The sequence below is a fragment of the Nymphaea colorata genome, chromosome 11 (assembly GCF_008831285.2).
Source record: "Nymphaea colorata isolate Beijing-Zhang1983 chromosome 11, ASM883128v2, whole genome shotgun sequence".
NCBI classification, from domain to species: Eukaryota; Viridiplantae; Streptophyta; class Magnoliopsida; order Nymphaeales; family Nymphaeaceae; genus Nymphaea; species Nymphaea colorata.
This window is the reverse complement of record NC_045148.1, coordinates 5,858,818-5,930,906: the sequence shown is the minus strand read 5'-3', so window position 1 is coordinate 5,930,906 and position 72,089 is coordinate 5,858,818. Positions and strand designations below refer to the sequence as shown.

At 36.9% G+C, this 72,089-nt stretch overlaps 4 protein-coding genes across 5 annotated transcripts; 2 read left to right on the top strand and 2 right to left on the bottom strand.

Annotated features, from left to right (window-relative positions):
* The first annotated feature begins 11,347 nt into the window (after window positions 1-11,347).
* LOC116264596 (uncharacterized) lies at window positions 11,348-14,194 on the top strand. 2 transcript variants are annotated; one of them, XM_031644907.2, is made up of 6 exons: window positions 11,348-11,853; window positions 12,502-12,556; window positions 12,897-13,027; window positions 13,134-13,206; window positions 13,319-13,377; window positions 13,897-14,194. In XM_031644907.2, exons 1-5 carry the CDS (start codon window positions 11,659-11,661, stop codon window positions 13,333-13,335), a joined length of 471 nt encoding a protein of 156 aa, XP_031500767.1. In that variant the 5' UTR covers window positions 11,348-11,658; the 3' UTR covers window positions 13,336-13,377; window positions 13,897-14,194. The 2 variants fall into 2 exon arrangements, with proteins under 2 accessions (XP_031500767.1, XP_031500768.1); XM_031644908.2 differs by lacking the exon at window positions 13,897-14,194 and adding an exon at window positions 13,474-13,888.
* Window positions 14,195-17,507: 3,313 nt separating this feature from the next.
* LOC116264785 (uncharacterized) lies at window positions 17,508-18,327 on the bottom strand. Its single transcript, XM_031645172.1, has one exon. It carries the CDS (start codon window positions 18,238-18,240, stop codon window positions 17,734-17,736), a length of 507 nt encoding a protein of 168 aa, XP_031501032.1. The 5' UTR covers window positions 18,241-18,327; the 3' UTR covers window positions 17,508-17,733.
* Window positions 18,328-31,125: 12,798 nt separating this feature from the next.
* Window positions 31,126-51,362, bottom strand: LOC116264307 (cytochrome P450 97B2, chloroplastic). The gene is made up of 14 exons (XM_031644447.2): window positions 51,086-51,362; window positions 50,399-50,588; window positions 48,083-48,190; window positions 45,115-45,199; window positions 42,553-42,788; window positions 41,098-41,271; window positions 38,867-38,914; window positions 38,716-38,775; window positions 38,520-38,606; window positions 38,278-38,366; window positions 36,971-37,062; window positions 35,305-35,366; window positions 31,730-31,879; window positions 31,126-31,635 (listed from the first exon to the last, which is right to left on the bottom strand). The coding sequence occupies exons 1-14, from the start codon at window positions 51,235-51,237 to the stop codon at window positions 31,411-31,413; spliced, it is 1,758 nt and encodes a 585-aa protein (XP_031500307.1). The 5' UTR covers window positions 51,238-51,362; the 3' UTR covers window positions 31,126-31,410.
* A 9,263-nt stretch (window positions 51,363-60,625) lies between these two features.
* On the top strand, window positions 60,626-68,391 carry LOC116264214 (cation-transporting ATPase HMA5-like). The gene is made up of 9 exons (XM_031644307.2): window positions 60,626-61,152; window positions 61,757-62,371; window positions 62,528-62,957; window positions 63,216-63,538; window positions 64,558-64,616; window positions 64,704-65,046; window positions 65,149-65,349; window positions 65,456-65,713; window positions 67,141-68,391. Exons 1-9 carry the CDS (start codon window positions 60,832-60,834, stop codon window positions 67,615-67,617), a joined length of 3,027 nt encoding a protein of 1,008 aa, XP_031500167.1. The 5' UTR covers window positions 60,626-60,831; the 3' UTR covers window positions 67,618-68,391.
* Window positions 68,392-72,089: the final 3,698 nt, after the last annotated feature.

Below are 72,089 nucleotides of genomic sequence, written 5' to 3'. Positions count from 1 at the left end.
CAAACAACCTATGTATGCTTCCTTCAAAATTCTTTTGTTTCTTAAAGTTTTGCAAAAAGTTTTACATGTAAGCATGTTGTTGGATGTCCTTTGACAATCGTAGTAAAAAAATCCTCTCATGGTATGAATTTAGATTTGATTAGATGGCGATGTGAATACTAAAAGTTTGTTACCCATGTCACATCATTCCTGCACTTGAAGTCTGAAATTAAATGGATGCCTATTTGTATAGTATCTTATAGCAGCTTAAAAATATATGGGGGTAGAAAACAGGCGAAGCTACTTGTGGTTCTTTCAAACTTGTAAAATAGCTTAAGCAAACCAAATATATATGGACATCCCTAAGGGATTGGTGCAATGGACGAGACAAAGGTTAGTAGGCAGCAAGTTCTCCTTTGGCATTCTCAAGGCATCAATTTTTTGTGCTACAAAAGAATGGAGTGCAAATATGTAAGTTGAAACATGGTGGGGTTACCACTCCAAGACAATCCGAAAGAGGGAGGGAAAAGGGTGGAAGCTTAGGCTCTCTAGTCAAGTGGTAGGATCAAACACTCGTCCTCAAAAAAAAGAAAAACCAAATATATATGAAGAGTAGGAATCAGGGCTCCAGACTCACATTTGCTTGCTAACCAATAGCAACTATGCGTTTTCCTTTACTTGTTTTTTAAATGACTAAAATAACCAAACATATACAGCATGTTATTGTATGACGTTTCATGTAAAATGACTTGTTATTTAGGTATACAAGGTTGAGATTTTGGTCCTGACAGCTTGGTTTGGACTTGGCTGGGTTATAAAATTGGAAAACTAACAGCCATGTGCACGCATACTTTAAATGCTTTATGCTCGTATTTTGAATTTAAAGTTGGCAAAGTTCAATACTTTTTGTGCATCAAGCATTTAAAATAAAGAACTTTCGACTTAAAATCCAATAACGATATAAAATGTCTGAAGTAATGGTGCTAAGTAGGCCCGACGGATGGCAACTTGTGGCACTCATTCTATGGAGAACTCCAGCTTTTCTAGGAAAATTTATTTTAATAATATGCAATGGAGGGGAACCCGTATCCTAGCATTCTACTTTTTCACAATCATTCAAGACGGTGATAGGGACTCCGTTTCTTTCTTTTTCTTCCCGCATAGGATTAAGTATCTTTTAACTTTTCGATTTTAATATAAACTAGGATAATGAAAATTTTAAAAACTATATGACCAGAAAGAAAAGAGTTAGCATAAAGATGTAGGAAGGATTTGGATTGAGATCCTTTCATGCCTATCCTACTGGTGATAAGGTGATTGGAAAGTTTACTTTTCCTTATGATACGGATACGCATCCTCAGTAGTGGGCTCATACAAGTCCCCAAAATCTCCCTTCTACGTGCTCTATCCCTAACTTCCTAATCCCACCTACCTTTTAGGCCTACCCCAAGAGCTTATTAGTTACTATATTATTTATTTACAAATGTCCGTCTACAAGTGGGGCGTGACATTCATGTTCAAAGGTGTACCATCTTTATTGTTGATGCTGACCCAACTTACGACCCAGAAGGTAGAGGGAATAGGGGGCCTTTAGACTTCTTTCCAGGTGGTAGAGATGAACCCCCCACCCATCCAGGAACTTAATAGATTTTTACTCAGTTTTCTGGTTTACTTGTGAACAATTACTTGAGTTTGGGAGGTATTTAGTATTTCCTGGTTTTGTTGTGTTACCAAAATTTCAAAAGCACATCCAGAAAATGTTGTTAAAGTCAGGTCGATGTTTTCCCATTGTTTAGGTGTAATTTGAAAACTTTCTTTTGCTATTACTATTATTGGTCTTAGTTCAGATACAAAACTGCAGGAGATAGGTCTCCTTGACCTTTTATTGATAAAAAAAAATGTACAAAAGAATAAACTAAGCTCCTTAAGAGCAGCACCATTGTAAGAGAACAAAAACATAGTGCCAAAGGAGTTAAATAGTAATTACAAAAAAAAAAGGACAAAGGCGCCTCATTAATCCTCAGGATGAACTAAGTTCACAGGTCATTGGAACAAACATTCTGTCAATGACTTGGAGGGGAATATTTCCCTCAACAACCAAAAATTATTTAGGTGGAAGCAAGCGAAATGAGAGATTTCTTCTTCCTTCAGGGGTTTTTTAAGGATCTTCTTCCATGCACAATTGTTGGATACAATGCCAACACAAGGAGAGGGGTCATCTATTTGTTGAATGCAGTAGGATAGAACTCCAGAAGGATGAGGTCATCTAACTCCCAAAAAACTTTAGCCTGACATATGACATTTTCTCTTCTGCTAATGGCACCTTCTATTCTGAGTGTCATGCAATCTTTAAGAAAAGGATATGAACATAGATACCACATCTGCTCACCACTGGCCAGGGGTCAACTAGCAAGTCATACTTGAGCCACAAATCCACATCGCTCCTATATACATTTCAGTCCTCAGCCAGAATCACGTCAACACAAGTAGACCAAACTGCCCGTTTAATGCACGCAACTAAAAGAGTAACATCCCTATGGAAAGCCTAATTCCTCCATGCCCAAAGGTTCCAAATAGCCACGGGGAACATTAGCTTTCAACACTTGCTCAACCAACCGCTTTTAAAGGAAGTAGCACTCAGTTTCTTCTATTCTTGGATGACATTACAATGAGGGAGTCTTCTTTTTTCAAATTTCTAGATAACAATGTACCATGCATTAGCAACATAATTACACCCAACTAGAATGTGCCACAAGTTCTCTTCATAACAGAAACATAAAATGCAATGGTTAGGGAAATAGAATCCAAACTTTTTCTATCTATCTTGCCTATAAAGCTTGTTTTCATATGCTAAGTAAAAGGGACACTTACGTCGAAGTATGGCATGGGCTCCATATCCACTCATTTCATCCTTGAGAGGGGAAGTAAATCGAATATAGTTTCATATAACATTTCTTGAAATTTTGTCAATCTCACTGCCATTCCACACCAGTCTGTTTGGCATTGAGTTCAAGTCCATCTAAAAAAATTTTAAAGCTTCTCCATAATAACTTTAACAATAGACCCATTTCAGTCCACTACATCTAGGAAAACACTTATATGATGAATATGAAAGTGGATGGTGGGATATACCCAAAGGAAATTATCTGCAAGCACCTTCGATATAGGCATACCAGAATTCCACCTATCAATCTAGAACTACATGCTCAGCCAATTTCCAATGCTCCATTCAACATGGTCCTTGATAGACGTGTGACTCTTCAACATGTTCTTCAAAAGCCAAGGAAGGTCAAAATATGAGAGAACTTGACTCTTCCAATCTTATTCTATAACACACCACACTGTTGTTATGACATCATTTCAATGAATAAAGGAAAATGTAAATAATGAGTAGGAAGTTCAAGAGAAACTCCACTTACAATGTTTTTCAACATGATTTGCATGTTACTATCAATATCAAACATAGGTTTGACTTGACTTCATTGCAAGGAGGCTAAAAGTACGAAAAAACTTCTTGAAGGCATCACCAATGACTTATATGAAGGACTTAGCTGTAATAGAAAAGCACAAGATGTTGTCAACATATAAAATCCTAGCTAGAGCGTTACCTAGTAGGAAATTGGGGGTGGTGAGAGGACCTTGTCTTCTTCACATAGACTATGGAGATGATATTATGGGATCTCTATGACAGTGATGAACAAATAAGAGACATGGATCTCCCTAACAAATCCCTCTAGAAGCCTAAATGGAATCTCCACTAACTCCTTTAATAAGCACGTAAAAGGACATGGTAGACATACATGTTATAATTCTCTAAACCAATTGTGGATGAAAACCCAAAGCGAGCAAGGAGTTAAGCAAAAACTCTAGCTAAAACTGTCATAAGCCTTAGAAAGGTCCACTTTCATACCAACTGTTGAACCAACTGCATGATGTTGAAAATAGTTAAGTTTTGGATGACTTCATGAGCAACAACCATATGATATGTGATTCTTATATCCTTTAAGAATTCACTATGCTCAGGGAAGATGAAAAGAGCTAGTGTTTTCCTCATTTTGTTACCTATGCTTTTCGAGATAAACTATATAAAACATTACATAAAACAATCTTATGGAAGTTTTTAGGTTTGCATGTGCATTCTACTTTCGCTATTAAAATGATAAGAAATTTGTTTAAGTTGCTCACCAAGTTGCTAATTCTAAAGAAATCTTTGATCGAGAAGATGATGTTCTTGCCATTAATGTATAAAAACTAAGGCCTAGAGCACTACATTTATCAATAAAAAAAACCACATTTCTCCCTTTCTCATTGAAAGTCAAGTGTATAAAATCTTGACTTTCTTCATTGCCAACAATCTCCCTTCTTTAATATTTTCTAAAATGATACTTCTGGAAAAATATTGAATAAGAAGGGACGGAAAAAAAAGACTTGTAGATCCCTCTAATAATCTCAAGGTCTCTGACTAGGTCATTAGGTCATTCCATTTCCTCTATGCAGTTAGCATGCCCATGACCTTTAATTACTTCATAGGTGAATTTAGTATTGTGTTTAATTCATTGATCCATTTCGCCCAGAATTTTTGTTTTTGTATAAGTTCTTTATCATCCAATGCTTTAATAAGTTCTTAGTGAAGCATGATTTTATAAATTCATGTTATGAAATCCACATTAGCATCAGTAGATTATAGATCTATGAGTTCAATTGTAAGGATGTTATTTTTCTCTGAAATATTGCCCTATTGTCTCATGTTCTACTTGATTAATGATTTTCTAACTATTTCTAGTTTGCCAACACTCAGATCATTGAATATCCTTGTATTGGAAGATCTCATTTTGCTACAATAATTTGGTGACAGATATCTTTCCTACCTTAGTATATATTCAAATATTCTTTTGTCAAAGTGGTTAACAGTATGATCACTAATGAATGAATAGAGCACACTATTATCTAAGACGTATCTGGGAAAGACTTTCAATTTAAATCAACCTTCAAAAACATCCATCCAATAAGAGTTCAAAAGATAATAGTCAAAGCAACATTGAATCTTCTCTAGGCCTATATGGTTATTGGATCAGGTGAAGTTGGTTATCATATTATCCAAAATTGTAAGGTTATAATATACTAAAAAAGTATTAAAGACATCACAAGATTTTTAGTTGCAGGTTTGGCCAGTCTTACCACCTGCATATCATAATGAATTAAAATATCCAATAACAACACAAGAATAAGCCACATTTTCGACAATCTGTCTCGGAGCTAGAAATTGATCTATTCTCAATCAAATTCAAACTCATGTATGCCCTAATGACCACAAATTAAACTTATCTGCTTTCCTCTCAAAACTACAGAAAGAGCAAAAAGAATAGTGTTTGATAGACCAGTAGCTAAGAGTAAATGAGCTCCATACCCTAATGATTGTACCAGAATATCTAAACTCTTATGTCATTCATAAACCATGCATCTTTAGAATATTGACATATAGGCAAGAGAAATTTCAGCATAAAAAAAGTAGTATCAAACAAAAACAATAAATTGTGCATGTACTCTGTAGCTTTTAGGGGCCTCCCTTGCGTGAGGGTTTTCATGTAGGGAATAGTTGTCCTTCTCCTTACTAGAATGACGATAGGTAGAACTATATACGAGTAGTTGTTGTGCTTCTCCCTTTGAGAACTTGCGCCAATGGTCTGGATATCAGCGAGGGATTTCCATTCTGATATTGAAGGCAATTTATGATGGGCTTTGAATCTGAACACTTTGTTCCTTCAATGTCTTAATTTGGTTTGGATTGCCACTGTTGCAGAAGACCCTTATTCTTCATTGTTCGGAACATCTTTTTTGGCACTAATAAAGATGAACCTAGGTAGAAGTTTTGGTTCTTCAATTACAAACATATGCATTACTTTTTGTTCACTTTCATGGTCAGGGTCTCAGGATGTAGGCGGGACTAGAGCAATTCTAGGGCAGCAGCCTCACCACGTCTTCAAGATCCACTTGTCCATCTGCTTTCTCCAATCGATTAAGTTGGTTGAAGTGATTAGATGTTTCAATATTTGTTCCTGATGGTTCTTTATCTCTTTAGGTTGCTTTCCATTCAACTAAAATTCGATCAATGTCACAATAGAGTCATTCTAGTTATTACTATTTTCTTATTCATGTTGTGATTTTGAGGATTTCTCTAAAAGATTCTTTTAGATTTACACCTAGGATAGTGCTCCATCCTCCCCTTGTAGTGAATCTACTATAAAAGAACCTCTCCTTCCTCAATAAAAATTTCAATCTAACTTATAGGTTGAAAGTTATGGGAATCTCAACACAAATTCCAAATATACGATTTTCTAAGTAGGTATGTTGTAAATGGGTTGATGGATACGAGACTCACATTTAGAGGCTTAGCAACGGTCATGAAAAATTTATCATTCCACTAAAGAGACCCAAGATTCGATAGTTTGAATCTAAATATGGATTTTGAAAAAGTTGTTTCAACCTCCATATCCAAAGAAAGAGATCATCTATTGACAATGAAAGATTTATCGATGAGCCTCCAAGATATCTCCCATAAAGCCAACCACATACTCTCTGTCTGAGAAAACCAAACCATGAAGCCACCCTTACCAAAAGTAGTAAGCTTTGGGGTTTCAGATGTCTTCCATAGCTTTTTTAATCATTCAATGGCAAAATGAGATTCAACACTTACTTTTTTAGTTCCATGGATGAAACAATTGAGGATGATCCATTAGAAATGAAGTTTTATCTCTTCAAATGTGTTTATAAGAGGCAACAATACACTACCTCCCTACAGATAAAACAGCATTCAAATTCTGCACATTGTTTTCTTACCCAAAACCCCCATCCACAATGTCCATCTAGGAGTGTTGTGGTGTTGGATGGTGACCCAAACTGCGATGTACCTTTGGAAAGGAAGACAATGCTAAGAAGCCCTCTAGTGGGTCACTTGTTCCCTTTTTTCTTGCCTAAATTTCTAATTATATAATATTTTTCAAATATTAGGTGTCATTTACTATTGTCATGCATCATTTTATAGATTATGTGCTTCAAAATTGAAACTCAATTTACATAATTATCTCGACACAACAAAAAATGGTTCTTCATTAGGCTCTATTTCATTTTACAATTTTACTGGTATTAAGAAATTCATACAAAGAAATGTGTATATCTTGCGTTCTGACATGTTTTGATTTGTTAGACCAACTGTTTGAGTTAATTCTAGCCATATCATTACAAATAATATTCAACTCTTCATCTTTAGGATTTGTTCATCAACATATGAATTCTTAATCACTTGGTAGTTTCTAACATCTCATGCATAGAAATAATTCAGAAATCATTTTTTTTATTTAAAACATTGTGGAGTTCTCATATTAGGCTTTCACAAAAGAAAAGTCTTACTTAGTGCGACAGTAGAGAAGGTAGGTGCTTGCATGCATATGCAGTAAGAATGGGGCTCACATACTCCAACCTGCTTTTGAATACTTGCCTTCATGACATGTCTACCAAAGGCTAGTTGGTCAAATGGGCATTTCATGTTTTAAAATATGTTTCGGTCAATAGGAGGAGGTATGCACCATGACTCTTTAAGACTTTAAGTTTGTATTTACTTTTAACTTTTATGTCATATTAGTTATTGTATATGTAAGTGATTTTATTATATAAATTTATGTTTCGTAGATTTTGCAATTATTTGGAATTGTATTTGCTACAGTATTGCTAGCATGTCATATCATAAATGTTGTGCATAAATGTTGTGCACTACTTGTTAACTTGTTGATACTTAATTTTTATTTCGTAGTTGTCAATTGTAATTTGTTTAGTTCCCATAAATTAAAGTTGTTTATATGTATGTAGCTGGTAATTACTTATTATTTTGTAGATAGTTCCAATTGTTCATCACTTAAAATTTATAATTTGACTTGGCCGAGTTGGAGTCAACTCACTGACCTAATGACCCAGTCCTTTGTTGCACCAAGTCCAACTTTAGGGTTTCCCGATTGGTCTTAGTCAATGTTGCATCAGAAATAGTTGCTCATCTCTAACACTTTTGTGCTCAGGCCTAAAATGGACAATGTCTTTGTTGCGTGCAGCTGGACTCACGTTGAAGATAGTATCACAATCACTTATGCTTTACTATCAGCGGCCTTTAGTATGACTAGTGATGCCCAAGGTTGTGTTTGATGCATGTTGTTGTATTAGATAAGGTTTCCACTCTTTTTTCTTTTTTCCCACACATTTTACCTCTAGTAATGCATTTCTGGTGGTCTCTTTTCCCTTGTGTCTGGTGATGCATCCTTAGTGACCCTCACTCTTCAATAGGCTAAGGGTAAAAATGGGGGGGGGTGCACATATATATATATATATATATATATATATATATATATATATATATATATATATATATATATATAGCCAGTGAACACTAACTATACATATAAAATTGTCCATACAATAATAGGCTGGCCATCCATCAACTTGATCAAACAGTCATGATAAAGGGGCTTCAATACCTTACAACGCTGGAATGGTGGGAGGCAATGGCCTCCCCTGCATGTCTGTCCTTGTTGGGGATAGGAAGGGAGATGCCACTGAAAATTCTGGGTCTTCAGTTGCATGACCAAAAAATGCTACTGAAAATCTAAGTGTACTATCAATATAACACAGTAACTGTCAATATATTGGAAATTTAAGAGTTTTTTGTGACGTAAAGAACATGTTACTAGGAAAGTACTCATTGATGCATATTCACACATTGAGGCCTTCGTTGATGCAATCTGATCGTCACTATTGCTTAGTTTTGATGCAAATAATAGTCATTGGGCATGATGCTGGTTAAAGCATTACTGACACTTTTTTGTTTTGGCAACAAGGAAAGTGCGTACTCATTGACGTATTGCCTGTGGCTTGACTCTGCCATTTCTCTTCACGTCAGAAGTCACCTCAATAATGCTTTTGCTGATGTTTTCCCCCTTTATAATGTAGATGTTTACCCTCGGATGTTAGTGAAGTAGTTTTCACCAACATGTAGACCTGGATGTCAGTAAAAGTGAGTTTTCACCGATGTCTTCCTTCGCACACATAAGTGAATCCATCTTCTTTTGTAGTGCTAGTAATGGGTGAAAATCTTGTTGTAGTATATGTTCAAAATCATTAAAAAAAAAACCTCTCCTAACCTACTCTACCATGGTTCTTATCATTAACGACTTGCCTGCCGATTCCTAGACAACATCGGTGCTTGGTCAAGTTAGCCAAGCTTTAATGGGCCTCTCCTTTGGGACTCGATGCTAGAAATCAACAAGTTAAACTCAGTTGATTCAACACATACTCAGATGGTTTGTGTAAATTAACAAATTGTGTTGTCTCACACTAGGCTTGTTCAAAACATCTACTTCCAAATCATCTACCAATTTTCTTCTCAACCTGGATGGAGTCACAACCTGATTGGTTTTACTCAAAAAGCTGCAAATTATAAACATGTTTCTGCCTTCTAATAAGTTCGCCAATATTCTACTGAGGAGCTTAAACATACCTCTTGTTGAATGAGAAAATTGTATAGTTTCAGAATGTGTCAACATCATGACTAGTTTAATTATCTTTCAACATTTTCCTATTTTATTTAATATAATTGAATACTCTCTTCTGAGCTTATGAAGAACTTCGAAGATTTTCTATATGATAGTAAAAGCATAGAAATATTTTACTCCATTTTCCTTTTTCTTTCAACATCAATTAAATGAGGAGATTAATTTAGCCATCCGAGGACCCCAATTAAGTCTTTTAAAAGAATTTGCAAGATAGATATATAAAAATTTATCTGCGTAGGACAGAACCTCTTCTAGAATATGAATTACAAACTCAAGTATTTCCAATGCAATGCACACTTGAAAATTTACATGCAATATCTCTTCTGCTAAGATTATGTATACCTAAAACCAACACAACAAACGGCCCCTAATTGTATGTCGTCCCAATTCCCCAGATCGATGGAACAATGAACATCCTTGATAAGAGCTGTAGAGCGAACTATACCCACATTTTTCAAAACTGCCCACCTGCACGCTATATCTCTATCCATACCAGTATCCATGTGACTTAGGTAGAAAGTAAGAACACAAGGTAAATGATAGCTACTGTGGGACTGCATTAATTTGAGATAAATAATAATCAATATTAAATCACTAAAAATTGACATTGTCTAAATAGTAGTGATTGTAACTGATTGGATTTGGAACAGCTTATTCAGCCCCATTCTAATTTGTTTTAAAGATACTGGCATAAGGTGGTTAATCTCAACTGGCAAATATTATAGGCAATCAACTCCAGCAGATTCTCATGTCCCTGTTTTAGCTCATTGGCTTTATTTATATATCTCTCTTCTTGAGTTAGACCATTAATTGCTCAGAGTTCTCATATTTATGATCACAAAGAAAGTCTGAACAAAGAAATGGCATAAACAACCAAAATGAATGAAACTCTAATGCCCATGTTTGTATGGAGGGAAAAGGAGGAATTAAAATGGATGAAAAGGAAATGAAAGAAAAAAAAAAAGGAGAGACAAGGAAAGGAAAGGATGTCATATATCTTTTCTTTCAGTCTCAATTTATTCAATTTTTGAAGGATTGGATTTACATTGACTTTTTTTTCCTTGCATCCATATATATATATTGTTTTTCTCTCTCCTTCTTGTTTGAACAACTGAACACAGAAATGACCACCCTTTCAATCTTTTTCTCTTCATCCAAACAAGCATAATTGTTTAATTTTAGACTTCTATTATTAATTGCTAACAAAAATTCATTGCACCTCAAACAGTAACCAAATAAAATCCGGATATTCTTCCCAAAATCATGCTCTCTCTCTCTCTCTGGTGACCACAAGTCACAGAAACATTTCCAAGAAACCTTTTGATCTTTCGTTTCCCTAGACATTAAACCGAAGTCGGAGCCGCTTCATGTCAGTCAGTAGTTGCCTTATCGTTAAAGGATTTCAACTTTCGCCTCCCGTAACGTTATTTCCCTATTCCGTGCTGACACCACACACGTAGGAAATAGTCTATATATCCATGGTTTTATCCATTCAAACTCTCCCCATGCCTTCCTGGATACGGCCTACACGCGTCTCGTCAAAGTAAGCTCTGGGGTCCACGAATACACACTCTTCTCTTTCTTTTATACATAAATGTCCAGATATTTATCATATTTATATATAGAATGGAGAGATATGAGGCAGGGGAGAACCCAACCGATAAAAAGAGAAGTCAAAAAAGGTAACTTTGAGGACATGGACAAAAGAGGGATAGGATTCTGAACCTCATCCGTTATAAATTGTGGGGTTTCCTATGCACTCTTCACATGGGAAGAGAGGTGTGCTTCGGGCAAGCAGTTGGCAGACATTCTTAGCAGCAGAGAGAGTGGTGTGCAGCAGTAACTTTGGGACTTGGGGAGATAGATATTAGGGGTAAAGAGCTAAGGGTGGGAAGAAGGAAGATCGAGAGAGGTAGAGAGAGAGGGAGAGGTGACAAAAAGCTACTTGGGGAGTTGTTTTGTTGGTTTGTGGTTGAAGAGTCGGGCTTCTGTCGCTCTCTTTTTCCCTCCCTGGTTGGTTTTTGGCAGTTGGGGTTTTATCCAAAGATCTTTTTTGGTGGTTGGGGTTTTGGTTGGTTGGAGAGACATGGAGAGGAGCGGCCATCACCACCACCAGTACGTTGGAGGACAGGGGAAGAAGGGTCAGGGAAGGAGCACCAGCTCCATCTCGGAACTCTTTGGCGACAGAGATTCCCCTGCTGCTTCTGCCGGCAGAAGTGGCGTGTTCCAATCTGTGTTTTCCACTTCCTCCTCGTCGTCATCACAGTGGTCCTCCGCCAAGGTGGATCCCCCCTCCTCTCTCTTCTATCTCTCGCGCGTCTGTGAGGCCTTGCTCTTCTCTAGCAAGTGAAGAAAAGAAACGAAAAGAAGAAGATGGTCGTTCTTGTTTTGTGTGTCTAATTATTTCCCCTCAAGCAAGAATCTGATGCCCATTCTTTATTTATTTGATTTGTTTAATGTTTTTGACGCCAGCCAGCGCTGCTCGGACGTCTTCCTTCCTTTTCTTTTTTTACTATCTTTCATTTTCAGGTTTTACGCACTCGAGGACTTTTGTGGGCAGGGGAAATAATTATGGGGATGGTTCTAAGTTTTCTTTTGGCTATTGATACGTTCCCATCTGATTTTTCTGCCCTGACAATCTTCAGGACATCCTGAGGATAGTTTGACTGGTTTAGCGGATAACCATGAGGCTTTTTTTTTTTTTTGGTGATGTCAGTAGCCAATGATCTGTTTCTTTCTCGAAGTTTTTGGTGAATGAGCTTTGATTCCACTCCCTGTTTTGTAACGAAAAATCATTCTATTGGTCATTACAACTTTGGTCTACAGTTTAGACATTCTCTTTCTTTTAATGGTTTTATATCTTTACTGTTTCTGCTTATCTCATATTTGAGAGATTGGCTTCACACCGTTGATCTTCTCTCTTGAACAGGGAGGTGGGAGCTCTCATTTCGAGTCATCATCTAGGTCCAAATACGGCTCTGGTGGTGCGTGAATCGACCCTGCTTTATACTTTTCTGTTTTTTACTGGCATCTTGTTGATTTTCTTCGTAAGTTATGGCAGATCTATAAAGTAAGATGTAGTTATTGGAACGTGCATTTCTTTTACTTTGGGCTGATTCTGCATGGGCGTTGTGCCTGCCTCTCACCCTTCTGTGTTACAGAAGGGTTGAAGAGTTGCTGTAAAGGATTTGAAAAGCTCTTCTTTCTAGGTGGCGTTAGGCTCTTAGCTTGGCGTTCTATTAAAATCTTTAACCAAAAGAAGGTGTATTCTTCCGTGCTTGTTATTATTTCTTGACTTTTGTTCTCCTATCGCTTTCTCCTCAGAGACCAAGAACCAGAAGTTCGAGCAGTTGGAGGAAGTAGAGCCCTTCTTTCTGAGTTCATCTTTGTACTACGGTGGTCAGGACATGTGCGTTAGAGCACCAACATCGCACGCCTCTGGGACTTCTAACATTGTGAGTCTTCACAAAAATTTGTTGAATGCATCACTCTTCTCGGTGCCCGTATCTGATTGTTGTTAATATTGAAACATTCCTCCTCCCTACAACCATGTGACTGCAGTTTCCAAAAAATGGTGGTGAAGATGACCCAAATTCTAACTCAAACGGTGCTTCAAGGGGAAATTGGTGGCAAGGTATGACATATAAAAGACAGATGTGGAACAGGACATTTAGTTTCTTGTGAATTTTGAATCTTCTCTAGCAGGATAGGCTTTCTAAAACATTTCCTAAACTTCCCTCTTTCAGGTTCGCTGTATTACTGAACCGTATGCCTTACAAAATTTTGGGAGGCAAGCTCTGTGAAGGTAATATTTCTGCAGCGAGCTGATTCTTTTCTTTCCATTTCTCATATACCACACTTTGCACTCTTTCTCAGAATCCTTCTTTTCCTTTTTCCCCAGGGAAACTTTCTCTTGTTGGTTGGAGCCTTATTTTTGCAGAAGTAAAAAGATATCTGCTGAAAGATTTTTTTTTTTTTTCTTTTTGCCTTGCAGAAATTTTTAAACCAAAACCTTTCAATAAGAAAATGTGCTCCTTTTACTTGTTAGAAATGGTAAGAAAATTTTAACAGAGCAAGTTGGACACGACAAGATAGGACAGTCGAAACTTCTGATAGGAAAACTTCCTAGCTCCGGAAATCTTGCCAGCAAAAGGTGGCAGGTTTTAGAAAATTCCTGCATTCGCCAGTTTGGAATCACCAAAGAAGTTTGACCTTTTTCTCTTTCCTACTCCCACTTTTGGTTCCAGTACTCCACTTCCAAACTTTATTGAAGCATCAAGTCTTAGCTACAGTCCTTGAACTTTTATCATTTGATATTTTTCAGGGGCACCTGCTTTTGCGTTGGAGAAGATGCACAAACATGTCAAGTTGAAGGATCGCTCATATATATATATATATATACATACAAGCTCTGGTTTTTGGTTTCGTGAAAAAGCTAAGTGTGGCGGCTTGGTAGAAGTACCGAAAACTTAAAGTTGTCGTGGTGTGACCCAAAAAAAAACCATAAGAAATTGGCCCTAGGATAACTTTTGCTTATGTAACCCCAGCATGTAAATTATACTTTGTTTGTATATTTCCCTCTTATGTTGCATCGGTAGTGGAAGAAGTTTTCTTAAACAAGAATCAAGTATAGTTTTTCCTCTTCCTCTCCTTTCTCTTCTCATGCATAAGATCCTTCCAATTTTCGAATGCACATCAACGTTATTTAATTGAGCGCGCGCCAGAGAACTCTTAAGGACAGGCGAGCATGCCGTGTCTGGTGAAAGTTCAATCCTCACATATTATTGTCTTTAATGGAAAACATGTACGCATGATGGAGCCACTTTACTTTTTCATTCGCAAGTTGAGGCTGGGCACCAGTCCTCCCAACGAGCATCACAGGTCGTCTATATATATGCATGACAATGAGAAAGTGGTGACAAAGGCTTTATCCATTTCATTTATCCTTTTCATTGGAGCATATGCTTTCAGCCCCAAACCCGAAGAGCATAGCAAAGCTAGTCAGTTTGAGACTTGCACTGACCAGTGACGATGCTTTCATAGTTTGAGTCCTTGTGTGTGCTACTTTTTTAGACTGCAAACGGTGGCTGCCCATTGACCACTCAGATCCCGAAGTAACCTGCATCCCAAGGGAGAAGGACTGTGACATTGTCTCTCTTGAGTGGAGGATATGCTCTCAGTATTCTCTCCTCTAGATATATATGAGCCCCATGCCCTTGATGTGTGACGATCAATGAATTTTATTGTTGTAATTTTTTCTTTCCCAATTTACATATGGCTTTAAGATAAAGATAGCAAATCGATGACTTTTTCTTGTGGAAAAAATAAAGGAAAAACAATCCAAATATTACTACATGGAAAAAGGGCCGGCCCGAGACCAGGCTTCGGACCGGGCAGGCCTTTCCTGAATAGAAGGCCTATTTGCTCCAAAATAAAAGTTAAAATGTTTACAGTTTACTTTTTTTAATTGTTTTTAAAAAACAAAAAAAAATTATTGAACCTACAAGGCTGCCGACGAGCTGACGATAGTGCTCCGGTCCAGCCTGTTAGATTGTCGGGTCAGGCCTGACCCGACAAGTCTGGGCCCATCAAGCCGTTTATAATGCTCAGGCCAGGGCCTGAGTCAGGTCAGGTGCCCATCCGCCGCCAGGCATAGTTTCAGCCTTACATGGAATGATGTGGTTTTGAAGATTTGCAATATTTCAGTTTTTGTGTATTTGTGAGTATACGATATATAACATAGGTTAGGTCGCATGGTTGAAAAGGTCATCACATGATTCTTTTATGCACTCAGTACTGTTGAGAATGTAATTTGGAACAAATAGCTTCTTAAGGTGACATCACTCAATTTCCTCAAGAATCTGACTTACACATCTTCTTGGTCATGAAAGAAGGGGTTTAAACGAATGAATTTAAGCCTTTTTTTGGTCAAGCTTTATAACAGATGTCCCAAAATATGCACAAAATGTAAATTTTCCTGGTAGAATTTGCTATGATATATTTCTACGATCGTACCTGGAATTAACCAACAAGAAATTAGAGTGTCGCGCTATTACCATTTTCCTAAGAGGTGCTTCGTTTGCATACTATCGTATTTGGTACACTGTACTATTGAACATTGAAGCAGAACACCTAATTGTTACCTATTGACATAAGCTGCTTGTCAAATATTTGAGGGACAATCCACGCCCAAGGAATTATGCTAATGGCGGACAATAACATTCTGCATGTTGAATGCATTTTATGATACTGATTAGGGTGTCAAGATAGAGTCTCGCAAGTCCATTAGTGATTATTGCAGCTTCATCTAGTATGATCCAGTATCTTGGAAGATGAAAAAGAAGACAGCCGTTTCAGGTCATCAGCAGAGGTTGATACCACTTGATGGCTAACACAGTGTGCAAGATAATACAACTGAAGTCCGTTCTTCCTTATTTATGAGTAATTCATAAAATACCAGCAAATTTGTTTTGTGAAAGCCGTGCCCGCAGTGTTGCATATAGCGTCAAATCCTGTTGCCTGCCATATTATGCAAGACTACGTTACATGAGTATAGTTCAAAAATCACATTCATCTTCAAGGAAGCAAGTAGCAGACATGTTTACAATGTCCATTGGCTGAGAATAATTTTGTATTTTAAGACCAAACCGCCATGACTGATTTGCGTGCACCAATTTCAAAGGGAATGTAGGAACCTGTCCACAAATGCAAGTTTACTTGCGCGTACAAAATTCTGCAGAAAAGGTGAAGTTGAGTGCATAATTCAGTTGCTGATTTTGCAACAAAAAGAGCTGATTATACCCTACTGATTCGTGTACAAGTTGGGATTTATTCTACCAGAAGTGAATAAGAAAAGCTATCCAGCAGTAGCTTTTCTTCTTCCATCTAAAGTGCTGCAGCTGGTTGAAGGATTTTCCTTTTAAATGCTCGAGAGCTTACATTACGGATTACAAGCATTCGTCTACTGCTTCTAACAACATTCATCATCCCGATATATATATATATATATATATATATATATATATATATATATATATATATATATATATATATATATATATATATAGAGAGAGAGAGAGAGAGAGAGAGAGAGAGAGAGAGGGAGAAGAGAAGAGAGATTGAAATCAGTCGGACGCCAGATGTTGTTGGATAATAAAATTATTTTTTTAAAATCATTGTTCAAAACACCTTGTAATGAAATTAGCAACAGCTTATAGTGCAGCCACAATTTGTGGCGTTTTTAGCAACAATTTATAATGTTTTTGTGGGGGTTTCAACATTTGGTGGCCAGCTGATTTCAATTTTTCTAAATACATGTGTGTGTGTGTGTGTATGGGATATGTCTATTTCTGCAGCCAAGGTGTGGTTCTACAAATTCCACGATGCTCGTATATGCAGCATGTGCATGAGTTAAGGCTGCTCGATGATTTTTAATTTGTTGGGCAGTTGTGTGTGGAGTGAATCCCACTGGTCGAAGGGTCCCTATAGAGCTGTTAGAATTCACATAAACTTATCTGAGCTGTTCCATAAACTTATTTGAGTGATATGCTATCAATGCGTCGTGAGTTCGATTCTCATAGATGCGACTCATTTAAACAACAAACAGCGGCATGTATGCATGACACAAGTTTGATGGTAAATCCTTGGACCACCCAAGTCTTGAAAAAGCTTTAGACCCTAAGAGTAGAGGTAATAAAAGGAGACTTTTGACCTCTTACACTTGGGCAGTGGGTTTCCTCCTGCTTACCGAAAACAATCAAGTAGAATTTTATTCATGACAAATGTGAAGTTCAACAATCAATCTTTATCTATTTTAGTTTTATTATTTTGCAATGAAAAATAATAAACTCTAGATGATAGGATTTTGGTACCTAACCACCTATTTTCTAAATCCTAAAAATTAACGTTAAGCATGATACATATCCTTTCGTTGCTACATAATTGAGATGGGGCTATGTTTCATTGGTTTTGCGGGTTTGAACAATTTCATGAACAAATATTAAAGTATCATGAACAAAAATATATGCGTCATTAACTAAACTATGCAGAATATATTAGAGGGCCGCATGAAAAAGGCAAAAACATTGAGAGATTGGGTCACCACAAGTGGCTTCAGAAATTGCCCTTCCACCTCTCCATAGTCAACACCTGCAACCCTAGATCAGCGAAGACCCCAATAGCCATAGCTGTTGGCTGGACGAGGACGGCCACCGGAGACTGCCGATGTTCCCGTCTCTTTTTGTTGATGGGTCATGTCTGATAGAGCCGAGGGACTGATCTGACGATGGTCGGGTCTGACTTCATGCCCAAAGCTGAGACTGCTACCCCCTTGATTTCCGTGGACGAACGAGGCAGCACTCAGGCCGGTGAATTGCTGCACCATAGCTCTGAAATTGTGGACATCCGTATTGAAGAGGGTGGTCGGTGCTTTCTTCGATGTTCTTGTGCGCTTCCGTGCTCCTTTCTTCGAATTTTCTTCTTCACTAATATGAATATCAGAATTGGTGCCGGAGGAAATGGCTGGACCGGCACTGCCCTGTAAGACTGCGGCAGCATCAGCTACTGAGACAAGATCAACAGTTGGTGTTGATGATGATACCGGCGGACGTTGTTGTTGGTGATTAAGGCTTGGAGGGTAAAGCCAGGTTTTCTCACTGCGACTCCCCATTGCCACGCTTATGTTGGGCTGATGCTCTTACAATCGGAAGGAGGGAACGAAGGAGAGTTTTGTTAGACCCTATAAGAGCTTGCTCTCTCTTCGTCTCTTCTTTATTGCAGAATGAAAGTTCTGAACGCCTTTGTTACAAGTCATATTTGCCACGATGTCGCGTTTTCTGCCTGCGCATAAGGACAATGAGAAAGTTGATTAAAGCAAAAAGTCAGGCGGCAAACCTTGACCATCTGTCTCTGACCATTTGCATCTCACGTCACTTGGATGCTGATTAGCCACCCAATGTGGCGTCAGCCGGATGCACAAAAGGTTTTGAAAGATATTGAGAGAAAGCTTAGCCTGGCGTTTGGATGATAACCTTGCAGCCAACTTTGTCAAAACTTACTCCAATTTGAATAGAGAAAAGAGACACTCCCCCTAACCTTGCAGCCAACTTTGTCAAAACTTACTCCATTTTGAATAGAGAAAAGAGACACTCCCCCCTTTGTCGTGGCACCAGGTTATGCAAAACCTAGATTTGTAGGCCAACGCTCCCAAAACAGGATTTCGGAGGCAAAATGGCCCCTAAAACAGGAAGTTTTGGTTGTGAAACCCTTTTTTAAGTGTGTATCCAAACACATCCTTTGTTTCTTAAACACATCATTTGTTCCTCTTCATAAAAAATTTCTAGCTCCACCCCTGCCCGCGGTGATCTAAGATTTGTTGTTTTCAAGTCCAACACCCCAATCCCCACCCACCCCCAACCCCCCAAAAAAGACTAATTTCAAATCCCCATTGGGGATAGATGCTGAAATCCACACTGTAGATTTCAGCTATCATGGATTTGAAATTCCCTCAAATCTGAAATCTATAAGGAATCAAACACAACCTAAAGGAGGCATTTGGCAATAGGAACACCATGTGAGTTGGGTAGATTCATAAAGTATTTGTTCAACTGCTCCATGAATCCTAAAATACTTGTTCAAGTGTTCTACGAATCAATATTAAAACATTCATACGATCTTTTTAATGTCGAACAGCCCCAAAAAAGACCGATGGATATGGAGCTAAACTACTCGACCATCAAAACAAATAGGACCTCTTCCTATTATTTCTCGTTCCAGAAAAATGTTTCTGAAACTTTTTTTTTTCTTTGGAGTACGTGTTCAATTCATGCTTTTGTTTTCAATATGATCAGTTTCCTGCTGAGGATGTCAATGGTTTGGATGATAGTGTAAGATATTCGAGTCGTATTTGCATTCAGTTATTCAGAAATATACTGATGATTGAGTTCAATTCTATATATGTAGTGATGGGAATCTGACTTTGAAGGTGAATCTGGTTACGTAAAAATTTTCAACTCAACTGTACCCAAATCCAAGTCTGACTCCAAGACCAAGCATATTGGATGCCCGACAACGTTAAATAGAATAATAGCTATATTCAACTGGAATATGATTCCTGTTCGCTGCCGATTGAGAATATGTACTACGAGCTGGGGTCTGATTAGAACATGAGTTCCACAACTGAGAACATGTTTACCTTATGAAGCACCTTATTAATGCCCCAAACGCAGGTGTGACTAATTCCTAGGTGACACATACATTTGCTTTTTGTAAATGGGGCCCTATTAGTTAAGAAAATCTGGATCAGTAAGAATCTATTATATTCTTGCCGAATTTTAAGCAAGAACAATGAGCATTTAGTGACGCAAGAGATACACTTTTAGTCATTGGCACTGAGTACTTCATCCTAGTGGTACTGAGTAATTGATCTAAGAATTTTAGTAAATATCAATTAGATGAAAATAAATGCCAGAAAATTTGAAAAAAAGAACACATTTTTAAGCGCATCTAAGATCAAGCTCACCTTCTTAATGATGCACCTTCTTTTTGATTGAGCCTTTACATCGTTCGTGATTGCTTACATATACATATATATACATATATAAGCCTACCCATACAACTTTTTTGTTTTTTTGTTAGGGCTTGTGGCGCCTTCAGATAACTTTAAAAAGGAAGTGGGGGCGGCGGGGAGTCACTGTAATGGCCCAGATCTTCATTTCAATTCTTGAGGGCACTATATATGCACCTGGCAATTATGGCATGGGATGGAATACGGTACCAAGTTGACGATGCACTGTCGCCATATATGCCCAAGCCTCGACACAGTTGTAAATTGTGGTGTGGACCTCTGCTCTCAGCTGGACTGCTTTTTGCTCACCCAAAATAATGGCATCAAGAAAAATATCACTGCATGCCTTATCATAACCAGCCCTCGCTGTCCTAGCTCCTAAGTTTGTCAAACTCTAAATTATCACATCTGTTAAAAAAAAACGTTTTCAAAAAATAAATATAAATAAATGAAATGTGCACATGTGTCTATTGAATACATGACATCTCTAGACCGTTCTTGTAGACCTTCTATACGTACTTGAAGAAGAATATTGCTCCATATTTTGTAAAGATACATTTCAATTTCTTCTAGCAACATCAAAGTCGGGCCCCAAGGACCTTCTTTAGTTGATGATTTACCATAACTGCACTGATGCAAGATTTGATATTGGTATTGTGCCACTTTTAGCTCAAGTACTTGGTTCGACTTTGACCGATCACGGTCTGAGGTACTAAATGGTCTGGGATGGAAGCCGTTTGCGTATGAAAGAATAATAATTAGAAAAATCGCTGACAATAAGAAATATATATATATATATATATATATATAGTCTTTCTTATTAGTGATTTTTCAAATCATTAGTCTATCCCTTTTGAGGTTCTCCATGCCCGTCATTGATGCTATTCATCATTGGAATGACCAACAGAAACTTTGAATTAATCAATAGAAACTTTGAAAGTTGAGGGGAAATAATGTCTTGCCCTGACTGGATATAATTAGAAGTTAACACCATTTATAGAAGGATGTACGAGCGTGTTTATTTTTTAATGAAACTAACTGCCTAAATGTAGTTTTCACATTGCAAAGTTAATAATTAGCATAAAAAAAGGAAAACTTTGTGGACGTAGTCCTAAGATTTTGTGAAGATTTTAAAATCATAACACTTCAATTTGTTAAAATCATATTTACGCATCTAAAGGGATGAATCTCATATCCATGCATGTCTAAGTTCACTTGCATGAAGATCACATACTTTTCTGCTCTCACCTTTTTCTCTACTAGGGTATATTAAAAAAAAAAAAGATCTCTAACTATATAGAGACCTTAACTTTATGATCTCAGAATTATATATACTCAGCTAACATGATACAAGATGGATATGGAAGCAACAAGAACCAAAAATGGGAAGCAGAACTCAAACATTTCGGGAAGTGAGAAACAAGATGCATATGTAGAATATTCACATAACTTAAGAATATAAATATCTATATGTGAAAGTAGTAACGCAAAAGTAATTAATTAAAAAACGGAAAATAAGTAAAAAAAAATGTAGGGTACAAGTTAATAGAAATTGACTGATAACTATAGCAAAAGAGTGCAATGAAACGATAAGGATAAAACAATAAAAAGCTACTCTCATGCCATGGTTACGTGAAAGTGAGATTCCTCTCTAGCTAGAGGTACCTATGGTATAGACAGTATTGTAAATCTAGACACTTAAAACAAGTAGCATGAGTCTCAAATGGAAGTGGAAGTAGCGGCAATGACTAGGCTTCTAGCTTCATCATTTGTTTTGTGCATTGATGGCCCCTCGCCAGCCCTTACATGATCCCACTGGACCAACCCCACTTCTTTTGTCACCAATATGTGGCAAAGGAGGCAATTTCTCAATGTAGAGTAAAGAATGCCTCTCTCCCTTCATTTTCCTGGTTCACCCAAAGACAATTGTTGGCTCTTCTGCTATTACTCCTCCTTCCACACCTTCTATGGGGGTCTTGCTGGCAAAGTTATGTGCATCCTTTGCCTCAGTTAGTTTTGCTCCATGTTGCACACTTCCTCTAGTCTATGTTCTTGAGTTTGAAGATATGACTTTGCATTGATGGTCAAGCCTCTTCAATGGTGGAAATTGCTACCTTAACTTGGTTTGCTTCCAAAGTAGGGAGTGTCAATGAATTGGATTCGAATTGAATACACTCTTAACCATATTCCACTTTTTTGGATATTCACATGTTCTGATTCAAATATGAATGAAGAAAAACCATTCTAAATCTGAATCCAAAATCAGATTTCATAGTCTGAAGGTCATTCATCACCGATTTTTTACATTCACATGCAATCTGAATCAGAATTTTGAACTAAATCTGGCCAATTTTCAAAAGATAAGGCCCTTAAGATATAGTATATCTGTTTAAAACTAAATCTGATCTGAATCCAACCAGATATATGTTTATCCAAATCCAAATCTAATCGGATGTCATTTCTTAAATCTGAATCTGATCGAATATCATTCCTTAAATTCAAAACCAATCCAATTTAATTCTATCATATATTAAAAAAAAAAAATTCTACACCCAATTTTTTCAGAATGGTTAGATCAAATATCCAATCAAAATTGGATGTATTGACATCCATATTTCAAAGCATGCCCAATCTCTTCTAGGCTTTCCAAGAGCTCTGCAAGTTATGGGCTGGCAAAGTTTTACCTAAGTTCACGTTGCGTAGGAGAGGAGTCCCTTAATCTGAGACGATATTGAGGAAGTGCTCTTGATTAGAAATAGTCCTGGTTTGTGGTAGCTAACCCTTGTGTCCATCCATTGGTTGCCAGTCTCTACTCTTCAAAATTAACTTGCTATAAAATCACTATTATAAATAAAATCCACAACATCCACAAACAAGTATGAAACCCAAGGTTTTTTAAGGAATGCCTCAAAACTTGAACAAATGACATGCTAGATATTGACCGTCTAACAAAGTGGGCCTTTGCTTTGTGAGAATATGTGTCAATGTCCCTCTCAAAGCTTCCCTTTTATCCACATCGACATTGTCTTGGGCACATATTGTCTCCTCCATCAACATGTGGTTTTCCAAGGCTGCCCATGGTTTTGCTAAAGATATGGGCCCAAAACACCCCCGAAGTAACGTCTATCGAGGGATAACTAAACCGAGCCTGTTGGCCTAGTGAATAAGAGGCGATGTGCTCCAACTTGCTCCTTCTAAGTGAACACGTACAACTCTCTTTCAGAACTGCTTCAGCATCTTCACTACAAAAAACCTAGGCATTATCGATGGCCAGAACATCTACACGTTGATAAAAGTTTTACCGACGTTTCGGTTCAACATAGGTGAAGAGAATGGGAGCACCGCATCAGTGTAGGGCCATCACCAGCGTGCTCAACATGTAGGTAAACATTGATTATTACTAACGTCCATGAGTGTGTGATATTCTGTTTTGTTTTTTGATATCTCAACGATGTAAACTTTATACTGACAATGCTCTTGGACATCGGTAAAATCTTTACCGACAATTACCTGGACAGACATCGGGAAAACTTTAAGCAATGTCCACTAAATGTTGCTATTACTCTATATCAATGCAAATTGTTATGCATAGGTGAAAGTGTTTTAACTTTTTTTCTTATTCTGTGTAGGACGTAGGACAAAGTTTTCCAAAAAATTGAAAATACATATATGTATCAAACGAAACAAACAAGACAGTTAAATGTTCATAAACCAAACATATATGTATAACTAATGTTTGAACTTATATTACAATACAACCGATTCACTGCAGTTCAAAATTACAAAAACATGAACATAAATTGCTCTCATGGTAATGTTACCGCCAAAGTAGAAATCATACAAAGTTTGGTGATGTCGACATGTCTATAATGAACATTAAGAAAACATGTTAGTTCTAATAGAAATGAAATTTAACAAATAGAACTCATCAAATCAAATTAAATGTTAAGTAACCTGTATTACTAAGTTGTCATGTCATAAACTGAATAACTTGAGTCTGAAAAGACAAGTGCAGAAACTATCTTTCAATAATGCATTTTCTTTGTGCAGGGTATATATGACGCTCGAAGTTCAAGAGGACAATCCAATAACCTATTTGATCCCCCATTTGAGATGTTTGTTCTTGCTTGCTAGCAATCCAACCTAGTGATATTTTCTAGAATATGCTCATTCTCTACTAGAGGTAGAATGATCCCCAAAAAGGGAAACTACTTTTCTAGGCAAAAGGAATCTTAAAACAGTTTTACTTTAATGTGATCCTCCACTTGGGTTTTCTTTTTTGATATTTCCTCCTCGCTCTGTAGGAGGATCCTCTTCTCTTTAATGGATGTGAGGTCTTTGTCCTAAGGGTTTTTAAAAGGGAAGGACTAGCTAGAGACCAAGGCTGGGAGCCTGGGAAGGGAAAAACTAACATTTGGTCCTCCAAGATATCAGCAATTTCAACTTTGTTGCTCGGGCCTCAATGATCCCAATAGCAAGAGGAAGCAATAGTGCAAAGCCATCTCTCACTAGAACCCTGCAAAAGATAGCAGTGATGGATGACCTTTTCACTTCTATTACCTCAGGCTTATTGCAAGAACCAGATAACGAATCCTAGCTCAACCTGCCCAATGCATATACAGATTAGACCCTTATTAACAAAAATGGTCAAATAGTTGAATGATTTCTTGCAATTTCACATGTTCTTGAAACAAGTGCTATGTCACTCAAAGCAGCAGTCCAAGACATATTTTGTAAGCATAAATTGAGCATATCAAATTTTTGTTGGCACAGTTATGATGGGGCAAGCAATGTAAGAGAAGCATTTAATGGGTTAAAGATTCTAATTGTCTTAAATGAAAAAGAGTCTGCATATTATATTCACTAGTTTGCACATCTGTGGTTGCTCAAAAATTGTTGGGTACTTGAGTTGTTTTTCGATACATTGGGTAGGTAGTCAAGGTTTTTCTAACTTCATGTAAGAGGTCAGAGGATATTTTAGAAGCATGATATATTAGTATACTTGAAATACTTGAGATAGGTGCACTTGAAATAATACAAAGATTAAATCAAAAACCATAATTATTTGCTTTGTTTTTTTAGGTCAATTATATTTTTTTTTACAATTGTGGTTATTTAATTCTATTTTTTATTCACTATATATTTAGTACCCGTCAACCACCGCGGAACCACTTCCCCTGGAAGGCTTGAGTTTAACCCCAAGTTTATATTTTTCGAGTCATTTATTTTGGATAGTATTCTCTTGCCATTGACGACATAAATTAAAGTTTGTTGGTTTCTAAATAACAGCATTTTCTCCAGTAGCTCAATGCTCGACTAGAAGGAAGAGGATATTTTTTGCGACATTTCATCTATATGAAGGCAGCTTGCTGTTGTATTAAGATTTCCAATAATATCTTAACTTCCAGCATAATCGCATTGATCTCCTCGGTACCTGTTTAGCATGTCTCTTTTTCAACTTCCTTGACATATGTTTCTATTTAATATTCTCACCATTTTTTGCTAATAAATGGATGGAGTCCTATCCTCCAACGAGGCCGTTTCTGTCAATAAAGACAGGGTTTAAATGAAGAGATGAATTATTAAGTCTAAAATAGTCAATAAATAAGAAGTGGGCAATTGGAAAAAGAGAAAAAAAAAAAAAAAAAGCTTAGATTCAGGGTTTATATGGCCTGACACAAGCAACCTATGTGAATCCTTTTGGTATGAGAAATCCTTCATGAGGGAAATATGTCACTAACTGCATACAACCTGTGTGAATTCCTCGGGCGTCCCTCCTTGACATAGTTTCAGTGCGCCAAAGTTCCTTTAATTAGAGCAAAAAATGATAGTGCAATATATCATGTTTTTCATGAAACGAAAACCGCAATGGCACTGGTGACAGAAAATATGAAGGGAGGGAGGAAATTTTAATTAAGCTTGCCCGTAGATTTCATAAAGACGTAAGGGTGCCTCCATTCAAGTTTCTTCTTTTCCAGCCCGCCATCATATCCGCACTTAGGCCCCAGTTTGGCCTCCAAATTATCGTTGTCGGATTGACATATCAACATCGAGATCAACAAACTCTTCCTTTCTTTTCAAAGGGAAAATTCTGCATGGACATGTAGAAAGCTTGCACCTAACCAGGTAAAATCAACGGAAATCATTGTAGTTTAAATCCACTTTGAGAACTCGATCCGCACACAGAGAGAACTTAAATACTTGAGGCGCACAACGCTTAGGAGGCATGTGGTTTTACCTTACAAGAAGGATGGAAAGCAGATCCTTCAGTCGGTCTGGCGGACCCGGGCTGTGCACAAGCTAAGCCAATTTAGCTCCAGTCAACTCATATATTGCCCAGTTCAAGGTCAGCTCAAGCTCAACTCGTTTCCCAAGTCTTCATTTGACTTAATCTCCTTTCATGGGTTTTAAGTTTGGAAATTACAAGAAAAAAAAAAAGGTAACCTAAATTAAACAAGCTTACCAAGTTTAATTGAGTTGAGTTCATGTAACTCAAACTTGACTCATTTATAAGCTCAAGTATTCAGTTAAACTCGAGCTCAAACCCGTTCACAAATGAGTCGAGCTCGATTCGAGCTTAACCAAGCAAGTTTTGGTCGAGCTCAAGTTGGCTTTACTCAGTACAGCCTTATTGATGGTACGATTGCGCAACTTAAGATGCCAACATTAGTGTCTAGGATCACATTTTCTCAAATCAAAGTCACCATTTTTCCTAAGGACAATGAATTGTTACCCATTATGAACCATTATTTTCCTGGGTATCCCCTTTAAGCAACGGCCCGGTCGTCTGATCAAGCATGCTCTTTGCACTACCAACGGTTCGACATCGTCGGCATTGCTTTATTTTGTTGTAGTAATTGGAACGAAGTGACTCAAAAGTTCGGTTACAATGAAGAGGACTATGCACTACCCATAGCCTTATCCTCTTGGCAACGGTCACTTGATGATCAATGGTTCTGCAAATGGAACACAACAATATTTAGGGTTCAGTTATATACATATAAGCATAATTCAATATATATAGGTAATTTGTACTAATCATGTATAAGATATTTTATATATAGAATTGGGTATTTAGAATTTCATTGGGATGTCAATAAATGCATTAGTATGAAATGGTTGGTTCATTAGAAGAAGTTAAAGGTGATATTCTGAGACACCGAAAGTAGGTTTTGTACTCCAATGAAACAATAGACTGGGTTAAAGCTTTCAGTTTCTGCACCTGCACCTGATCCAAGTTTCAAATCCAGGAAACCAGAAAGGATAAGACATATGGATATGTGTGTGTTTTCGTGCAGCATATAGTGCATAGCACCTCAGCCTGTCTTTTGTAATTGAGAAAAGTTAAAAGAGAGAAGAATGTATGAAGTGTGTAAAGAATTATAGTGTCTAGAAGAGTCGGTGTAACTTAGAGTCAATGCGCATGAGATGACCACGAACAAGTGTTCTCATGAGCTGAACAAATAACCACCGCTCACTTTGGGAGGGTAACACGTTGGCTTCTCTGTACATTGCGTTGAATGATGCACCACAGTGGAGTTGGGTTGGAAAGTCCGATCGAGAAATTTCAGCATCCCAAAGACGACTACCGGCGAACGAGTGGGCGAAGGTGACTCGAAGGTTCTTTACTTGATCAATAATATCTAAATGGTCGTATTAGGCCAACGTTAGACAACTCAGTGATCCAAATTAATATGTATATAATTTATTTTATTTTCTTCAACAAGCTACCCATATTTGGGACCAATACATTGAAAATGGGTTCCTGATCAACAAATCAGAGTTTATAAAAGTTCAAAGGTTAATAATTTCAGAAACATTTCAGTTGAGAAATCCAACCTGATTGTCAAAAAAACTCTAGCAGCTTGCATACTTTCAAGTACTTGAGTGCTTAGTTTTGGATAAGCATTGAGATGAAGGAGATCCCAATGCTTAGTTTTGGATAAGCATTGAGATGAAGGAGATCGGAAGCTTTCACTCAACACCTTACTGTTTGGTTGCAAAGGCAACTGTTCTCAAGACGTTTTCCTTTAGAACAAGTGTCCTAAGGACAAACAATCATTGAATATATGGACAAGTCATAATTATGTCCAGCATTTGTTTATGAGGACAAATTCTTCAACTTGTCCTGTCCGCCGTTTGTATTAATGATTAAACGGACAGGTGTAACACATGTTTTGCATTTTTCTATATTTATATATTATTCTCTCGCTAAAACGCATGATAAAAAGAATGAAAAATATATGAACTAATAAGAAATTTTTTTCTCTCAATAAAAATTTCACATATGACAAAAGAAAATATTTCAAAAAAGCATACCAAAAACACAAACAAATAAAAATATCCACTCTCGATTTCTTTTTCCCTCTCTATACATGAGAAACTTAAGATCAACATATAATGAAAAAAAACTAATAAAGTATGTAAAAAAAATCTAAGCTAACAAAAAGTACTCTCTCTCCTCTTTCTATCTCTACAAATACAAACAACCCAAAATATACTAACCAACAAAGTACTATCTTTGTCTTTGCTCGTTCTTGTTTTGTCTTTCTTTTATCTCTCTCTCTCTCTCTACAGATATAAATGACATAAAAACCATATATTATAAAAGAAAACATCAACCAATTATAATACAAAAACACAATGAAGAGTAAACTTTCAATTTGTTAGACACAAACCATATAAAAATGTTTAGAAAGTTTCTAAACACAACTAAATGTATATATCATGATAGTTATATGAGCAAAAAAAAAAACTTTTATATTCTTCATTGAAGTACATGACTTGAAAATGATGACGATCGCATTTGATCAAGCGGCCACAGCAACCATAAAATAATGCTCATCCATTGCATCTTCACCTTGGTCCTTGCATTTCAACAACAATTTATGTAAATATTAGTGATAATACAATATACACTAATAAAGAAACAGTTCACTTGAACTAGTCAATCATGTATATTGGGTTAGCAGAAATAAGAATGGTGTTTGCAAGCTTACCAAAACCAAAAACAAATCTAAATAGTTAAAGAAAAAGCATTTCAATCAATCGGTTGCCAAAACCAAATTAAACGGTTTCTTGTTGAGCTCCCCCATTGAACAAGGACCACACTGCAAAATGGTTGCTACCTTGTGGAATTTTGCAAACCAGGGGTACGTTGATTGAAAGTTTCTTTGTCCAAGTTTACACCGGTAAACTGGCCTTAAGAAAGCAAGTCATCATCTGTTGCCGATTATTGGTAACAATCTGGTCTACAACTTCCAGTTCACAATCTTTAGTCAAGTAATTTATGCGTCACTTCCATTTTCTCTTAGCCGTACTCATGAATAAGAGTAAAAGAACCGTCAAATGCATGGAGATAGACGGAAGCAACCTCTTTAAGTATATCGGACCTGCATATAACGGGCATATTGGAATTCTAATTTTGAAAAATGTAAAAGTTAACTGTTGAACTTTCTAACTTTGGAGTAAACTCTCCAAGGAGAACCTCAAAGAAAAAGAGAAGATCAAAAGATCGCACCCTTAACCAAGACCGAAGAACCCCAATATACTCTTATGATAAATCTGACTGTGTTAAAACCACCACCAGCATGCTAAGTCCAAGCAATCATGTTGTCCCAAAAAACTAAAAAAGCAAGGATTCCACTACCACCACAACACAAACTCCCTCTCCCTCACACGAACACACAAAAAAAGAGAACCACTTCAGTACAGAACCAAAAAATCACCATTCTGCTGCAGGAGCAAGGGCTAAAGATGACCACTCTTGATACCGAAATCTGAGAATAAGAGACGACCTGACCTGGTCTGTGTAAATGTTTGACAATTATCTCATGTAAAAAAATGGTTCTGAAGTAAATTTGGTGATTCTTTAACATTCTCAGTTTTAACAGCTCATGTATTAGTGTATACATGTATAAGTTATGCTATAGAGACAGGTAACACCAAAACCTATATAGATGAATAAAAAGATAACCAATAAATTAACAGAGATGAATAGAAAGACAACCAAATAAAATAAGGTATTACTCTATAAAAATTCTCAAATGAGAGTTAAGACAGACCAAATCAAGGATCTGGTGCATTGTCTGGTAGTAGGTCATATTCTACTATCTAATTATTGCCTCACATGATGTTTGGTTACCTTCAATTTTGATCGAATCAAACCTCTTTTCTCCGAATCAATTTAATTTACAGAAGAAAATGGAGCTTCATACAGCAATCCTGCCCTAGGGCTTCACGTGTCCTGAAGTGGTAGGAGAGTAGCAGAAAAGGTGACTGAACTTACAACCCTCCTTTTGCCGGTTAGGGTGAAAACACAAATTTATGATGACCTATCATCGTGTACAATTAAAATTAAAGAAGAAGAATCATACCTGCAACTGTCCACAATAGAAGGTTGAAGAGAGGCGAAAACATGAGAAATTGTGGTGAAGTTGATCAACGATCTTAGATAGAGCAACCTATGTTCGTAAACATAAAAACATAGAAGAAGAAGAAAGGGACGAATGATGAAGAAGTAGAAGAAATGTGAACGATGAAGAAGAAGAACACTGGGAGAGAGAGTCGTTCTCTGCCGGATGTGAATGAACAGTGATAAGCCAGAGAGAGAGAGAGAGAGACCTGTGGTGAGACGCCAGCTCCTTGATCTATGGCGGACAGGCGCAGTAAGAAGACAAGACTCGAGCGAGAGTTTCGTCTTCGGGCGAGGGTTTTTTTTTGTATCGAGTGGTCGCGTTCCAAACCAAATGCCCTCTAGTATGCCACTCCGTTCGTGCTTCACCATGCATATTAGTAATTCCCCTTTTGCACTACGATTCAAAAAAGGAACTGGCCACATATCAGCTCCTGTTGCGCCAACCCCTTATAGAGGCACTTGAGAGCTTCCCTCAGCATAACCACACTACATGGCACCTCCACCAGCCATGCATTCACGACTCGAATGAAGGCGATTAATAAAAAAGAACAAACAAGGGTTCTGGAGAAAAGTTTTCAAATCCCATGAAAAGCCATATAAATTGGTGGCAAGATTGCCGCAAAAGGCGCACTTACAAACTCGTGAAGAATCATAATTTACAAAGCCTCTCGGATATTTCACTGCGATCACTGCCAAGGTTCTGTCCCAAAATGATGGAATCAAGAGGACGGAATGACGGGGGCTAGAGCCCAGACTATGATACATATAAAAAATTCTTTTACATGAGATTTCATGTCTACGATACATGAGATTCGGGTGAAAGACACAGCAATGCCGGAAAATTTGCTGCTACATTATCAACTAGACGAAGATCTCTTCTTTAATTTGCACCAGAGACCATTTTTAGTGTGGATTGTAGCACCCGTGACAAGTTCTACTGATTCTGGTGATCCTCTAAGCTCCACATCAAACTTCTGTAACAACAGGGACAATGCCACTGTTGATTCCAGGAGAGCAAATTGATCACCCAGACACTTCCGAGGGCCACCTCCAAATGGTAGGAAGGCAAAATCTGAAATAACCTGCACAACAATTTAAGATCAGAAAGGCAAGTATCATTTGGCATAATTCAGTCGAATTACTTGGCCTAAGGGGCATAAATTTATAGGAAGTAACCTCATTGGGATATAAAGCTCCAGGACTCCGTTTTGGATCAAAACCAGCCCACCCTCTGATTCCTTGGCTCTCCTTGAATTCTAAGAATCTCTCTGGATAAAAGTCATTCGGATTGTCCCAGAAGTATGGGGATCGATGAAGGTTGTAAACCTGTCATAGAAGAGTTTTGTAAATAGGTTCAGTGAAAAACAAAAGAGAAACAACGTCAATAAGAATGATACTGTTGTACATACACCAAACTACTTCCTGATAGGCAGGCAACGCAAGGATGCAATCAGTCAATATGATCAAAATTACACCTGGATGTCAGTCGTTTGACCGACATCATTAAGAGATCTAAAAGACTTGGAAGACTTCCATTTATGAACACCCAAGTAGTTGCAAAGCTTTCACAATTGCAACATCAAGGAAATATCCCAAAAAGCCTAGAAGCTAGCTTGCAGAAACATGGCAACGAAGTTTGTCACGCTCATGTTGGCCTGGCCTGACAGGGTGCAGAACATCTATACACACACATACACACATATACACACCAAACATATTCAGTCATCATGCAACTAATCGAGAAGTTATTGGTTACTATTATTACTTTTGATGTGTTCCAAAAAAGTACTGCTTTTGAGTGACAAAACTAATGAAGATTCACAATGCTTCAACAAGGAAAAGATGACTGATGGCGCCAGATGTTTTCTAGCTACCTACTGCTGACAAGAAAATGGTTAAATGGTAAAAATATGATATCAATAATTTCTCATATGGAAATGAGCCGGTTTGAGAACATTGAAAAAATTTCCAGCCGAGGTTATATTTGCATGGAAGGCCATTTAACATTTTCTCGGGCCACCCCTATTTTACGGGCACATGTATCAATATGGACATAGATGTAGAGCAGGTTCGGAAAGCATGGGTACACATGGTAGCGTTACAGGGTCAGAAACATAAACCAGGTAGTCATACAAGTACTTGTTTGACGTGTTAAGTTTAAAGGATGTTGTGCACCCATCTACGCATGGCAAAACCAACTCCATCTCTATCATGACTATCTAGGTCCATTCAATTTACTTCTGGATCTTGCTTGAGCTGGACCAGAGAGAGAGAGAGAGAGATAAAAGAGGGCATGTTTGGTCCATCTAGCATACTTTAAGATTATTAAGCATTAACTGCTAATATATGTAATTTGCAGTTTTTCTTCATTAACAAAAAAAGTGAAAAACATGCAAACGCTTTCCCTTTTCAAAATTGGCATGCAAAATGACAGCTACAGCAAAAATTAATGGGCTAGGGGAACTAATTGAAGAGTGAACACTATGATATGAAAAAGGAACTAAATTAATAATTGGTGGACTATAGGGTACCTAGCTTCTACTAAGGTCCTGCATGCTCAATGTAGGTACACAGACTAACCACACCAAGTTTTCTGAGGGATCTGTAGGTCAGAATGTAAATCTATATTTTTACCAGCCCAAAATTTCATATAAACACAAATGAAAAAGCTCAAAAGAATCAAAATGCACCAAGGCGCAATAACAGTAGAACATACTCAAAGAAACCCTAGTAAAGAGGAAACAGTGCCTTATATATAGGGACTGTTTCTAGCCATTGGAGGCATGCCAACAACTAAAAGTCTAGCTGTTGCAGCCATCAATAGGTAGAGCTGCAGCAGCCTTTTAGTAAAGTACCTGCAGCTCATTAAGAAAATAGAAAACAAACAATAGAAAAGAAAGAAAATAATATACAAGAAAGCACCAATATATACATAAAAATACATATGTGACTGTGTCTTGTGTGCATACCAAGTATACACATATGAAATGTATAGAAAAGGTATTTGAGAAAACATAACAGCTGATGTTTATAAGCATCCTCTTGGGAGCCTGATTTATCTCACTATCTCTAGAATTGACATAGCACATGCAGTCCATGTGAATAAGTCAGTTGATGAATGCCCCCGGATCAACACATTTAGTTGTTGTGTTAAAAATTATTAGATGTATAAGAGAAACTATGAACTATGAAATGTTCTTTTCTTCATCTAATTATGAAGAGCTTGTAGCTTATTGTGATGTTCATTTTGATGGATCAGTTTGTGACAGAATTTTCACAAGAAGATTTTGCATTTCCCTTAGCAAGTCTATGATTTCCTAGAAGAGCAAGAAACAACAAAGAGTAGCATTATCTACAGTTGAAGCTGAACACAGGGCTACGGCCCAAACAACAGCTGAAATTATTTGGATAAGATAGCTGCTAAATGCGGTTGAGGTTCCAGTTGTTAATAAGACTAAATTGATTTGTGACAACATGAATGGCACTCATATTAACAAAAACCGAGAGTTTCAAAAAAGAACTAAGCATATGAAGATTGATTTTCATTTCACAAGGCATATGGAGAAGGATTAATATCCCTACAACATACAAAGACTAAAGACCAAGTTGCTAATATGTTTACAAACAGCTTGTCACCATCTAAATTTAGAAATTTGTTGGCAAACTTGTTATGGTTTCTCTTAATCATGCCATGTTTGAGGCGGAGTATTAAAGTTAACCGGTCCAGTTCTGCTCATGTCAGTCAAAGACTGCTCTTGTCATCCTTATTGTAATATGTTTTAACTTAGTTTACTGTCATAGCCTTGTATGCAAGGCCAGTTTTTAATTAAGTGACGGCAGTTGTGTACTTTACTGTCTTTAGTGTCACAAGTTAGGGTTTTGTCCTTCATTGTAGTCGTTCTTTTTTTTTTTAATACTTTGAGCTGAAGAATATGACATGAAGTATTCCCGCTGCTGATGTACTCTTGTGCACAACAAAATAAATATCAAATCTTCTTGTTTTCTATGTTTGGGTTTGTTGATGTGAACAAACAATAGAAGCAAATAGCAGCTAGACGGTTAATGCAATTCGTAAAGTCAATATGCCTATTCGTAATAACCAAACTCCTTTCACCTCAGTTGAACAGCCAATACAGTGAATTTGACGTGGTCTATAGATAGTTGTTAGAATTTAAGGACTAGACATCATGTAAGTATACATATATACATTTCATATGTACTGTCATACATCTAGTTTCATGTATGATTTGTACATATAAATATATATGTATGCATAGGTGTTTATGTATTTTATTTTATTTGCTTCTTTTTCCTTTTTATGTACCTTTTTATTTCTTTTTCTGTTTTTACCTTTTTTATTTGTACATGGGAACTAGCTGTTAGACCAGCTTCCAACGGCTAGATTTCTAGCCGTTGGAGCTGGCCCAACAGCCAACTCCTCCTTCCTCTCTTCCCTTCATTGTACTACAAAACTACAAATAAGGGACTATTGTCCCTTGTTTGGTTAAGGCTTTTAGGCCTCTCTTGTGTATTCTTTTGAGATCAATGTATTTGTTATCTTCTCCTCAAGTTTGAGGTTTGGTTTTGTGTTACCTATTGAAGTTGCTGGGATCTTCAAGAGTGTATCTCTTGAAGCATTTATGTTCTCAAGTTTGTGCCTGATTTAGAATAGTCAGAATCATAAATAATAAGAACAAAATTCAGAATCATCACACTCAGGAGAAAAGGAAATTGAATATTTTCATACTCACAGAAATAAAAATATCAGTGCCAGCAGGAATGCTATAACCATCCACATTTCCAGTGTATCCTCCTACAAGGTATTTGAGAAAACTATTAGGATTATTTTGGTTGTTTTTAACAACTAAGCAGATCATATTCAAAGGGAAGTTACATGCATGTCAATGAGCTGCAAATTTCTACATATCCACAGTGGGAGGAAACGGTAAGTAAAGAGTAGTATATCTCTCAGAACTTTGCAGTATACATAAGAGAAGCTTATATGCAAAAACATGAAAAAACAAAATACAGTCCTCCCATTGGCACTTGTTGTGAATGGAATCTTGTATTCAATCGTTTACCTTGCAATAGGCATGGAACGGAATGCATCTGCAACATTCGGTTCACAGATTTGAAAGTCCAATAAGATTTAGTATGATGCCGCTGAAGGCCTCATTGTTTTTTAGTAGCTTATGCATTTTTACTAGTGGAAAGTATAATAACCATCAAACTTTAACAGCCACACCTGCACTTATGTCACATAGCTTTTCCCTTTTATTTCAAGTGTGGAAAAATACTTTTGCAGGAATCTTTGTAAACTCAAGTTCTTTTACATACAATTAAAAATTAAAGACATTTCAAATATATCTTCTGTTTGTCAGATGTAAATGAGGTTCTAAAAATGTGATAACCCCAATTAGCATTTGGTGCATTTCTGCAAACATGTGAATTTCACTGTTCTGATGAATGTTGTGAGGTTACAGTTGGACATGAAAGAAATAGTCGGAGGAATCAGTTCCATAATTATTTAGTTTTGAGATTATTTTCCCTTCAAATGAAAGCACAACTTTTCCTAAAGTTAAGGATGCTATGTGATATGGGCGTAAGGTGCATGAGTGGCAAAGGTATATATAATAGATGTGTGCGTGAGAGAATTAAAAGGAAACTTTTTCTCAATTGTAAAACAAGACACTTGTTGTAATACAAGAGAATTTTAAAGTAAAAGGTAAAAGGTTAAAAAGAAACTTCTGTAAATTGTAAAATGAGTCAGACTTTGGATATTATAGTAAAAGAAAAGTCTAAAAGCAGAAAAAAAAACTCTTAAGTCGCCAATGCAGCAAATGGTAACCTAAGCCATCTTGATTCTTTTCCTCTCTCCACCTATGTTCAGCTGCTGCCTCTCCTCCTCCCACCACAGCCAGTAAGTTCTTTCTTCTTCTTCTTCTTCCTCTTTTTCTTCTTCTTCTTCCTCTTCGTCTTCCGCTTCTTCTTCTTCTTCTTCTTCTTCTTATTCTTCTTCTCTTTCCTCTCTCCTTATTGCTCCTACCTGCTCGCCCTCCTTCCTCCTTTCTTGTCACCCCCTTTCTTTCTTATTTTTATGAAGATTGCTCAACACCCAAGGAGCACCTGCACCCGCAACTGTGTTACGTTGATGCAGGTGCAGTACCCAAAATGGCGTGACACATTAGGGATGTATTAAGCCTCAAATTCAGTATTATACTGTTCAGAACTGAAACATTCATACATCTGGGTACACATAGTTCTACAGACACACGCATGTCGATAGAGGCTGTAGTACACACGTAATTATTTGAAGGAGGCAGCAACATTTCATAAAGCATTTCAAAAATCTACTAGCTCCTTGCTTGAATAACAATTTGGAAAATGTGTTTTAACTTTTAGCAACGGTAGTCATACCTGGCAACAAATCTGGCTGGAGTGCACGTCTAATGAGCAATGGTGGTTGAGGAAATAGGCGAAGGGATTCAACAATAATGAGCCGAATATAACTGCATATATGAGACCAACCTATTTCACATTGAACAAATGATGTATATGTCTACATGCACCAAAAGTTATAAAGACAAAATAAACAAATGCCTAGAAAAAAGGTTAAACAAAGAGAATTCATCTAAAGTGCAGTATCCCTAAATAATACATTTAATTCAATACCATGGAACTAAGAGTCCTGCAAAAATTAGAAGCATGTTTGCATGACCAGAAGTCCACAAATAGGTCTACCAAATATATGCACACCGAACATCACAAATAATGATATAAGGTTCACAAACTTTTCAGTTAGTAATGCTGCCACTGAAAACAGAAGACTACAATCGACATGTGGTTTATCTACATGAAGACAATGCTAGTGGGCTTTTTCGTATTGAAATTGTATTCCCAACTAACAATCATTTGATCAAGGATCCACTTCTTTGACTTACTAACACTTGGTCGAGAAAGAGTATGCAACAGCAAATGAGTTAACAGTCCAGTTTATGAAGGATTTTTACTTTTAGCCAGAAGGGCCTAACATATTGTGGTTCTGCAAACTTTTATCCTTTATGGTTCCCACTTTTTGGTCAACCTAGTGCCATTGATTTAGATTGAGGATAATAATACTTTTCCAGGAGGATAGATATCGACATAGATGATGACAATAGATGTTCCTATTGTGAAAAATAAACTTTCAAGGCAACTTTCTACCATTGTAATTTGAGGTTTCCAATTTTTTTATTCCCAAAAAATATAAAAGAAAGAATCTAGTTCACCAAAGTTTAGGTATGATATTAATAATCACTACCTGCAGCTTTTCTTTTTTATAAGAATGTAGAAGCATAAGGCAACAACTAGTCTAAAAATGAGCATCCAAAGTTGATCATCACCATCCTACAATCTTTCTAATAATTACATAATGAAGTCTATTATTTAAAAGGTGCTTTTAATAAGTAAATCAACAGCATCCAATTTTCTATTCTAAAATTTTCCCAGTATATTCATAATTAACCTATGTCATACAGATGGAAGGTGCAGCAAACTCTTTGAAGAGTCTATATCTTGAAAGAAAATAATCAACTTCAGGTGAAGCCTAAGAAAACAGAAGCAGGTAAAATTAATCAAGGAAGAGAAACAGATGCTGATCAGGTTGATAGAATGAGAAAAAGATCGCCTACAATTTCAATGCTGAACGTACAATGAATTAAAATCATCACTAATATTTCACTTGCCTTAAATTTTTTATGCATTCAAAAGTTATTTTCCCTTGACCAATAACAGCATCAATCTCACCTTGAGCCTTCTTCATTTTTTGAGGATTCTGCAACAAAAAGGCATAAAGCAAATAATATGTGCTACTGAATTTATCATATAACATACGAGCTTTTAAGTGGTGCATATACTGGTGGAAGTCAGAATTTATTACTCATTCCTGTTAGAAGTATTTTTGGAAGATAGCTAAGAGACCACATACTTGAGCAAGAAGAAATACAGCCCATGTAAGAACAGCAGCTGTTGTTTCATGTCCAGCAATAAGCATTGTCATGAGATCATCTCTAAGCTGAAAATAGAGAAGGGCACAGATTTGAAAAAGAGAACTGAACAACAGAAATGGAGAAATTTCTTTGACATGCTGATGAAAATACTTAAATAATGAAAAAGCTTCTCACCTGAATATTATCAACATCTTCCCCTCTCATATCAACAAGGAATCTCAACAAACTTGCATCCTAGAAATAGGTTCAAAAAATGAAAAGTAATAACATGTAAATGATAAAAGCTGAACGTTAGAAACTTCCATATGTAAGAATGCCATCAAACCTTAATGTTTAGGTAATCTCTCTGTTGTAGCTTCTCAACATCTGCTTCCTACCACAACAAGTAAGAACATTAACCAAAAAAAGTCATGCACACCCATTCAATTACCATAATAAGAAGCCATTCGATTTAAATATTAAATAAATTCAAATTAGATGAGAACAGAAACAAAGACAAGTTTCAATCTTTACAAGGTTGATACAAAAGAAAAGTTTTTCACTCAGCTGTAATTAACGGGTATCACTTTAACCACAATTTCCAGAGGATGGAAAATAACCAGTGCCATGTGCAGAATAGAAAGGAAACTGAAAAGCAATGAAAAGATGCAGCCACCTGCACCATATAAATCTGAACACTTTTGTACCCCAGGCATACTAGCAACAGAAATTTCTTATCCTTTTTGTTTCGGGGAAAAATAGCTTGTCCAGTGCAACAGATACATCATACAGGCATGTAAAAGTGCTTGTGTTAAGTCCAATTTCATGAAATGTCTGACAGTCGTTCAGAAAATCAGGAACATTGGTACCTATGGCAAAGACCACCGTTCTTCTTTCTGATTCTTAGCGTTAGAGGGATTCTTAGTGTTAGAGGAATATGACCATCTTTTTTAAGTTATCAATGAAAATGTGACGCTAAATAGAGGATCCCCATGATATAGGTTGGTAGAAAGGGTGTACTGTGGAAATTTACTACTTAGGCAAAAGTAATGTAAATTGATTCATCGTCATCATGAGATCTAAGACTCTTATCCCCACTTCCTAAATAGAATATGAACATTCAAATTTGGAAACTGTAAGAAAGCTAATTATGAGTGGTCCACATAAGGAAAGGAAATATATGAAAAGCTTACTACTGAAGGCTTTTACAGGAAGCAAGTCAACAATAATATCATTAGGCTCAGAATGCAAATATCAATTGGGCCAGCCAAAATTGACTCATGCCTTATCTGAATTATAGGGTCTATTCAACTATGTTTTTTCCAGGGAATGACAACAGCTTGGTCAAATATTTAGTTAACCATGTTTTGACTGCATTCTGGTTGCCCTAGACATTGGTTCAAAAGTTGAGACACTAGAATTTAAGCCATGCTCAGTGAATCAACTTCTTGGGCAATATGGCAACCTGCCCCTAATGCCTTTCTCCTTATAGATGCAATAGCCGAACTCCTTTTAGAGAGGTTACGAAATTACATTGGGATGCCTGCTCGACGGTTTAGATAGTTTTTTAAGAGGTGAGTCAGAGATGATTGAGGGATCAAATCCTGATCCTAGAAGTTCACTAGAATGAAGGCTGACAATAAGAAAAATTTACCATGTGCTATCATGGTGATCAATTTGAAAATTGTGTTTTATATCATGGTGATAATTGTGATAAACAAAATCAATCAGCTGGTTTAACAGCATACTGATTGGAAAAGAGAGGAGTGAAGGTGTTGAAAGTTGAAACTGAACTTGAAGACTATACTTAAGAGATTATGATTAGCGAGCATGTCCGAGCACCATATAAATATATATCGAATCTCTTAGATGCCATCTTCACCAGGGAGGTTCTTAGTTGGTCTGTCATTTATGTAGATCTATGTTGAAACGAGATAGAGACCTGCCAACAATTTTACTTTCACAGACCAGTGTATTTAATACTAAAAATACAGGTCCTCAGTCTATCAGCTTCCTGAATGGCCTAGGTAAATTTCCACTTTGGTCATTCTTGGTCCCCAAAATCCATGTGCCCATCCCCTTTACCATCATGCTGCACATTCGGTGCTTCAGTTTTGCATTGGACTGATAGGTATCCAGAAAACTGTTGTCACAATTGTCTGTCTCGGTCAGCAGTATCTCTGCCAAGCAAAATTTCACATATTTTTAAATGTTTTCCAATAATCAGGAGAAAATCGTAGAAGTTAAAAAAATTATGAAAAGAAATAAAAAGAAGGAAAGGAGAGGCAAAAGCCATTTCATCAAGTAAAATAAAAATAATTCACGATAATATCATGCTTAATGCAGGTTATCAAGATATTCCCCCAAAAAAAATCTATATCTTTCAATACCCAGCAAGAGTTTACCTTCAATATCATTTTTCTAATATATCATGTCAAAACAGGAGATTTTAAAAATTCTACTGAGGTTCGAATGGTGACTAGTGAGCACAACAAGAATCCTATAGCAGAAACAGCAATAATAGTAGTTAGTGATTGGAACTGTAAGAATTGAAGCTATAGGATCCATGAAACTGACCTCTCGAGTGGCCTTCGCATTTGAAATTAGTTCATCAAGGCAATCATTAATTAACTTGAGATCCTTCTGAAACTTCCTTTGCCGAGGAACAATCCACCGTGCAAGGGGGAATTTCCAGTAAGGAATGTAAAAAGTAGATCTATGTTCAGCTTCAAAGAGTGTACCATAGACAGCCTGAAGCACATGATATTTGTATCACATAAGAAATTCAGGAAGAGCACAACCATCAGAACTTGTGAAATTTACTCCTCATTCAGACGAACAAAACATGAAAAGTTCAAGAATCAAAAACACAATCTGCTTTAACCAATTTATAAGCTATGCTATAGACACTCTTTTGTGTGGGTCCTGTGCCAAACGTCATCATGGCTGGACATGGGTGTGGCTGCCGACACAGGTTGGACATGGTCAAAGAAACCTCAGGTGAGGTTAATGTACCCAATGTCTACTTTTCTCTAAGTCTAGACAAGGTTAAGTTTGACAAAATCCACTTTTACCCAGAAAGTGCAGATTAATTTCTTTTAAGGTCATGGTGGCATGCCTTGTTAGTTTTTAGCTTCACCTGTGCCCATGCCCTCAATTATATATATATATACACCGCACTTAAACTGCTTGAAATTACTATTTATCGTGTCTCCATCACAGTCACAAGTACCGTCTCGGAGTTTTAAATTGCAAGTTCTTTCTCCTGTATAATATGACGAGCTTAAAAAAAACGGGAAAAATACGATAAATTTTTTAAAAATTTTAAAAACTAAAAATGGGAGAAAAATAAAATAAGTGAGAAACTAATACACAATCATCAAAAGATAAGTATATTTGCAACAAATAAAAAATAGAAAAAGAAAAAAAAAACTATTTGACATTAAAAAAACTGAAAAAACGTGTTAAAAATGTGTTTTTTCGTTTTTAACGTTTTTTTCAAAAAAACGCATTTCTTATACACCGCACTTAAACTGCTTGAAATTACTATTTATCGTGTCTCCATCACAGTCACAAGTAACGTCTCGGATATATATATATATATATATACCACACTTAAACTGCTTGAAATTACTATTATTGTGCCTCCACCTGTGCCCATGCCCTCAACCATACTCATGCCTATCTGACATACCTCATGGGTAAGAAGAATGTATCCTGTGATTTATGAATAATGTAAACAAATAAAAATAACCAGTTACTAACGGTAGGATAGCCATCTATAAGTTCCATTTAACATCTAATGCACCCCCATCTAAGAGGGTTTGAATGAATTTCTACCAACACGTGTGAGTAGGTATGGAATGGCACACTTTTAGGAAAATGTACAGTTTAGTTACTGCTTTAACTTTCATAAACATCTGCTCCAGACCAGATGTCATGCTAAAAGCACTGCCGTGTACTGATTTCAACAATTCTACTACACAAGAAATACAAATGAATAAGACATAAAGTTTTAAGTTCAAGCTTGACCTTGATCACTGGTGATTCTTTTGTCACAGAACCAAAGTCATAGTTAAATATTCCAAGACCAATGATATCAAGTGCAAGGTTTGAAAATTCAGCTTCAATATCAACTTCAATTGCTTGTTCCACCATATTCTCCTGATGAAATAAGTTCTCAAGCTTCATAATTGAACGTTCAGAGCAACCTCGGAATGTCCTGACCATGGCCTCCAAGAACATTGTGTGGAATGCAGGAGAAATAGCTGCAGTTCCAATAATGATAATATTAGTTTGACTCTACATACTACAAGTTATTTAAACAAAATGTTAAATCTAAAATATCTGAAAAATAATGTGCATCGGGTAGTAGCACCAATGTTGAAAAAAATTGGAACAAGAAGAATATTTAGATTAACAGGTTATTGATACAAATTACATGCAAAAGATACACAACTTCTATACAGAATCCTTCCATATCCATAAAGAAAGAGGACGCCACTTTGGTGCCTTGTTGGATGATCGGACAACTTTCAGCAAATTAACAGATACCTTAATGCCTTAGAGGATGTGATATGTATTCTAATTACATCTCTGGCATCTACTGCTATTTGAGTTTATAGACATTATGCAATTCTCCAATTTCTAAAATTTCCTTCTATCAATAATACGTGGATATTATTGTCATAAACAGTAAGCAAACAAAAAAAACTGGTGGCAGAAATTCATCCTTCAGTGGCCTCTTTGCTTTTGGTAGTTGAACTTATTGATCAGACAGGTCTTCCTCAGTTTTCATGAGTATTATAAGGTGATCAGTAATCACAACATTGTAGTGAATAGAATTCAGCAATCACTACTGATTCTACAGAACTGGACATGAACAGGAACTCGTTTGGTTCATTTTCATCTAACAAACAGGATGCATAATGAACATAGTTTTGATTCTTTGAATCATACAGAAACTCAATTTGTGCCAATATCTTGTGATGCTATTTGATATCCATATCAACTAAGTACACTAACATCCATATCACAAATATTATTTTGGGGTTTTTATCGGTGAGGTTTTTTTCAGATGTTTTACACTAAAGTTGCTTTTCTCAGGAAAATCTCGGCAATTTTTAAAAAAATGAAAAAAATTTCTTAAAATTTAGGTAAAAGTAAAATCAATGAGAAACTAATAGCAAAACACAAAAATAAATAGAAAAAATCATAAAAATAACGTTTTAGTGATGATAAAACGATAACGAAACATTCAATTGAAGTTTATACATTAAACCAGGGCAACTGTAACTAACAATTAACAATCACAATATCATGAAAGATATCCGATATATAAAATCAGCGAAGTCAGAAATGAAAATTAGAAAACAGAAACTGGCAAATACACAGCTAACAACAGCTTGTAGCCCTCATGGCTTTATCACCACAAGCGAAAATTTATTCTTAAAACTTTCTTTAATGGCAATAGTGCCCTTTTTTTAAACAGCTTCAGCAATAGGAATAAAGGACGCAAAAAATGCATTAAATATTTAAATTTAATTTCATTTTTGCTAAAAAATGCATTTTTTAAAAACGTTAATATCATTATCTAAAAAACAGAATACAATGTCTTGGCTATGCTAGGATCTTCCTTGATTATCCACTACATTCCTTACATTTGAAAATATAATGTTGTCAAGGAAAGTAACACAACAGCATGAACAACCAATAACTAAATGTTGATAAGGTCTCAACTTTCATGTGTGATATTTAAGAGTCATAGACCACTATTCATGCTTGAATAACTTGGAATCTTCTATGTCTGTAGTTGGCAATGGCAGGACACTGAATCAATTCACAGATAATACAACAGCAAAAGAATCATTCATGTGTCCACTGTCCTGCAGCATAATGCTATTCTCCAAAAAAGACTTAACCTATAGATCTGATCCATCCCAATTGTTTCAAGCAGTCTCTTGCAAAAACGGGTCAACCATAGCCTTAGATGAATAAAGTACTTCCACCAAGGATTGCATAAAATCATCTCTAGGAATGACAATTTAATGGCTGCTTAATACGTTAAAACACAATATAAAGTACAATTTTCTATTATAAGGCCATCACAATTCATAACACCTGACTATTATAGCACTGCTGCCATAGCATTAGCAATATATAATGTGACAACAGGACAACTGTGTTTTGAGTAGAAGATATCAATAGATGCTAAATAGAATCTTACTAAGTGCTGGCATAGTGCTTTTATACGTTAATCCACAATGGCCTTTGATTGGTAATATTAGAATCAGCTACATATAATGCTCAATTAGGCATCAATCCAATCATTTTAGTCCACGAAACTAAAGACCAAAGATTGACAGAGAAATTCTTATACTAATTACTGACAAGTGAAGAGTATTACACCAAGAATTGACAAGAAAATTAAATAAAATAACTTTTACAATACATAAATAAAATAAATCCTTGCATTAAGTAGGTGAGAACAATTAGCGACATGTAACACATACCAATGACAAAAATACACTTTGAAAAATCATGCATACAGCCAAAACTAACATAAACTGGAAAGGTATACCTCATTAGGCTAACCTTTCCTTCTCTGTCTCCAAGTATCAAGATCAGCAGGAATTAGACCTTTCCCCATTATTGGTTCCAGGATGTCCGCAAGAACTCCCTAAACAAGTTTCTCGTTAGAAAGAAATGTTGCAATCTGAAACTTCTATATAGCATAGGATAAAGTTATTTGTTGGATTCTTGAAGCAGTTCGCAACAACTTGTGTAGAAAAAACCATTGATTTTGTCCATATAAAACTTTTCAGCAGTCATTTATGAGACCATGCGATTATTTCCAGGAAGAAATAAATGTGTCCAGGACAGGTTAAGCATGAGGACTGCCACTCGAGTTTAACACTAAAACTGCACACACTTTTCATTGAGGTGGTTTCTTTTTTTTTTTTTTTTTTCTGAAGTTTCACATTTACTCACACTACACATATGTGCAAATTACAGGCATAAATATTCAGTAGATTAATAAAACGGTCTGCAATTACCAGGATATAAAATAGAAACAGGAAGCAGCAGCAAAGAAGCAAGTGTTACAACATGCTATTGAATGGGAAGAACTGTGCACTTATAAAAGAATAATATAAGCAGAAAGGAACATAGGTAAAATTAAAAAGGCTGAAGCAAAGATGACAAAAATAAAAAGCAACAAGAAAAATAAGTAGCAAGATAAGGTCAAACCAAAGAATGTAATCGTGTATATCATTTTTCATTGAGGTTGCTTTTTTCTTTTGAAGTTTCAAACTTGTTCATACCACACACATGTGCAAATGTCTGACTGATAAAGTGGTGTCTAGAAGAACCATAAAATACCAGCATATGAGATAGAGGAAGCAGAAAGCAAGTGTTAGAACATGCTATTAATGATGACAACTTGACACTTATAATAGAATCATATGAGCAAAAAGGAGTCTACGTACAAAAGGTTGAAGCAAAGATGAAAAAATAAAAAGCAACATGAGAAATAAGCAGCAAGAAAAGACCAACATGGAATACAATATTATATTTAAAATTTTCACTTCCAGGTGACAAATTTAAGTCACTTGTCTAGCAACTGGTTAGTTCCTTGCCTAGTTTCAGAGCATGCCTTTGATTTTGCGGCCACCTAAGCATCAATTATTGCTTTTTAGTTTTTAACCATTTGGAAAGAATATGGCCTTCCAAGTCCTTTGACTTAACTAACTGAATAAGATTATCATTACTTTTTACTTATTAATCACATGATTTGATTTGCTGCAGTATTTTGAAAGCATTTAAATGACTCTTGCAATCTTTCATATCCTATTGTTCAGTAGCCAGAGCCTAAAATATGTAAATGGTTATTCTATGATTAAGATCATTAGTTATCATTAGGTTCATATGCTTCTCACCAGATCCTTTTATAATATGTAAATGGGTATTCTATGATTAAGATCATTAGTTATAATTAAGTTCATATGTTTCTCACCAGTTCCTTTTATATGTACAGACAAGGTATCTAATGTGTCAGCACAGGACAATACACCAATGTTATAAAAGGCGTAGCGTATCGCGTATCGGTCGGGTCGACCTATACGCCGTATCGTAACGTATCGCAAACGTAGCGTAGCGTATCGTAAAATTAATTTTTTAATTTTAAAAAATATTTAAAAATCATAGAAAATAGAGAAAAATCATTAAAAATCTGAAAAAATGAACAAAAAATCAGAAATTAAGAAAAATATATTCAAATATAAAAAAGATCATCATACATAAGGAACATTCATGTGTATCAACGACACATTCAAAAATAAGAAATCAAATCTTCAAGAATAACATATAAGCATCCATCACGATTTTAAACTTGAAAATTTTATAGAATCTTAGGACTTAGAGTCTTAGGACTTGGAGTTTTATGACTTAGATTACATCACAATTTTATAAGTTCAAAACATATAGTTATCATCTTTCTTGATTCAATGATAATATCTCCCAAATTGATTAATCATTGGTTATTTTTGATGAAAATGGGCAAAATCTCTCCCTCCTACGTCTATTGGAGTCTTTAAATACAAGAAGAGAGAAGGGGAGGAGTGTTTAAACTTTTAAAAAATAAAGAAATATGTGTTTTCTCCCGTATCGTACGATACGGGGGTGTATCGCCCGTATCGTACGATACGGCCCCCGTATCGCACGATAAGGGCGATACGCGTACGATACGGACGCATATCGTGTTTCAAACACGTATCGTATAGGTTTTCTTGACCTGTACGATACGTATCATACGATACGCATCTGTATCGTACGATACGGATAACATTGCAATACACTGCTTTTGCTTTCACTAATTTATTTTATAGAATCGTGAAATCATCAGATCTCATAAAGTTACTTAGTAATAGTTTCTACCATGTCAGGCCATCGTAAAAGTCTGAAAATTCTTAATGCATATGACAAGCTGGTAGATCATGAAGGGACAGTGTCTAGGTTCCCAAGCGTGGAGTTTTCAGCCTTACATCCAGATTGCGAGAAACACTTAATGATGGATGGAATTGCAATCATTAATCTAGTTCTTCCATTTATGAGCTTTCACTACATGGATGATAGCTCATTTACGAGATGTCACTAGATGGGCAGAACAATCAGTCATCTAGATCTTCCATTACACTACATCTACATTTTGATTTTCTTGGAATGTGTACGTACAGCTAGAGTAATCATGGATGTTAGTATATGCAATCTACTTCCCTCTCCTGTCCTGACTAAATATTAAGCTGGTATCAGAAAGTTATGATTCCTCAACTACCATGGAGAACCACCAGTATAAATCATAGGCAGTGTAGCATCATAGTACCATGATTTACCACATTACTATATGTGACAGCACAGCAATTATCCTTCCACCCAAAAAAAGATAAAAAATAAAAAAAAAAGAGAGAAGCAGTTAAATAAGGAACATGCCTCACATAATGTACAATTCTGACTTCATGCAATGCCTGTCAAAGGAGAGCTTTGAATTACAGCTGAAAAGTCATACCTTGTCATAAGAAAATGCATTTTCTTTGAGGATATGCCTTGCAACGATGGGATCCGAGACGACTACGAAAGACTTCGGTCCAAAAGCAAGTTTATAAACCGGACCATACTGGTGATGTAAAATGAATAAAGCATTACCAAGGCCGCTATAGTGTTACGTAAAAAATGAATTAATTAACATATGTGGTAGAAAAAATAGTGCTAAATCTGTAAATCAGCATATGAGAAATGCCAAAAGAATTAATAGATCAACATATGGGAAATGCTAAAACAACTGATAGTCCAAATCAGATATACATTTTCAGATGCCTGTTCCCAGTAGTCTTCTTGCGAACTAAGATGTGTCATAGTAACTGAAACAGGATTATCTCAGAGCCCATATGATAACAAAGTGCTTTCTTCACATGTCCAAAAATGAGATGTCAAGTTCACAGTTGACAAAAATTTTTGATCTAGTGCTACCATAGCAACCTTGAATATATTAGCCATTAAGTGGATAGGCCATCGTGATAAAAAGGGAAATTAAGTTTGTGTAAACATGTTCCGCACAAAGTCTTCATAATAGGAAGCAGAATCATGAAACAATCTGGGAAGTGAAAGTGGGAAGCAATGCACTTTAAGAAATCAGGAAGCCAAAAGCACGAGAGGACAGAAACAAGTAACTGACCAATGAAAAGGGAAGTTATCTTAAAACTGCACTGGAGCAACAAGAGAATCGAATGAATATAATAATATCAGAACAGAAGATGTAGGGGAAGGGTGAAGAAAACTAGAACCAGAAGCACACACACGGACAAGGAAATTAGACCATAACTTCCTATAATACTAATAACCTAACTTTAAAGGCTCTCTCTCCTTATGCCTCCTCTACCAGAAAACATTTAATGAGGATGGAGAGGAAAAAGCTAGACTAAGAAGTAAGATTCTAGGATTTCAGGATCTGGTCTCTCATACATGTGTGTGTGTGTGTTTCATTTTATCCCATAAACTAGTGAGACATAGTCATTCTGTTATAAATTATTTTATAATCTTAAAATTGAATATCATATGCATCAACAGCATATTACAAGCAAATTTTATCATGATATACTTACAGTCCTTATGTAGAAAATTTTTGAGAAATATTACAGCTCGAACCAAGTTCTTAATTTCGATAGCAAAAAATTATCCATGTGAAAAAAGGTAATTATATAAATTAACAATTTTCTCCTAAAAACAATATAGCAGGTTCATTTTTTGATATATTGAATGGGACCCACGCCTCAGTTGAGAGACTCAGTCATCGCCTAGGCTCATAAAATGCCGTGGCTAGTACCCATGCCCCAATGCTTCAGCTTGTGCAACCCATAGAACTCCATGTAACAGTTGAGGCCCAAATCCACCGCACCAGGCTCCCTTGGGCTAGCAGGCTGATCTTTCGGAATCAGCTTTTTCAAACGTTAAATAAAATAGTCAAACCTACAATGTTTTACATATTTAGGCCAGCATGAGACATCCATGAAAGCAAGCAGGAGAAAAGCATGCGTAACAAATAACAGGAGCCAAATCCAATGCATATGGTCAAATAGGAGGAAGCATGATGACATTGCAAAAAGTGAAAAAGATGCGCGCTTTCTTCATGTTTTAGAACCAGAAGTAAGCCGCCGTCTTATGCAAGCACCACTTTTTATGTTAAAGCTTCTTGTCGCCATAGTTTAGGACATTCAAAAGATATATAGGCTAAAAGATACTGCATCTTATTTACTCAAAAACTAATCAGACATGCACAAAATTTTGGGTGACAAAGAATTTACTCAAAACGATTGAATTTATTTCAAAAACTAGTTAGCTACCTAGCGTGGAATTAGTCGTAAGTTATAAGAGAAATATGATGTACAATGTAAAAACAAAACCACGTCTGTTCCGTGATACCTATTAACGTTGACTAAAGTTGGTGGGTCAGTTACATATCTCACTCCTGACGAAGGGAAACCAAGTTTAAGACTCATTATCCCAAACTGGCCTGACTGCTTTGGAAGAAAAAAAAAGGAAGGTGATAATATCACTTAAAAATGAGGAAAGCTTGAGGTTTAGCCATTTCAATTTTCAACCAAGCAACGACAACCATAATTTTATTTTCCCCAAGAAAAGCTAGACAAAATCTTACTTATGCCGAATACAATAAGAATCATCAATACAATTAAGAAGAAAAGGTTTTCATTAGTACGGTCGTTCAAGCAGCACCGCAGTCAATGTCGAAAGTAGCTAAGCAGAAGGCCATTTAAAAGCGTAAGCACGATGAGTGAGGAAAGCACCAGATAGAGAGGAGACGACTCACCTGTATAAACCAATCGAACAATGCGAAGAACAGGGGACGACCAAAGAGATCGGAGACGGCACCCTCGGCGATGGGCATCGAACCAATGCTGCCGCCACTCAACAAATTGGTAAGCAGGTTGCTAGCGCTGTCAAAGAAGTTCATCTTCTTTTTTTTCTCCTCTTCATTCTGAGCAGTAGACTGTGAGGCCCTACGGAAAGACCGAAAAAGCATCCATAGTCAGAGTGGTTTCCATCCTTCCTTTTTTTTCTCCTTTTCTCTCACCCAATTCTTTGAAACCTTAGCGGATCTTCCATGGATTCATTCAATGCCAATTATTAGATACCGCATTGCTCTTCGAACAATTTTGTTGAAGCATTAGACACTAAAAACTTAAGAAAAAAACAAGTAAAGTCAGAATGAATAATCCTTCCTCCTTTTTTCCTCTTCGCTTCTTCACAAGGATAGCAAGTCAGAGGACTCGCACACGCACACACATAGGAACCATAAACAGAATCGCTAATCCTTCTTTTAGTACTCCTTTTCCTTCATAGATTCAGCAATTCAGACAGAATCGCTAATCCTTCTTTTCGTACTCCTTTTCCTTCTTCATAGATTCAGCAATTCAGAGTAATAACATTCGACGATAACAGTACACACACGCGGGCGCACCCGCAGAAGGAAAGAGAGAGGGAGGGAGACTCTTGCCTGACAAAGAGCCCTGTGGGTGGAAGCTTGGTAAAGGTAAGGTGGGAAGAGGGGGCGGAAAGAAGTTGATTATTTGGTTTCCTCAGCAAGTTCCCTGGCAAGATGCTCGGACTTGGCAGCAGGACACCCGATGCTGCTACCGCAGCAGCCATTGTTCAGAGAGAGAGAGAGGATAAGATCACCAACCAATTTGTCACAGAAATGGCGGAAGATGGTGGATCGGTCAGGATCAGGCAATACCGTTGGCTGCTCAGACACATTGTAAAGCTGCTTTTTGTCACAGAGACTCATGGACTGCTCGAGGACACGTGATAAAAGTAAAATCCATTCTAATGTTAAAATAGTTAAGAACGCAATGCATGGTTGCCCACCCCCACCAGCAGGCCGTGTTCGAGTGCAATACGTGACGATTTTCCAAATCCATTTAAGAAAATTATCGACCGCATAAAAATACATGGTATACGAGAGCTGCTACACTACACATACTTTCGAAGGCCAGCTGCTGTATTACTAATAAAAAAAATTTCTTTCGCTTCAAACAATAACAGACATTACACTATTTTTTCAAATAAATTTCAATAATGCAATGCAATTTCACATGATCATTTTAAGTTGTAAACCACTCAATCAATTATTCGTTTAGTTACTATTCATTTGTTCAATCATTCATTCACAATACAGTCGATCACATTGTATTCGATCAATCATCAATTAAATCTTTCGACCGATCTCAATCAAGTCAGATATCATATAACTAGAGTATACACTTCAGTATTAAATATTTATTCCAACACACTTTCTATTTTCGAATTCCAACAGCACTAATCCTGGCCATTAAAAAAAGAAAAAAAAACCCACCATCTAAGAGAGGAGAGGAAGGAAGAACAAGAACGAAGGTGAAAGGAGGAGGAAGATGAAGAAGAGGGCGTCCGTAGGTAGGTCCTTCCACTTTACACTTTTTTATTTTTTTTCTTCTTCTTTGTTATATGCATGCTTTGAAGTACTCTATATAGGCTTCTCTCATTGTCTTGTTTTTCTTTTAAAAACTGTTAAGAAGAAGGTGAGGCTGCTTCCATGAACGAAGCTACCTTCTCTAGGCTAACATTTTATTTTCTTTTTTCAAAGCTTGTTTTATGATTGGTTTCTCCTTTTCATGTTGCAAAATGGTTGTCACCAAGAGGTTGAAGCCACTTTCATAGATGTTAGCTCCTTATTAAGGCCCCATGATTATTTGTTATGATACATTTTACCATTGTCATCTGTTCTTTGTGTGCTAAGGCCATTGAGAGGTTGAGACAGCCTTTGTGGTCAGTTACATGCTTTATGATTATGTGCTTGCCTTGTTGCATTGCACCATTTACATGTTTTTGGCAGATCTTAAGTTATCATCACAACATAATTAACTTGATCCATACAAAACCAACATCATGCATTGTTCTTACTCTCTTTTTGTTACATAAATGTTTTCTTGTTGGGCTTTACATGCATTTATGCATCATGTTCCTCCTCTTTTATGCATAATCAGATTAGACACGTTTCATTTATTAATATGAGTGTTTCCCATGTGCTTCGAGTCACTATCCATAAGGTTCCCACGTTTTGGGTGTCTAGCTTCTTAAGGTTAAAATTTGTTTTATGAAGAATCTAGATTTTTATGTAACTTTGTAAAACTATTTCTCCCAATTTGTGTTTTAATAAACAATAAAAACAAAAAAAAAGACAAAAGAACCAGTTTACCCGGTATGTTAGTTTGTCCAACAAAGTCTGGCATCGTCTCTGTCCAGCTCGATAAGGAGTCGGGTTTGGGCCAGCACGACACCCGAAAACTGAGCCTTGACCCAACCTGAAACCCGGCCGACCCGGCCCGGTTGAAATTAATATACATATATATCATAAAATAATATATAAATACAAATGATCATAATAAAATATTATAATTATATATAATAATTAATAAAAAATAATATTTAAAAAATATCGGGTGAAACCGGGCTTATGGGGCCCACCTAAGGATGTCAATATATCCGATTTGAATCGGATATCTGACCGATCCGATCCGAAGAAATCGGATATGGATAAAAATTTAATATCCGATTAAGAAATCGGATCGGATTCGGATTTAATAAATGACATCTGATCGGATTCTGATTCGGATCGGATTTATTTTTAGACAAATATCCTCTATCTAATACTTGAAAAATGACAAAATCCGGTTCAAAATTCGGATTCAGATATAAATATAAAAATCGGATTCGGATTGTAAAATCGGATTTCGGATTCGGATATGACTTTACTTTATTCGAATTCGAATCCGAATCCGAATCTGAATATATGAATATCCAAAAAAACGGATATGATTAAAGATGTATCTGATCTGAATCCGATCCATTGACATCCCTAGGCCCACCCGAGTGAGTTATCAGGCCGGCGTGATGCCTTTCTTCTCGGTCCGAGCTCGAGACCGAGTCAGGCCAGGTACCGGGCATCCGTTGGATAGCCGGCCCAATGCTGAGGCTTACCAACAAATTTCATGGAAAACCAAATCATTTTGTTCGCTTGTACGATCGAGAAACAGTTGTCTGCGAGTTACGGGTTACAGAAACTTGGTTCTCAAATTTGAACAAAAATTGGTAAACTCAACAACTCGAGTTCTATGAATAGTCTTCCAGATCCGTAAAAGGGAGTAGCATCCCGCACCAATTTTCAGCCCGATCCGATGTTGCCTACCTTGACCGTTGAGTCTACTTGTTGGAGTCTACATTCTGCAAAACTTCTGCCATAAATTTAGCCTACAATATCTCTCGTTTCACACACTGTTTCCCAATTCTTTAACTTAAGATCTCTTATTTAGTATACCGAGAATCTTCTCGCGTGATTTTAGGTCCATCCGATTCCGAGTCTCTTTAGATATACAGTTTTGCATCATTCCAAATTTGGCCACCGAGTCAAAGTTTATTGTTTGTTTGCTGTACTATCTATGTTCACGACATCGTCGTTCTTACTCTAAGATAGGTTTTTTTAATCTGCCAATTGGAATAGCTTGTTCAATGAACACTGAATCTTCCCATCAAATTTTAGGTCAAACCAAGTTCATTAGCTAGAATTTTGCATGTCCCAAAAGATGTTGTTAAATAAGATTATTATAAAACTGCTTGCATTAAAGTATGATTTCTATCATAGATTGGCATCATAACACGTAGTTCATTTTTTCTAATACATGGAGAGTCTTTACACCAAATTTTGGCTCGATCCAATTGTGTTAGGTAGGTTTTTAAGGGTCTTACATTTAGCAACTGGATCATTGGATCATGTGCACTGTTTTCCTATTTTGTAGGAAGTATATATAGCATGGGTTAAGCTAGATTTTTTTTTTTTTTAAAATGGGGCACAGAGCATATAGTTAATAAATTTTCAATTGGTCATGGGGCAGTGACCTAGGTTTCAGAGGGGTTGTTCTATATAACTAGAACCAGATCCACTCTTATTCAACCACTAATTTAAATTTTCAGAGAACGGATTTCGTAGGGTGCATGCCCCATGAAGCCCCCACCTATCTATGCCCCTGATATATATATATATATATATATATATAGAGCTTTAACATCTCGACCGGTCCTCTAATTTTCGTTCTAAGCTAGCTACTGTGTCACCCATTGATTGGCCATCCATGAACATGGATTGTCTATACCAGCTTTTATGGTCAGCTAAGCTCATTTAATATGCATTTTAAGCCCTGTTATGTTCCGTTATCCTAACAAGTTTAAGTATGCTTTTTATTTTCCTTCTCTTTTGCATTCTAGATAGGACCTTCCTGTCATATGGATTAGACATGAAATTTCACGTGAGTTCAGCACTCCTTATTGGGCCGGGCTGGCCCGAAGCCCGGGCTTAGTTGTCTAAACAAGAGTTGCTCCTTGAGGTTAGATCGAGCTTCTATGCACGCAAACAAGTATCCACTAAAGAGGATGGAGCGTGTTTTTGAATTTTTTTTATAAAATAATGGATATTTTAAACTTTTTTTTCATAAATGTTTTTGTTTCTTTTAAAAAGTTTCTTTTTTATTTATTTATTTTAATGAAGGTACTTTGGCCCTTTTTGTGCACGATTTTTTCATGCACAGAAAAGAGAACATAACCAAATTTTTCATATATTACATCCATTTACATCATGTTACGCTATATTACGTTGTATTTTTACGTTCATGCATGCATGTAGTTATCTAGGAGAGAAGCGATGCACAACGAAGGGACATTTCGCCACGACTCTTTCACATCGTTGAACGATCCACCATTATGCATATGCTTTCCTCCTTTGTTTTACTTGTCTTTTATGGAATTTGCTTTAGTTCTAGATTATGATGCATTGCATACAGTTTTTTTTTTTTTTCCATGTTTTTACTTATGCAGATGATTTGTCTTATATGCACACTTTGATTTTCAATTTTGTCACGTATTGGTGCTATGTGCATGAATGGTATTATATATATACAACGCCTTCCTAGAAATTATCATGTGATCCGACACAATCTATGTAGTTATTTAAAGATTCTTACTCGCATCTTATAATGTATACTTTCTAAATATGCATCATGTTTTCCCCCATGTTTCAAAATTATTCTCAACCTTCTTTTCAAAGTCCATGTTATCTACTCAAATTCTAATATTATTTTAAAACTGTTTTCATATCTACTCTCAAGTCACAGTTTTCATACTTGATTTCCAAATAAATTTTTAAAATCATTTTGATTCTATGTACTAAATTGTTCTCTAAAATTACATATTCTAGACATGCAAGATTGGTTGACTGCTGATCTTAGTTTTAAGATATCCTTATACAGTTAATATATACAGTTACAAATATTATTTGGTATGGATTCATAATATATGTTTTAAAGGTATGCTCACATCCATGACGTATATATCATAGAAAAGAGTGAAAATGTTGAAATGAAATAAAATATGTAACAAATGTGTCCGGCGGAATGCATTTCACTTAATGAGCATTAGTCTCTTTATTTTTTAACATTATATTTACCTACCGGTTACTGTTGATAGAAAAAGAATATATATATATATATATATATATATATATATATATATATGAGTCCTTAGGTTACACCAAACATATGGTGTAGCACAGGTACGATTGACTTTGTTTTTTGAAAAGAAAAAAAGAAGAAAATTGGGAGAGGTTGGGGAGCACCACAGGGGCGGCGACGGCCTCCCCTTACCTGCCATAAAAATAATAATAATAAAAATAAAAATAAATAAAGAACCCTAAAGGAAGAGGCGATGGCCTTGTACCCTCAGGAGCACCCACACAAGTTTCTTAATTTTTTTTGAAAAAAATGAGCATTAAATGCTGGATATTTATTTTACATATAACCATTAAAACATAACTCTAAGGTTCTGATATATTTGTAGACGTCAAATGGGGCCTCCCATTTTTTGTATGGAGAGCCGCCGTCAGGCCGGCGAGAGAAGGAGAAGCATCTCAACGTGAAGGAGGAAGGACGAAAGACTGCATTTCTTCCTCACACCAGTCGACGGCGATGCCCGGCTAAGCAGTCACGTCTTTAAACATGAAATTTTGAAAAACGCAGTGAAGGATTTCGCGGTGATCAGCAACAGATAACGATTTGATATGGTTACAAACGGAGCCAAGTTTTTTCCGGCCATTAATTGAAAATAACCTCCTAGAATATAAACTTTATGCTAGTTCATGAGACTAAAATAAACTAAAATCCCCTCAATAAAGGCAAATTTCATGTTCGTAGTTTGAATTGGCTTCTTTTGCTGCATCAACAATTATTGATCAAATAATAGCAATAAATATTTAATTTTATACAACTACTTAGCTACTTCACTAGTCAAAATTAGTAGGTAATTTTTTTTCTTTACTATTGCTGACAAATTGTGAAAGACAAGCTTAGGCGTGTCCACATAGTTAAGTTTATTTCTCATTTCCTTTTTAAAAGGCAAAATGGTGATTTTTTAAATAATTAAGCAGTTGACGCAGGGAAATAAATTATCGCGCAGGGAAAAACTTAATCGTATTTTTAAAAAGATAGGTGTATATTTTATTAGAGCCGAAACTTTATTAATGTTTGTGAGCTGTCGAGCAACAACAATTACTCAACAAATATATAAACAAACTGAAAGATCTTAGTAACATGGGTTATGTGTTAAAAACAATGGATTTAAGTATGGGATGAAGGGATCTTAAATCTATGGATTTGAGATCACAAGGAATTCAGATCACCATGGATTTCAAATCCACGATGAATCAAACACAAGTTTATGTGAGCATCTGGAGAATCAGATCTAGTATCAAACCTCAATTTGGATTTGAGACACGGATCCGACCCGTCTCTAACTAAAGCAGCATCACAAAAAACCACAATAATAATGGGACAGTTTGGTCGACGACTAAGCGAAGGGATTTGGTTCCGTGGGAGAGGACATGCCTTCTCATGACCTCAATTGTTTAATTTGTCAATTGTCCTTTTCCAGCTCCTCGGGTTCCGGAAAGCCAAAACCGTGAGCCGGAACGTGGCCGCTGGTCTGGCCCTTCCACTCAGCTGCCCACAGAGAAAACGAGAGGGTGCCGCCGACACTGCCGGAGCCTCATCTAAGAAGCCGGCGTTGCATTCATCCTAATATTCCAAAAAGGTCTTCAAAATACACATATTTACACCTTCAGTGCCTTTTTTTAACTATTAATTTCAATTAGAAGGAACATGCAAACGGGTAGTAGGGGCATCATCTGGCAAGAAGAAGTGAAGCAATTCGTTTGCTTGGAAAGACTGAAAGATGCAATGAGACTGTTTGGTGAAATGAACAGGAAAGGTATGATGTTGATGTTGCAAGATGCACTTGCAGCCGCGTCCTCCTTGCTTGCTCACATAAAGAGAAAACGGGACGTGAACCTTCTTTTTCAAATGTCTTTTTCAAAAATCTTACAGCATAGTCGTTCCAAAATTAAGATCTTATTTTGTAAGTCAAAAATGCTAAAACTATTTGTATTTTAATCCTCGCGAAATCCCACATCGGAGTTTGTTGAGCTTTTTAAATCGTACACTTATTGGGGATACAGTTATTCAGGAGGGAAATCAAATCGAATTAAAGTTTTTAAATTTTAACTAAAACCGAAATATCATTTTTTAAAAAAAATTATGAAAAACAAGTGAAATTTTCTAAATTTACATATAAATTATTTTTTTTAAATTGACTTCGCCCCTACAGTTATTTGAATTGGGGACACGTGCAAATGCATACAGGAAAACTGGTTCCTACCAAACCCCCTCGTCCGTCAAATTTAATACGAAATTATTCGGGTTGTCGATTTTAAAGAGATTAAACAGTAAGTTGTAAATTTAGAAGCTCAGCAGTTTTTTTCAAGAGTCTGAAATGTCATTCGAATCAAGAGAAAGTGTTTCCTTTTAAAAATATTTCAGAATTTAGAAAAATAACGGAGATTATACCTTTGCAACTATCATTGGAATCAATTGTTCGTATAATTTCTATCAAAATTTGGTATACAAAGGTTTAATAGCAATCTCTCTATCTCTCTCTCTAAATAAATAAATATAAATACACACATATATATATATAGGGATACCAAAAGAACAAAAGCAGAGTACACAATTGATCGGCCTTCTCGTATAAGCTTAACATTTTAGATATGTAATGGATATGAAGGGGATGGCCGGGTCCGAGATGCGGGCTGCCACCCTCTAGCAGCTCAAGTGCCTCCGATAGAAAAAGCAAAAGATTGAGAGGAGAGACAGTGACTCAACCACATGTGGGCCACTTGGCCCTAGGGTTTTAAAGTATTCATAATTTGGCGCAACCATAGGTCGTGACTAACCTAACCATTGCCTTTAGACGTCGGGGAGAATCTGCCGCTCCTTTTTTTTAAGGAGTTAATTAGTGTCCGTTACCTAAACATTTCTTATTCGGCGGCTACTACAACGGCTTTTGAATTTCCATTTAACTCAAATCTTTCCTTCACAGTCCCACTTGTGTGTGAGTGACTGAGTATGCAATTAATTTGCATGTACAAAATTAATTGTACAAATAAACTTGAAACGACCCTAAAAAATCGATTTAAAATAAAATATGAACTTTTTATCTGCATCTCAGATTTTATGATCACCCAACAAGGATAAGATCTTAATCACATTTCCTTTAGTTTTAATTCCTAGTCGATTTGCATAGTGCATAAATGATATGGTTAAACTTTCCAAGGAAAAGTTTTTGAATTTGTGAAATGCCAGTCGGCGTCGTTAGATGATAAATAAAGTTTCCGGACACCATTTAAGCCTTTATATTACAAATTCTTTAAATCGCGTTTTCAATTGTACAAAACACAGAAAATATTAATTGCATGCATGATGCGTGTCTTAGGCTTAGAAAATATGTAAATTAATAAATATGCCAATTATGAAAATTGATTGTCAATCGTTGGTCTACTTAATTGATTATTATTGTGCTGTCACGTGTAAAACTATTTTTTCGAGAAAATGTGAATGAAAATTTGTACATTGACACAGTAACTTTGAACGTGACATTCTATGAACTACTAATCAATCACTTAACATTAGTGCTGTACTTCCATTTTTATCAAAAATATATATGCAAAATAATATAAACCATGCAACCTTTTATAAAAAAGTTTGAGAAGTAGGCATCTTTCTCTCTCTCTTTATATAGATATGTGCATATATAAATCTATGTAATGGTTTATGCATACGTAGATTTTATAGTTTATACTACTTTTCTTGTTTGGTTGATTTTATACATCTAGGTGTGATCCAAAACCTGTAATTAATTTTTTATTTTTCAACCTTCTGTTTCAGCGTAATTCTCATTGAAACAAAGATAATTGAGTTGATGTTGAGATTTTCTCAAGCTCTCTATTTCATGTTTTCCGAAACGTATTGTGTTTAAAAATTGTTTAGCATCCATCCCCAAACAATTACAGTTGGTTAGAATTGGACTGTTTTTTTTTTTAAGTGAGTGATAGGTTTATTTTTATTGCAGTAACGAGGTGTCAGCAGAAGTATACCATTCAACTTGAATGTCACACCTCATCACTTTAAGCAGAAGTATACCATTCAACTTGAATGTCACACCTCATCACTTTAATACACATGAGCATAACCCTTACAAGAATCGAATCAAGAACCTCTTTTTTGATAAGCTCATGACTTGACCAGCTAAGCTATATGTTTCATGTTTTTTTGTTCTTAAATATTTTTCTTTAAAATAAGCAGAAGCAAATTTTCACACATTGGAGAGCCAGGCCACGAGGAAAAATAGAAGAAAGGGTGCCATTGCATTTTTTTTTTTTTAAGTGATTGGTTCATCTTCACTGCCTCGATCGAAAACCTAAATACTGTTTGCAAAGCGCCAAAAGAGTTAGCTTTTTTTAAAAAAAAAAAAATGAAAGGAACATTAAGAGGTAAAAGTCGACTTTTCGCAGCTACGGGTTCACTGAATATCAGGAATTTTAAACTTTAAAAGATAAATAAACAAACATACGCCGGAGACCGTCAGCTGGCAAATCCGCTGAACTCTTCCCCGTTTCCCTGGTTCTCTCCTTCCAGCCCCTTCTCTCTCTCCGTCCCTGTCATAGGTTCCATGTCCACTTTTGTCTTATCTTTTCCCCCAACCGACGAGGAGAAGCTAATGGAAGTGGAGTGACGGACAAAGGAAGAGAAGCAGAGGAAGGGAGAAGAGGATATGGCGTGGGGCAGGAAAGTTTCCAGAGACTTGCAGCTAGCGAGCGTGTGGAGGGGGGACGACTGGGACAACCTAGAGGAGGTGCGGCTGCTCGACGACGACCGCGACGGCGACGGCGATGGCCACTACGACGTCGAGAGCGGTGGCCTCTCTGCCGAGAGAGAGGGGAAAGCGATTCAGGTGAGGATAACGGGCATGACATGCACGGCCTGCTCCAGCTCCGTGGAGCAAGTTCTCTGCTCTCTCCCAGGTGTCATCCGGGCCTCCGTTGCCCTCCTCCACAACAAGGCCGACGTCCTCTTCGATCCTTCTGTCATCGAGGCACGCCCCTCTCTCATGTTCTCTTGCTCATTGTCTTTTCGCAATTCTCCCACGTGTTTCTGCAAGCACTTGGAAATCATAAATCGGATTTTTCTGAAGAATTTTCCTAAGAAATTTGCGATTGCTAATCAATTTATCATGAGAATCTTGTTTGTCGCCTGATCGGCGGTGTGAGTCTTGTTTGTACAATTTCGTACTAAAGCTCATGAGGATAAATTTCCGGCATTTACGATCACCAGGTTGCTTTTTCTTAAGAAACTGGAGCAAATGATTGTTTTTGAGAATTTAAGCCAACGCTGAGGTTTGATTCTAGTTTGGTGTAAATATATTGTAAAAAATTTACAGTCGATGTTTTTCCTTCAATTATTCCTCAGCTATGATTTGCTTTTGGTTTAAAAATGAAAAAGAAACATCAATTAATTTCTGTCTTGTTTACAACAGGAACATTTATGGCTAATTGATTGACTTTTTTAGTGTATTTGATGAAAATTATGTTTTATTGGGCCTCGTTAATATAACATTCGGCTGAATTTTTTAGTTTCTTGCAAAAATCTTCTTCCCTCTGTTGTTTGTTTTCCCGTTAACGAATTCACGTGTGATGCAGGAAGAAGGGATTAAACTAGCAATTGAAGATGCAGGGTTCGACGCCGAAATCCTGAAGGAATCTCTTCTCTCTTCATCAAAGCAGCACGGGACCTTGATCGGCCAATTCAGGATTGTAGGAATGAGCTGCGCAGCTTGTGTAAGCTCTGTGGAGGGCATCTTGAGAAAGCTGCCAGGCGTTAAACATGCCGCTGTCGCTTTAGCAACCTCCTCAGGGGAGGTCGAGTATGATCCTGATGTTATCAGCAAGGAACGGATAGTGCAGGCGATTGAAGATGCTGGCTTTGATGCTTCATTTCTGCAGAGTAGTGAACAAGATAAAATTTCTGTTGGCATAATTGGGCTCTATAATGAAACGGATTTGCATCTCTTAGACGGTCTACTTAATCGTTTGAAGGGAGTTCGGGATTTTGTCATGAATAAGGAAACCTCGGAATTGGAAATTTTATATGATCCAGAAGTCACTGGTTTGAGAACAATAGTTGAATCTATATATCGAGAAAGTGGTGGTAAATTTGAAGCTCTTCTTCAGAATCCATACTTGAAATTCATTGCTACTGATGTAGAAGAGTCGTCAAAGATGTTTCGACTTTTCATGTCGAGCTTGTACCTTTGCGTAAGTATGGAAATTCTACATGTTTTGTAGTTTTTATAAATATGCTGGTCTTGTATTTATCAGATGTGCATGGTTGTTTTTTGTGTTAGTCCCTCTGTTCAGTTGTCAATTTTGACCAGTATGCTAAAATATTTGAGGCCCTGTTGATCCTAACAGGTCCCAGTTTTTCTCATAGGGGTGGTATGCCCTCATATACCGCATCTTCATTCATTACTACTGCGGCGCTGTGGCCCATTTTTTGTTGGTGATTGGCTAAAATGGGCTTTAGTTACTCCAGTTCAATTTGTTATTGGCAAACGCTTCTATGTCTCAGCTTTCAGAGCTTTGCGTCATGGGTCTGCCAACATGGATGTATTGGTTGCACTTGGAACTTCAGCTACTTATTTCTACTCTGTCTATGCATTGCTGTATGGGGCCATGACTGGATTTTGGTCTCCAACATACTTTGAGACAAGTGCTATGCTGATAACGTTTGTGTTATGGGGAAAGTACCTTGAAGCTGTGGCAAAAGGAAAAACATCAGAAGCTATCAAGAAACTTATAGAACTTGCTCCAGCAACTGCATTGCTTCTTATCATGGATTCAGGTTAGCTTCTACATTCTTTTTCAATCTATCTTTATCAGTTTTTCTGCATTCAATTCCTGTTTGATTTCATGCTTATCCCAGGCTTGGAAAAATATCCCATTGTTCACATTATAAGAAGAGCTCTGAAATCTAATGATTTGCATTGCAAGTAGCATAGTAAAGTTCTTTAGAACACTTATTTTGATTTTCAATCCAAAAAAGTGATTGGATGAGCAAGTTGTTACTGAATGAACAGAATTTTTCTTTCTATGCCTGAAGGAAAGTGCATTGGAGAACGAGAGATCGATTCTTTAATAGTTCAGCGTGGTGATGTTTTGAAAGTCCTTCCTGGTTCAAAAGTTCCTACTGATGGTGTGGTGGTATGGGGTTCCAGTCATGTTAATGAAAGTATGGTTACTGGTGAAGCTGAACCTGTTCTAAAGACTCTCAATTCTTCGGTGATAGGAGGCACCATTAATTTACATGGAGTTCTGCACATAAAAGCTACCAAAGTGGGGTCCAGTACTGTTCTAAACCAGATAATATCCTTAGTAGAAACAGCTCAAATGTCAAAGGCACCCATTCAGAAATTTGCAGACTTTGTGAGTATCTTTTGGGGCCATCTATGGTGATTGAAATGATACCTTGCTTATGTTTGTAAAAGCAAGACAGTATTCTTGATCTGTTTCTTTTTAGTGATTTGAAAGACTGTCTGTTTTCTTGTTTTCTTTATTTAGAGACGTTAGGCACATGTACAATATCAACATATCTTATGATGTAGTTTTTATTTGTAGTTTTAAGCTGCTAAATAAGTTGATTTTGGAAGCTATTTTCTTTTAACGGCTTTCTGATATCAGAAGTTTTGCTTTGGCATCTAAATTGCTTTTTATGAGAAATATCTCTTGTTGAACTTTTTCTCGTCCAAGAAATGGATGTTTCTCCGATGAATATAAGTTTAGAAGTGCGTAAAAAATTTACATGCATGTAATCATGAGAATATAGATACGTGCACATGCATGTGTGTTTCAGCATGCACTTGCCATTTTGTGGAAATCTCATTCTTATGCATTTGTTTCATGCTATGATGAGAAAAGATGGTGAACTTTCTGGAAGAGTCAATTTCAGGCAGAAAGAAAAGCAACATTAAAAGCTATGATGAGGACAACCTGAGGTGATAATGGAGAGGCCCATTTTCTTCCACCTGATTATGGATAAAGTTGAATCCCAGAGGGAGGAGTACTTCTGCTACATAATGGTGGCATAGGATGACACCCAAGGAAGGGAAGGAGCATTCCTTTCCTTGATGGAAAATATTAAGGCCGTTAGGAGTTCATTGGCATGAGAAAGCTGTTGGGATCTTTGCGTAGAAGTGCTTTCTCAAATGGTTTTTGCTCGTCCTTTTTAAGTAGGCGTTCAAAACATCTTTTGAAGGCAAAGGCTTTTGTGTAATCTGAATAGTGATAGACTGTCTGAATTGTCATCTTTTTGCCATTCTGATTCAGTTAAGAATATGGCATGTGAATCCTGAGGTGCTTGTCTTCATTTCTTAAATTCGTTACAATCTTGATGTGTCCCTAGTGATGGTCCATATTGGACTTTCCTAATAAAATCTTATGTACAGGTTGCTAGCATTTTTGTTCCAACTGTTGTGCTGCTGTCGTTGATGACCTTTTTTGGCTGGTGAGTGTTCATTTATTTTGAAGTTGTGCTTCTAAGCATAGAAAAGTATGCACATTTCAAACTTTTGCTGCTTTTCTTTGATTATAGGTACTTCTGTGGCACCTTCGGTGCATTCTCAGAAGCATGGTTGCCTGCAAATAGTAGTTATTTTGTTTTTGCCCTCATGTTTGCTATATCGGTTGTGGTTATTGCCTGCCCTTGTGCACTTGGATTGGCCACACCTACAGCTGTCATGGTTGCGACTGGTGTTGGGGCTAAACATGGAGTTCTTATCAAAGGTGGAGATGCCTTGGAAAGGGCCCAAAAGGTTCAGTATGTTGTCTTTGACAAGACTGGTACCCTTACACAGGGCAAGCCAGCTGTTACCTCAATCAAGATTTTTACAGATATGGATCTATGTGACTTTCTGGAGTTGGTTGCTTTTGCTGAGGTGATCCATTTCTCACATGGTGTAGTTTGCATCATGGTTGATTCTTTTCTTTTTCCACATGTTGAAAATAATATTGACCTATCCCATACTTCTCGTGTTTAGGCAAGTAGCGAGCATCCATTGGCAAGAGCAATTATAGAGTATACACACCATTTCCTTTTTTATGGTGGAGATCCTATCACTAAGGGTTCTGATGCGCATTCAGAGGAATCAAAATATTCCTTTTGGGCTGATCACGTTACAGACTTTTCTGCTTTGCCAGGCAAGGGTGTGCAATGCATGATAGATGGGAAGTTAGTTTTGGTGAGTTGATGATACAAACTCTAGAAATGGCACCTTTATTACCATGAAAGCATTTGGAAATTCATCTGCTGTATATATTTTCTAATGGCAGCCATTGTTTCAACAGGTTGGTAGCCGCATGCTGCTATCTGAAAGAGGGGTTTCAATACCTTCAGAGGCTGAGAAGTACTTGATGGCAGTGGAAGAATATGCTAAGACTGGAATACTTGTGGCTTATCATGGTTCCTTTGTTGGCATTTTGGTGGTCTCAGATCCCCTTAAGAAAGAGGCAACGGTTGTTATTGAAACCCTAAAAAAAATGGGCATTGTACCAGTCATGGTGACAGGGGATAACTTGAGAACAGCTCGAGCTATAGCTAAAGAGGTGCGTATCTAGATTGTTACAGCTTGAAACTGATAATTTGCAACTTGGGTTGATTCACCAAAGTCTAACTTATAGCTTGTCTATTAGGTCTGGCTCTATGTATTTAAAAATGCTAGGCAGACCTAGGTGGCAGACCCCATAGGAAGGCCTAGGCGGGGCCTAGTTGGTCCTACTCAACAGATGATAGAGTTTAAACTTTAAAATGAGAGTTTTCCAAGAACTCAGCCTGGCAGTGACTACTGCTCCTGACTACTTAGCATATGGTTAATTGTTTACATGTTACCTTGCATATTTGGATATATGGATTTTCCTGATAAATAATGACAATGAACTATTGATGAACTGAAGGCGCCACAAGTAAAATTCATCTGCAATTTCAAACATTGGGAACAACAAAAGAGAAGAGCATGTCATAGGACATGAAAGAAAAACGAAGCTAGGATAACTAGTAATACGGTGCACTAGGCACGTAATGTAGGTGTCTCAAACAGTATCTGTGATACCATAACTTAGTATTAGCTTGAAATAACTAGAAGAGAAAGACCATACAGTTTCAGTGGAATTGGTTGGTTATGAAAAGATGTGATATGACCCTGTTCTACTTAAAGTATTGGGGCATATTGTGGGCAAGACAGGCTGTATTTTATGTGCTTGAAAATCCTTTTGATTTTTTTTTTTTTTTTGGGTGTGGATTTTGAGAGAATCAATCTTTGTTTTGTGCTCGTGCTGGTAAGCATCTGTATCCACTCGTTGAGCCAGGATCTGTGTACACTTGTTGAGCTTCTTTGCTTAGTTCAGATGTCAGTAAAGTTATAAGTTCTGACAGCAAAACCGCCAATGATGGGGTTGGTGATGATCAAGAAGCGATAATTTTGGCCTGTTCACAATTATCAAGGACCAAGGAGGTTATCTCTTCATTCAATGAATCGTCTTCTACAAAACGAGAAATTTATACATTTGATTCGTTAGTTAAGAAATCCCTAAAATACTGGAACAAAAATCTAGGCTTCTGGATCTTTGTGTGTATGACAAGAAGCTTAAAGCTGCAGCTATTTGAGCGGTGGCTGTTGGTCTGTAGTCTGACAAGATCATCTTCGTATGATTTGGAAGTTGTAGGAAATTTGTCTATATAAAATTCCTTATAAATTAGTCTCAATCTTTCAGCTCACTAATGTTGGACTTCATTACAAGTTGGTAGGACTCATTAGCTGCTTGAAAGTTGAAAAAAATGAAACAAAGAAAAAATGCACTCTTTTTGAAGAGCCAGTCTCGTCTAAAAATTTTGAAAATTTTAAATCTGTTGAACATTATGAGTGTCCATTGTTGTTGGAGAATGCTGAGTCTGTTCCAGTTAACCAGCTTCTTCATGACAACGATGAACTTCCCTGGAGCTGACCAAAATCCTTGATATTTTGTTGTGAATGTAGGTCGGTATTTCACACGTAGAAGCAGAAGTGATGCCAGCTGGGAAAGCTGAAGCGATTCGCTCTCTTCAAAAGGATGGGACGGTGGTCGCCATGGTTGGCGATGGCATCAATGATTCACCTGCCCTTGCAGCGGCCGATGTAGGGATGGCAATTGGTGCTGGAACCGACATAGCAATTGAAGCCGCAGATTATGTGCTGATGAGGAGCAACCTTGAGGATGTTATCACTGCAATTGATCTGTCGAGGAAGACCTTTGCAAGAATACGCTGGAACTATGTATTTGCAATAGGCTACAACATCCTCGCAATTCCCCTGGCAGCAGGAGCTCTGTTTCCTGTCCTTAAGATGAGGCTGCCACCGTGGGTTTCTGGAGCCTGCATGGCTTTCTCCTCCGTAAGTGTTGTCTGTTCATCACTGCTTTTGAGAAGATACAGAAGGCCGACGCTGACGAGTATGGTAGAGATGACAAAGGAATAAATGGGCAAGAGCCTTCCTGATGTATGTTGATCTAATCCATCGCCTTGTAAGAGGTCCATGTCCTGTTTGAATAGTTGTAGCTTCTCTCTCTCTCTCTCTCTCTCTCTCTTTCGGTGAGCCCACTAGATCTGAAGGTGTCTGCAACTCATGGTAGTGCTGCTGAGAATATTGGACCCTGTATCCATCCTCAAGTAGGTTTTTCTCTGGAGTACCTATAGATCGAGCTATAAAGGTGATCTTATGCGGTGGAGCCATTCTCCTAAGAGAAATTCGAGGCGACATTCGGAGGGAAAACTTGAAACGCAATTGTTATGGTAGATTGCTGGTCCTGGCTGCGAGCAAGTTTTGAAACAACGACTTGCCGGGATTTGATCATTGGACCAAGTAGTGAGCATCCAGATCTGCCAACCGTATATGGAAGGCCACTTCCTATCAAAACCACGTAGCTGGTAAAACTTATTGCTGGAAAGAGGGTTGACATCCTTTGCGGGTTAAATGATCTTCCCTCTCTCTCTCTCTCTCTCTCTCTCTGGCATGCATACTCTCTCTAGCGGGCATCCTTAGCTCTCTCCAGTGCATAAGACGTAAATGCATCTGCACACGAACAAGATCGTACCTTGGTTAGGTTCTTTTTCTTTCGCTTTTTGGTTAGGTGACTTGTGCCGGGAAGGGGAAGGGTGTAGCATAACCTTTTGTTTCGTTTGAAGAGTATTTCAGATATTTGGAAGGTAGTTTGGTTAATATATTTCCAAGTGGATATCCACAATTTTATCACCGTGTAATCAAGAACCTAGATGATTTCCATCAAAAGATTGACTTACAGAGGTGCGATACTTGGTGTGTGTGTATATATATATATATATATATATGAGAGAGAGTGGGTGGTAGACCTAAAGGAATCACTCTCTCTCTCTTTACTCAAAGACACACACACATATTGAAAATTTCTTATTTGCAAAACACAGGCGAGTCACAAACAATTTAATATCATTTATTTCACGTGATCACTTGATTCGAGCCTTGTCAACACCAATGAACTAAACTGGGAGTATCCTTTTGCATTCTAAATAAAAGCACCATTCCTCAACAAGACGTTCATCAACCTCACTATGGACGAAAATGGTTTGGATTTGGATCGACAAAATTAAGGGGCACAAGAAGAGGTAGATCGCTCGATGCTTGAGGATGAGGTAATCTTTGATAGCAGATGTGAGATTGCATTAAAAGGCGTGTATTGTAAGAGGTTACGTGTAAAAAATTATGGAAAATGAAAAAAAACAAACCCTCAATGATTCTCACACACCCCATATAGTTTCCCGCCTTGGTAAGCTAGTGCTAGAAAATAGTGCCATATCAGTCGTTCGATTTCAGATCTGACCATGAATATTATTAGTCACTGTCATAGGTACTGGAGCCCAGGGAGTACTCTGGCTGCCATGAGAATTCTCTCACTAGCTATTTTTTTAAAAGAGGATGATCATACTCATGAAGATCCTTCAAGAGAGAAGCAAACCTGAAGCAAAATCACCAAAATCTAGCAGGCCCTTGGTGTCAATTTATTCAACATGTAAGAACAAAAACCATAAATTGCAGGACAAGAAAACAGAAAAACTAAAAACTCCAAATAGAATTGTTGGAAGCATTATTTTTCCTACTAATACTTACATATACAGATATCATTCATGAAATTAAGGGCCTATCAGCCTAATATGTGCACCAGCAGCAGCACCATCTTCATTATCGTTATTCATACAACTATATATATATATTACTGGGTTTTATTGATAATGTCATGGCCATCATGCATCACATCATTGGCCGCAAGGTTTGAGACAGAAGCATCGGCGAAAGACGCCCTCCCTCATGCACATTCCTTCTGGGAACCCCTCTGTCGAGCAGGCTGCGGCACAGTTTGGGTCACTAAGGCATGGCCCATGGAATGTTCTGCTCCTTGATTGGCAAAACCTGGCTTCAGCGCTGCACCAGATGCCTGGAATTGAAAAGGGGAAAACTTGTAGAATGAATTAAATCAGTCGGACCATAAACAAATTTAGTTTCCTTCAAGCAATATCAGAAAGAAACTTCAAGTCAAGTATATCACAGTTAACTAAAAGTAACCATATATACCCTGAAGAAACAAGAGGTTGGGTGGGCGCTTTGGTTCTTTTCTAAGCAGTAAGATGAAATACTCTTTCTGTTCACCCAAAAAGTACATCATAATTCCTGTACTCTAACAAAGGGCTTGCTCAAACTCGTAAACTGAAGCTAATTAGCAAGCTGCGTATGAATTATAAGTGCTTGGCTTGGCCAACAGCTCAAATAAGCGTGTTATAAGCAATAAAGGACCCTTTCTCATTACATAATATAATACACTGAATGTGAAAATTTTTGTTGAAATGTTTGGTTTCCAAATTATTAAAGAAGTTTACGGTGTACTCTTGAAACAATGACATTCACATGATATTAAACGGGGTCTGATTAATTTTGCACTGTTCGGCTCGTTTGCCAACCTCATCTAGAAATCTAACAACTTACCTTGCAGAAATGAAGCTACACGAAGAGCCAGGTTTAGAAGAAGAAAGAAACAAAGAATATTAAAGGAAAGATCATCATCCTTACCAGACGACGCAATCAAGAGAAAGAGAAATGCTAGAGAAGTTAAGGATGGCCTCGCTCCGAAAGCCATTGTACCCCAAGTTATCAGCTTCGAATTAAGAGTGCGCGGATTGTGCTACTATTTATAAGAATTAGAGAGATCGTTCTTAAGTAATTGTAACAGACCATCGGTTTTCTTTTATTAAAGGTTAGAAGAAAGAGAACGGAGCACTGGACCTTACTTACAAGTAATGAATTGATTAGAGTTATTTTGCGTGCCCACCAGGAAAAGATCTGCTTGTTTTGGAAGGTATTTCATATGCACAAGATAGGGACACTGCCCGGCTGCTACCCCTTCTCCTAATATTGAACAGTTTTGTTTCGGTAACTGGAAATCAATCTCTTAAACTACGAAGGAAGCAAAACCCACTGAGCAAGGTTCAAATAAGTGGTTAAAGAAACTCTCTCTCTCTCTCTCTCTTCAACAGACCCATTGACAACTGACTCCACTTACTAGTCAGAAACGGGAGATTTCAATTCCACCATCATTTGAGAATGTCGTTACCACCTTATTAGGACATGGATCAGTTTTTTTAAATGTTTACTTAGGGAAATTCCCTTTGGCTAAAACATAACAGGCCAAACCCTTAGGAGGTGTTTGATTGCCTTGAATTTAAGATTCTTGGGATTTGAGAACCATGGATTTAAGATCCGACCCTCCTTAAATCTGTCATTTTGTCAATATAAAGAAGTAAAACAAGGATCTTAAATGTGGATCTTAGGTCAGACCTAAAAACCTTAGTTTGATGAACCATGGGTTTTACCATGAATCTTTTTGCCACATCAATAAAAAAACATATGACATCATATGCACATCAGATCCATGAATTTCAAATTTGGATTAATCAATCTGAAGATATAAACAAGCAAATATGCTATACATGCCAAAACATAAGAATCGATCATGCTAGACATTGAGAAGTTTGTGAAAGCGTACCGTTGCCGATGTTCAACGCATAAGTAAAAGAGAGCCTAGTGGATTTTCCAGAGGCTGCAAGGGTATGACAAGAAATCCTTTAAGATGGGATAGAAGAGATCGCACAATGGAATTTCTCCTAACCCCGCTGCCTTGGGGACTACAACCCTATTTATAGACTTATGAGCATCCAAATGATAGTTTTGTCTATCATAAATCAGATATGGATCATCTTTGGTTTCTACACAAATGAACCATTTCATATGAGAAAATACAGATAAAGACTTATTACATTACCTTAAATTGGGTCCATCTACACAGAGAACCTATAATGTATGACTATCAACACATATATAGCCCTACCATATAGATTTCTTACAATATCCCACTGGGTCATATATGTCATGAAAGAATCATGCATTACAATTTAATCCTTATGAGCTCAAAACTGCTATCTTTTCCATTATCTCAGACAATCTTGTCCATTAATCATGCCAATATGAGATCACAGGGATCATGATCACTCTTGTCGCAATCAAACCTATCAGTGGTCCACACATATCAACACAATTAAATGACATAGATCAAGTATGGTTGTGTAGCATGGAAATTATGCAATGTGATCTTAACATGCCTATTTCCAACTTGTCCAATCTTATACTTTAGTGAGATCACATCCAAATAAACTCAGAGTGAACTAAAAGAACTATATAAAAATAACTATATTTTATAACAAAAGGTAGACATGCCTATCATAAAAGTGTTCAAGTATAAATTCCCACTTAACTTGAAAAGTCCTGAAATGGTAAAACACCCACATGAGCAATATGTTCATGAAATACCTTGAGAAAATACTTTTAGTGAGCATATCCATATTCATAGAGTTTGTACCAATGTGTTC

Coding starts and splice junctions, on each gene's coding strand:
- LOC116264307 (XM_031644447.2), bottom strand. CDS start 51,237: ATGGCTGCTGCGGTAGCAGCATCGGGTGTCCTGCTGCCAAGTCCGAGC. Junction 45,200..48,082: donor ATGCATTTTCTTATGACAAG/GTATGACTTTTC, acceptor AAACTTGTTTAG/GGAGTTCTTGCGGACATCCT. Junction 38,607..38,715: donor AAGATGTTGATAATATTCAG/GTGAGAAGCTTT, acceptor CTCTATTTTCAG/CTTAGAGATGATCTCATGAC.
- LOC116264785 (XM_031645172.1), bottom strand. CDS start 18,240: ATGGGGAGTCGCAGTGAGAAAACCTGGCTTTACCCTCCAAGCCTTAAT.
- LOC116264596 (XM_031644907.2), top strand. CDS start 11,659: ATGGAGAGGAGCGGCCATCACCACCACCAGTACGTTGGAGGACAGGGG. Junction 11,854..12,501: donor CACAGTGGTCCTCCGCCAAG/GTGGATCCCCCC, acceptor TCTCTTGAACAG/GGAGGTGGGAGCTCTCATTT. Junction 12,557..12,896: donor GTCCAAATACGGCTCTGGTG/GTGCGTGAATCG, acceptor CTTTCTCCTCAG/AGACCAAGAACCAGAAGTTC.
- LOC116264214 (XM_031644307.2), top strand. CDS start 60,832: ATGGCGTGGGGCAGGAAAGTTTCCAGAGACTTGCAGCTAGCGAGCGTG. Junction 62,958..63,215: donor GCTTCTTATCATGGATTCAG/GTTAGCTTCTAC, acceptor CTATGCCTGAAG/GAAAGTGCATTGGAGAACGA. Junction 63,539..64,557: donor TTCAGAAATTTGCAGACTTT/GTGAGTATCTTT, acceptor TCTTATGTACAG/GTTGCTAGCATTTTTGTTCC.